This window comes from Panicum virgatum, chromosome 7N (assembly GCF_016808335.1).
Source record: "Panicum virgatum strain AP13 chromosome 7N, P.virgatum_v5, whole genome shotgun sequence".
Taxonomy (NCBI): Eukaryota; Viridiplantae; Streptophyta; class Magnoliopsida; order Poales; family Poaceae; genus Panicum; species Panicum virgatum.
Window position 1 is genome coordinate 47,473,157 of NC_053151.1, and position 69,671 is coordinate 47,542,827.

The following is a 69,671-nucleotide window of genomic DNA, read 5'->3' on the forward strand; positions in this document are numbered from 1 at the left end:
TACTAACGTGATGCAATGCCAATGCAAAGCGAGAAATTAAACATGGATGCATTCTATATGACAAGCACATGCATTGCAAAATTTGAAACTATCTTGTCAAGTTTGAACCCTCGTCAAGCTTCTTCATGATGAACCATTCTTCATGCCATGAGCGAAACCAAGACCACCGGCTCATGCAAGACCCATGTTCATCACTATCTTGACAAGGTTAGACAAGCCCCTAGCACATGTACATATGAAATGCATCTATATGACAAGGCAATTATATGACGTTAGAAGCATCTAAAACGTTAAGCTCACTTCGCAACCTACAAAAGGTGCTCTCATCTAGAGGTTTGGTGAAGATATCCGCCAATTGATCTTCGGAACGAACACCACAAAGTAGTATATCATTCCTTGCCACATGATCTCTTAGAAAGTGATGGCGAATATCTATGTGCTTGGTGCGAGAGTGTTGAACCGGGTTATTAGCAATTTTAACGGCACTCTCGTTATCACAAAGGAGCGGGATCCTATCTAATACTACACCATAGTCCAAGAGGCTTTGCTTCATGTAGAGGATTTGAGCACAACAAGCCCCGGCGGCAATATATTCCGCCTCCGCGGTTGACAAGGCCACGGAATTTTGTTTCTTTGACGACCATGAGACTAAAGAACGCCCTAGCAAGTGGCACCCACCGGATGTACTCTTGCGATCCACACGGCATCCGGCAAAGTCCGAATCCGAGTATCCCAAAAGTGTAAAACTAGCGCCTTTGGGGTACCACAAGCCTATGCTCGGCGTATGCTTGAGATATCTAAGGATCCTCTTAACGGCACTAATGTGTGATTCCTTAGGATTAGCTTGAAAGCGGGCACACATGCATACGCTAAACATGATATCGGGCCTAGATGCGGTTAGGTAAAGAAGTGACCCAATCATAGAACGATAGAGAGTTTGGTCAACCGATTTACCTCCCTCATCCAAGTCAAGATGTCCATTAGTTGGCATTGGAGTCTTGATCGGCTTGCAATCATCCATCTTGAATTTCTTGAGAATATCCTTTGTATACTTTTCTTGATGGATGAATGTCCCTTCCTTTAATTGCTTGATTTGAAACCCAAGGAAGAAATTGAGCTCACCGATCATGGACATCTCAAATTCCCTAGCCATTATTTCTCCAAAATCTTTGCAAAGAGTGGGGTTAGTTGAACCAAAAATGATATCATCAACATAAATTTGACATACAAATAGCTCTTCATTGATGATTTTTGTGAATAGAGTTGTATCCACCCTCCCGATCTTGAAGCCCTTGTTGATGAGGAAGTCACGAAGGCGTTCATACCAAGCCCTTGGCGCTTGCTTGAGCCCGTAGAGCGCCTTGTGCAACCTATAAACATGATTAGGATATCTAGGGTCCTCAAACCCGGGAGGTTGTTCAACAAACACCAACTCATTAATCAAGCCATTTAAGAACGCACTCTTCACATCCATTTGAAAGAGTTTCATGTTATGATGTGAAGCGTACGCTAAAAGGATACGAATGGCTTCAAGTCTTGCAACGGGGGCAAAAGTTTCACCAAAGTCCAACCCTTCAACTTGTGCAAAACCCTTTGCCACAAGTCTTGCCTTGTTGCGAATCACTACACCATGCTCATCTTGTTTGTTGCGGAAGACCCACTTAGTACCAATGATATTCTTGTCTTGAGGACGTTCTTCAAGAACCCAAACTTCATTGCGGGTGAAGTTGTTGAGCTCTTCTTGCATGGCCATCACCCAATCCGGGTCCTCAAGAGCTTCATCTATATTTGTGGGTTCCAGGCAAGAAACAAACGAGTAATGTTCACAAAAAGAGGCATATTGACGTCTACGAGTTCTTACTCCACTAGAGGGGTTACCCATGACCAAGTCAATGGGATGATTCCTTGAAGTTCTTGTATGCCTCTCTTGTGCTTGAGACGTTGATTCTTCTAGTGATTCATCATCTTGATCTTGAGCTTGGACTTGTTCACTTGTGATGTGTATGTCATCAAATGGAAGTTGTTCTTCAACCACTTGTTCATCTTGGGCATCTTGGAAAGGAGGTGAGGCATCATCTTCTTCATCGGATGACTCATCATGGTGATGTGATGATGTAGACTTGTCTTCATCCTTTGAGTCATCCTTGGAAGTGACTTCCACTTGAGTGGATGAGGCTTGTAGCTCTTCTACTTCCTCCTTTGGCTTGACTTGCCCAATAGCGATGTTCTTCATGACTTTTCGAAGTGGTTCATCACCTACATCATCACAAGAGAAAACTTCCCCTTGGGAGCCATTAGTCTCATCAAACTCCACATCACAAGTTTCTTCAATTTTGCTTGTAGCACTATTGAATACTCGATATGCTTTGGAGTTTGATGAATAACCAATAAGAAAGCCAACATCACATCTACTTTCAAACTTGCCTAGGTGCTTCCTTTTCTTGAAGATGTAGCACTTGCAACCAAACACCCGGAAGTAGGAGATGTTGGGCTTCCTCCCAATGAGAAGCTCATAGGGTGTCTTTCCCAAGAAGCGGTGAAGATAAACTCGGTTGGACGCATGGCATGCGGTGTTGATGGCTTCCGCCCAAAATCTTTGTGAGATGCCATAGTCATCCAACATTGCTCTTGCAAGAGTGATCAATGTCTTGTTCTTCCTTTCCACCACTCCATTTTGTTGGGGTGTGTATGTTGATGAAAACTCATGTTTGATCCCCAAGTCGTTGCAAAGCTCTTCTACTTGAGTGTTTCTAAACTCCGTGCCATTGTCACTCCGGACCTTCACAACACTTGACTCAAATTCATTTTGAGCTTGCTTGACAAAAATCTTGAAGATCCCCATAGTCTTGCTTTTGTCCTCTAAAAAGAAAGTCCAAGTATATCTAGAATAATCATCAACAATTACAAGACAATAGAGATTACCGCCAAGACTTTTGTAGGTGGTTGGCCCAAAGAGATCCATGTGTAGTAGCTCCAAGCTTCTTGATGTTGACAAATAAGCTTTCATGGGATGTGATGATGCAAATTGCTTCCCGGCTTGACAAGCACTACACAATTTGTTTTTGTCAAATGTAACATCTTTAATACCAACCACCATACCTCGTTTGAAGGCCTTCTTGAGTTGACTCATGCCAATATGAGCAATGCGGCGATGCCAAAGCCAACCCATGGAGTTTTTGGAGAAGAGACATGTTGCCAAGCTTGCATCATTTGATGAGAAGTCAACAAGGTAGATGTTACCATGTCGAAATCCTTTGAATATTAAGCTCTTGTCCTCCTTGCTTGTCACTACAACCTCACTATCACTAAAGGTGCATATTAGTCCTAAATCACAAAGTTGAGCAATAGATAACAAATTGAAACTAACCGACTCAACAAGCAACACATTAGAGATAGAGAGATCCTTGGTTATGGCTACCTTACCCAAACCTACCACTTTTCCTTTTGAGTTGTCACCAAAGGTGACATGTTCATAATCGCCCACATCTTCATCTAGTGAGGTGAACATCTTTACATAGCCGGTCATGTGTTGTGTACATCCGCTATCAAGCACCCAATGCTTGCCACCGGCTTTGTAGTTCACCTACACACAAGTGAATCACTTTTGAGGTTTGGGAACCCATGCAAGTTTGGGTCCTTTGACATGAGTTACTAAAGCTTTAGGAACCCATAGTTGGCGTGGTAGCTTTCCCTTAATTTGAGTGCCAATAAACTTTGCCTTAACCTTGCCACTTTTAAGTTTGCTTAACAAGAAATGATTTTCATTGAATTGAGACTTGTAATTAGGAGGCAAGGTAGGAGGTGGACGTGTAGGAATTGGACACTCCCTTGTGTGATGCCCGGTGACTTGACAATGTTGACAATAAGAGCCAACTTCCTTGTTGAAACATGCCATGAGCTCCGGCGACTTGGGACAATTTTCCGGAGGGTTGGGAAATGATCCAAGTCCATTTGTCCCATAGTGCCTTGCATTGTGGAAGAGAATTTCTTTATGCAAGTATTCTCCTCTTGTCACATTGAACATGCATTTGCTCATGCTTTCAAGTTCTTCCTCAAGTTGTTTCTCCCTATCATGGTTAGTCTTTGAACAAGAAGGAGAAGCATGATGACAAGTAGTAGGGTGAGGCAACTTCACAAGATCATCACAAGAAGTAGCTATATTGACTTTGATGACTTTTGTTTGAGTTTCTTTTAGTTCTTCATCCAAAGCATCAAAGGCAAGGTCAAGTTCTTGATACTTCATATTTAAATTAGCATAATCAAGCTTAAGCTTTTTGTTGCATGAAGTAAGTGACTTGTTAAGCACAACTACTTCCTCATATTTAACATTTAATTCATCATGCTTAACAAGTAGCTTGTCATGCTCCTCTCTAAGTTGTTTGCTAGGAACAATGCTTGTATCATGAGTTTCTATTATTTCATTGTGCCTAACAATTAACTCATTATTTGAGGCCTTAAGCTTGGCATATTCATTTTCAAGAACTTTACATTTTGATTTGTACTTCTTGATCACTTGTTGGTACTCTTCTAGGATGTTTTGCACTTCAATAGGAGATAAGCAATGTTCACTTTCATCACTAGAGGAGTCATCATTATCACTTACCTTGGAGTTACCTCTTGCCATGAAACACATGGGTGGTGGAGGTAGAGGTGCCTCATCACCATCATCTTCATCATTATGCATGGCAATCCCCACAATCTTTTTATTTGATTCTTCATCACTTGTGTCATCATTTGAGGATTCACCATCCGTGATCCATTCTCCAAGGAAAGCCTTGACCTTTTCTTTTCTTGTGAAAGACCCTTTCTTCTTGTGGTCCTTCTTCTCATGATTTTTCTTTGAAGTCTTGTATTGATTGTCACCATCTTCTTGTTTCTTGTTGAGCTTTGAAGGCTCCGGACAATCATATGAGAGATGACCATATTTGCCACAATTGTAACAAACTTTCTTGACATTGTCTTTGCTCTTCCGGGTACGAAACTTGTTTTTCTTAGGGTCATAGTTGTACCCTCTCTTGTTCAACCTTGACATCATCTTGGAGGTCTTTCTCATGAGAAGTGCTAGCTCAACATCACCATCTTCATCACTTGAATCTTCATTAGCTTCATCTTCGCTTGAGCTTGGTGATGGAACTTTGCACTTGTTCTTTTTCTTGGACTTGTGATCACCCTTAGCTTTGAGTGCAAGATCTCTCTTGTCTTGCGGTGGATCAACTTCTCCCAAGAGGAACATCTCATGAGACCGAATCTTCCCAACAACATCACTCACTTCAAGCGTTTCAAGATCCTTCTCATAGAGCAATGAGGTGACGATGTTGTACTTGGGCTTGTGTAGACAATGTAGGATCTTCCGTATGATGTCACTGTTAGACAAAGGAGAAATTTCAAGAGCATTAATGTCTTCAATAAGCACATTTAACCGAGCAAACATTTGTTCAACCAACTCATTTGGAAGCATTTTGAATTCATTAAGTTTTTCCTTAAGCACTTGATATTTTTCTTCACGAAGCTTTTTAGAACCAACATAGATAGCTTCAAGTGCTTCCCAAATTTCATGAGAGGTCTTCTTGCTATGAACACGAGCAAAGATCTCCTCACTAAGAGCATCAAATAAAGCATTCTTCGCTCTAGCACCATATTTGACTTGATCCTCATTCCACGGACCAACAATAGGTTTTTCCGTGACCGCCCAAGCGATGGGATTTATAGCCTCAAGGTAACCCGCCATGCGAGCTTTCCAATAAGCATAGTTTCTCCCATCGAGCTTGGGTGGACCACCACTTCCCCCGGCCATTCTCTAGGATTTGAAGCCTACAAATAGAGCCCTCGCTCTGATACCAATTGAAAGGATCGTGGCCCAAGAAGGGGGGGTTGAATTGGGACTTTTTCGAATTTCTAATCAGTCCTTAACCTAAACTAGTATTGCCCAATCTATAAATTCGAAACCTAATTACTAGAGCACGCTAGCAAAGGGTCCTTAGGTAGGTAAACACACTATCATGATCATATTGCCTAGATGGATGCACACTAGCAAGATCAAATCCTAAGATAAAGCTCACTCTACCAAGCAAGTTGTCCTAGTCAAACTACAAGCAAGAAAAGCAACAAAAGGATTTAAATGCTTGAAGTAAAAGTAAAGGACACGAGACAACCGGATTTTTTCCCGTGGTATCGAGGAGTTGACGCTCCCCCCTAATCCACGTTGGAGCACCCACACAAGGGTGTAGCTCCCTTGCTCCACCAAGAAGCAAGTGATCACTAAGAATGCTCTTTCTCCATCTCCGGAACGGCGAGCTTCACACCGTATACAATCTTCTTGTCTTGGGGCTCCCACAAACACCAAGAGCTCACCAAGAACCTCCCGATCACCAAGACCGGCTAGGTGCCGTCAAACACCAAGAGTAACAAGCTCCTAAGCCTTCACTTGACCTACACTCAGTTGGCCCTAGCTCAAGCACACTTGCTACACTTGCAAAGGATGGATTCTTCAAGGTTGAAGCACAAACTAAATGCTAGATCTTCTCTTGTTTGCTCAAAGCACTTTCTCTTCTTCTCAAGGGTGGCCTCAAGTATTCAGGGTGTCAAAGGCGACTGAAATGAGCCATGGGGTGCCCTTTTATAGAGTGGAAGTGGTTACATAGCCGTTGGAAGTCCACTGCAGAAAAACCGTGAGCACCGGAAGAACCGATGGGTGTCAGTTTTGGGGCGTCGGTTCAACCGGTCTCTCTGTGTCCAAATTGTAGCCGTTGGGGTCCTGACACAGTGTCCAGGCTTGCTTCAATGCACCGGTGCATGCTCCGTAGGTGCGTCGGTTCAACCGGTGCTGAAGAGTTTTACGGATCAATCCAAACAAGCTCTCTGGAACATAGGACGCTCAATGCACCGGTGCTTTGATTCCGAAGCGTCGGTTCGACCGGTGCTGAAGAGAAGTTGAAATCCACCAAAACATGCTCTCTGGAACAAAGAACTTTCATTGCACCGGTGGTTACTTTTCTGACCATCGGTTCAACCGGTGCTGTACTTGATTTCAGCCTTTATCCAGAGAAGATAGACCGACAGGGCATCGGTCCTTCCGGCAAGCATCGGATGCTCCGACGCTAGGGCACCGGTTCAACCGGTGCTGCTGTTTTTCCTGGTTTTTAGCTGAATTGGCTTGGATTTCAATGTTACTTCGATTGTTTCTTCTTCCAAGTGTTGTGTTAACTTCTATTGACTATCTTGAGCTGTTTTTGAGCGAGTGTGCAAGATTTCTAGGGCCAACTCAAGTTTGATCAAGCTACTAACTCATGAACCCCTCTTAATAGTACGGTCAAGAACTAAAAACTATAAACCCTATCTAAATCAAGTGTCCTTCATCTCCTTGTGACACTTGAGACTAGAAAGGTCCTTAATCTTTGAAATTGAGTCCTTGGCTCGCATGATTGTTCCGAATTGAGGGGTCTCTTTTCACATTTCATATGGGACTAACTCAATCACTAATTTTTCCTTCAAAACATACGTTAGTCGCATACGGTTGTCATTAATCACCGAAACTTACCATTACATCTATCGGCCTAGATGCACTTCACTATCGCTTCTGGTTGCATGATTGAGATGATGCCGCAAAACGCCAAGACGAGCGTACATATGGCAATATATTTCACAGGCTTTGCTCGTAGATAACAAGCCAATGAGCTGTAATAAGTAGATAAATTAAGAAGAAGATGACAACGTTAGTGGGTACGCCATATGGATCATATTGGAACAAATTATCACCATGAGATGATGATGCGGTGGGCGGTGGATGCCGTTCTTTGTTTTTTCAAAAAAAGAACTCGTTCGTTCAGGGAATGAAAAGAACAATGCAACTCGTTCATGAAAGCATGGTACGTAGCAACCACTAGCAGGGGAAAACAAAGGGCAGGCTAAGGGGTCGTAGCAACATAGTGAGGTCGATTCATATAGCAGCGACCTGATCCATCCCAGGTGTGTTATATCTCCTCTGATCAACAGATATACTTATATTAATCTTAATATTATACCCTTGACTCTGAATCAAAATTCTTGAATAGAAGCACATATGGATTATCCTGCAAAATCCTCAAATCAACCGGATCATTGAAGTATCAAGGTTAGGCGACCTTTTGACTGGTCTTATAAAAGTATAGCTACATATGGCGAGGCCCTCTCCCACCAGGAACAAGCTCATCCAACCTGTAGTATATCTGACCGTGTGCTTTAAAATAATACACCCCAATACCTCTTGCAGTCACGACATTATGATCAATGGAAACTCCAATGCTTGTGAATGAGAAGTGACGTTAAAATACCGAATGTGCTTCCAAAAATATTTTGCATCCCTATCAGTCTGACTAGCAAACAAGCGGCGTAGTTTAGCCGGTGTCTTCAAAATAAATATGTTAACCTTCCCTTTCCTGCAACAAAATGCTGGTCCTTCGCCTGGGAACCTCTTTGCATGGCAGAATTCATAATTTTCCCTGGCAGACCCGGGCCAACGGAACTTCTCACAGGCGTAGAATATTCTGGAGCAAGGAATAGTGCATGGATGTACCTTACCTCTTTTGTAACTACCCGAATAGGCATAGAATTAGTTATAGTACAAGGAAACTATCCGACTATGTTAAGGTAGGACTCCAACAGTACTCGGCTAGTACTTTCCATGTAACACTATCCCCAGACAATATAAGGGCGGGCAGGGAGTCCCTCAAAACACATCCATCTCTAAGGCAATACAAACAACCTTATGCACCTCGCAGCCCGAACTTGTCTAAACCTTTATGTTCCTTACACCATCGGGTTCCAGAGCTAGTCGATCCCTTGCCTATAATCCTACTGTTAAGAATATCTCTGAGCAGGCTTGGCGGCTAAACACTGACATTCCCCCCTTTTTAGAACATGGTGCTTGTTTAGAAGATCCTTATACATTGCATCACATCGATCCGAACCTTTGTAACCAATATCAGGATCAACAGCATACTCATACTGGAAATCACCTTTGTAACCAATATCAGGATCAACAGCATACTCATACTGGAAATCTGCCACGTGTTATTAGATAAATAAAGGAATTAGTTATTTATCAAACAAAACATATTAATTTTGGTAAGTTCGTTAAGATTAATAGCTAACCCAGGTGATGAAATACATGTGCTTCATCGTCCTCTATATTTGCGGGTCCTTAATCCTCTAGGTTCATTTGATCTAAATTATTTTCTATTAAATAGAAAATAGCAAATCACTTCATTGTTCACTAATTATCTAATATGAATAGATAGGATGCTAAAACAATAATGATATCTTCAATTCCATGGATTGGATCATCTGGTTCCCATAATCCAGAGTGAAACTGATCCTCTCGATCCACAATTCTAGTGCGTGCCCTAGTTAATGGAGGATACTGTTGTTGCGTTTAATGCCGATTGTAAGGTCCCAGTAATAGACGTATTTATCTGTTCACCTGAAAGTGTAGATCAAATTATAGTCCACATATAAAAAATACGACAGTTAAAGAGAGCGGTAGTGGCTGCTTCACAGGCCGGGAAATATAGCAAAGCTAAAAACCCTGGGGGAGAAGACAAACATGTTCTCTGTATTATTCCAAGCAGATTCTCTCTCAGACTTTTTCTGCTGGTAAGTTTCCCGTCTCTTTGCATCAACTCTGCTTTGTTATCAACTGGCATTTTGGCGTACTTCTCTCTTACCCTTTGCCGCTTAGCTTCCCTTTGATCAGCAGAATCTCATGTAGCTGTAAAAGAATTATGAATATGTCATTTGTTTAATCATCACAACAATGAAACAGAAAGTGATTCACCACAAAAAAACTACCATCTTCCAAGTCATGGGTAATAACATGCTGATCATGTGATTGTCGCTTACGAAGATTCATGTCTCCAAATGGTCGACGGTCAGGCATTAACCTGTGCCATAACAACAAAAATTGCATGGATCATGGATCCCTTTAACACAGATATTTAAAATACATAGTTCGCTATAAGCAGCACACATGAGAATGGTATATTACCTGCAGCAGTGTAGCAAAGAGCTTGATAGCCGGAAAAGCTACGGAGGGCGCGCTGGACTGTAACAGAACCGTCCAATTAAACTGGCTTAAGTGTGCTAACTATAATCTTAAACGTTAATTAAGTCACCGCGCACTTAAAACGATGTAAGTTGGCAGCCGGTTGGGTTAAGGATCAAAAACACTGGAAGTCTCGCCCGAAGGCGAGCACAGATGACTACAAGCAGATAGAAGTTTCTCAAATTTAAAATACAAAACAGAGCTTTACATAATAAGTTTGAGGAAATTTTTAGAGTTCAACATGCAGCGGAATTTAAATAAAAGCTCGGTTGAAAACAACGTTATCTACAAAGTCGTGAGGACGTCACATCGAGCCCACCGATGTAAATCCTGGTTAGCTTCAACCAGCAGCAGCTACCTGAAAACAGGGTAACAACAAACCCTGAGTATACTAATACTCAGCAAGATTTACCCGACTAGTGGTATATACTTAGCCGACTCCTACACATGCAAAATTTTTTGGCTCTAGAGTTATTTTACTGAAAAGCTACTAATAGTGGATCCTTACTTTCAGTATTTTAGCTCAAGTTTATTATACAAATACCAACTAGGTTTGCACCAACATCTAGAGCAATCATGGTGGACTACATTAAGCCTCCAACAATAACATCATCATATTCATCTCATCATCGTTCCATTCTCATTTCAATTTTTACTACAATGTGACAAAGAGATCAAGGCTCTCATATCCGCGAGTCACGGCGAATCGATCCGATTTAACCTTGCAAGGTGGACCTAACTCACACGACATATGTAAGCCACACTGGACCACACATGTCAACTGTTCCCATCATTACCACGATATTTGAACCACACCAGCCAAAACCCGGGTGAAGGACCCCTCACGGCGAACTCCCAGAGAACCCGAAGGCGACATACAATCCAACACCCGCCATCATATCACGCCCAGAGTAGCAGGTCGCAATTCAAAGTATCGTTGTAAATCAGGTCTACAGCTTACCGATTTCGACTAACTTCTACTTCCAACATGTGGTTAGTACTGTTCAATCCTCGATCAACACTGCCAACAACGGTGCGGTCCTCAACCGACACAAGCGGAGTCTTACTTTGCATACATTCCATATCCATAACCAAATTCATCTCCGTCTAGTCTCCATTTTTCTTTCCTCATTGATTCATTCTCCAGCAACTTTTCCATAAGTAAACAGACCTATATCTCGCGAGTGACAGGAATCACTCGACTTCTACCGAGTTCCTACTTAGCGAGGCATTTCTAACGACACCTGCATAGTAGTATAGACTCATAGGTACCTAGGGAGAGACATGCATACTAGGGTTTCATACAACTCCTAAAAACATAAATGCACAAATACTTAGATAAACATTGAATACTGAAATTAAGGGTTATGCTCCGGGGCTTGCCTGAGTTTTGACACAAAGTCAGTTAGTTAGCTTGCAGTCTTGCACCGGCTTGACATCATCGCCAGTCCAAGCATGCACTCCAGCTCCAGTGAGTTCTTCCGTCTTCTGGATTGGTTCACCCGTGCACCATCTTCTGGCTCGGCTTCAACATTGCCCTCCAGTCCCACGTGTCGCACATCTAGCGTACCTAGATGATATGCAACGATGCAAATGCATGAATTTAAGGAAAACATCACAGGATGCATTCAAAAGGCATACAAGGCAAGCATAAGGTTGCAATTGCACGATGTTTTCCTAAACGTTAAAAAGTAAACAGTCGGTCACCCTTTGTTTAGTATTTAGGTCATTTAAATAGTGTTTAAACGGAGTTAAACGGCCTAAACAGTTTGGCATATTAACATTAAAATATGCATATTTATGTATGTAAATGTTAAATATGCTAGAAAGTCTACATATTTACACATGTAAAAATAATTATTCTGCCAAATAATCTTTCTGAAAGAAATCTAAATCCCACAATATTTCATATACTTACGGTGTTACTTGGTTCGGTATTGATTGTGGTAGTATTAATCATCCTATTGACTAAATTATAAATTAAATGATCATTTAGCTCATTTAATCATGATTAACTCGACTCTATTTAGACAATTTAGACGGATTTTAACGGTTTAAATGGGCTTAAACGGTCCAACCATTTAATTCACCGTTTAGGGCCTAAACAAAACGGGTGACCTCTGTTTAGCGTTTAAACGTTGTTTAAACGGACTAAATGGCCGTTTAGGCAAACAGAGCAATTGCATGGGTGCTGATGGTGCAAGGCAAGGCAATGCAATGCGATTACAAAGAAAGACATGACTAGGCAAATATTTACTGAGTAAACACAACAAACATTTACTGAGTAAACACAACAAACAATTTCAAAAGAAAATGGTTTGGGACTGTAGTATGAGAGTTCATTTCACTTATTTTAGCCTGAAGTGTTTCCTTCAAAAAGTATTACTAAACTTATTTTAGAAAAGCTAAACCACATTGCAAAGCAGAAAGGGTTAGACTAGAACTTTATTTAACTAGCAAGCAATTATAAGCATGAGAGCACACTAAGACCATTTAACTTAACAAGCCAACATAAGCAAGCTAATTTTTCTACTAACACACACAAGATTATACATCTATTGCATAGATCTACTCATAAGGACTCCAAAACATCTTCATTTGCTATTTTATGATTTTTCTACAATTTACTATGAATTTTGAAAGTTTGCAGCTAATTTAAACAATTTTGGAAACCCTAAACCCTAAACCAAGGGCTGACGGCCAGGCCCCACAAGTCAGTAGGAGGCCACGAGCCAGCCCCCAGGTTGCCACAGCGCGCGCACGCCATGCCCATGGCCGCCGCGGCGCCGGCGGCGGCGTTCCTGCCGGCATGGGGCAAGGTGGCGGGGAGGAGGGGCACGGGCACGGCCCACGAAGGCTAGCGGCGCCGGTGCGCGCGGTGGCGACGCACGAACCCGCACATGAGCGGGCCGCAACGGGCGCCGGTGGCAGCCGCGGCGGCGCTGCAGCGTCCCGGCGGCGGTAGCGCCAGAAGGAGAGGGGAAAGGGGTCGGGGAGGAAGAGGAGGGCGCGGAGAAGCTCACCACGGGCTCGATTTGGGCGGAGGGAGGCCCGAGAGGGGTCATCGGCGAGGGGGGCGGAGCTCCAGGCGGCAACAATGGTGGCCGGCGGTCGGGAGGCCGATTCGGCCGGCAAGCGACTCAATCGGGCTCAGGGACGTGTGGAGGTGGTGAGGGACGTGGTTGGGGAGGTGCTTGCGGAAGGAATCGATGGACTGCGGCACGAGCTGGCCGGAGTGGCGACGAGGCGCGGCTCTGCCCCTGCTCGGCTTGCCCGAGCTGGAGAAGGAAGAAGAAGGGAGAAGAGGAGAAGGGAGCGCGACGAGAGGATAAGGCTGCACGCGGAGAGTGGAGAGCGGTGGATGGCCGACGTGTGGAGAGGCTCGCCGCGGCCACAGTCGCCGGTATGGGTGCCGGGAGGTGAACAGGGCGGGAGCAGGGCAGCACAGTGAACGAATTCAAATAAAATTGAACCGAGTTTGACTAGCTCTAACTCCAAATTTCATACTAGAACTTGAAATTTGGCCAAAACAAAAGTTGTAGAGGAAGAGGAGATCTACAACTTTGATGTTGGGCAAAAATTGATTTGAGCTTTGGATTTAGGAGAAAACGGGGCTTAAAATCAGCTTAGATTGGAAATTTAAACCTTTCAAAACAGAGGTTTGACCCCATTTTGACTGCAGTTTTGAACTACTAAATAAGGTTTTCACTCAAAACAAAACACACCACATTAAAGAATAAACTTTGTAGTACAAGTTTTACATTGGCCAAAAGTTGAGTGCTTAGACAAAATAAATTATTAACAAGCCTCAAACATGGTTAAAATTTTAGCCTAAAACACTTGTACACATTGTTTTCAAAATTTTGGTTAACACATACAATTAGCAAAAATTTGCAAAAACATTAACCTAGTTTTGAATGCATGTGATGACATGAAGTTTAAAAATGTAGCAATGCATGTGCACTTAATGCTAATGACAAGTTTAGGCTCATGATTAGCAATTTAAGCACAAAATTAATACCTGGGGTGTTACATGGACAGGACTAGAAACCGGTGGGAGGGAACATAGTCACACAAATCGGGGTCGAGGGTACTGTTCCTTGACTCGGAAACACCGATCCCGTCCCAGAAACGTGGGATCATTTTCGTCCCCGCCTTGTAAAAATATCTCACAAGACCGTATTCCGTTCCTCGACCCCGTCCCTCGACCCCATCAACCCCGAATCTTTGTGACTATGGGAGGGAATCGTCAGCGTGCGATGGTGAATGCCGGCAGCGACGACCACAGAAATAGCAGCGACAAAGCGATTTACCTCGATTTAATAAAACTGATTTAGCTAATTAGAGAAGGGCCCATTCTGCAAAATGGTGAAGACCATGGCCATTAGCCTCGTGCCGGCCTTTACCAGCACTCGCGGATGTCGCGCTGCCGTCAAGGATGTAAAGGGAAAGGGAGCTAGGCAGCTTGCATATATGGTGACGGCATCGCTGCGCACAAAGACGCCATGATGGCGGCGGAGGAGCTATGTGCAGCAGGGCCGCAGAAGGCAGAAGCCATTGCACTTGAGGACTGAGCGCGGCCGGAACGTTGTTTCCGTCCATGATGAGCTCTAGAATCAGGAAAAACGGAAAGAGTGGAGAATTGGGTACCTCACCAAGGTGCTTAGTAGCTGTGTTGGGAAAAGGCCGTTCGGTCCGCCGGGTGCTGCTCGTCGTTCTTTTCAAGGGCCGGTTGCCACGCACTGCTCGAGGGCGGCGTTGATGTCGCGGTGATGCTGCTCGCCGTTCTGTGCCGCCGGGTGTCGTTGGTCGAAGGAAGCAGGCCCTAGCGGTCCACTGCTGCTCCTAGGGTCCCAAGAGGAGGGCGCTGTTGATGTCGCGGTGATGCTGGTCGCGGTTCTGTGCTGCCGGGTGTCGGTGGTCGAAGGAAGCAGGCCCTAGCAGTCCATATTGCTGCTCGTAGGGTCCAAGAGGCGGCTGTTATTATGTGCTGCTCGACGGCACCATGGACGATCCTGCTGGTTCGATTTGCTTGTTGGGGTTAATCACCGTGCATGAAAGAGAGATTTTTTTAGAGAAAAAAATATGTCTGGAAACAGCAATGCTAATATGTCTGAAAAGAACGCATGCATAGTCCTCTCTCGAGTCTTCTTTCCCCTTGCTACAGGAGAGAGCGGTTGCTACAGGAGAGAGCGGCGACGGAAGAGCGATTCCTGTCTCCTCCGCTGATTTGGCCGGCGCTTCGCCTCCGGGGCTTTGCCGGCGTCGGAGTGCGAGAGGCTAGTCCAGTCGGGGGCGGATCCGTGTACATCTACTAAATACTGTAAGTAGTCTCTAGTTACCTTTTGGGTCGTGTATCTCCGCATCGGGGAGACTTTCGATGCGGATTCTATCTCCGTGCTCGTCCTCCGCGGCAGTGGCGTCGGTTTCAGCCTGGTCGCCATTGGTGGTGACCTCCGGTGTTGTTTCTACTGCAGATAAGATTGGGTACGTTACTTCTACCCTATGTGCGGGTGGGGTGGATGCTGTTCTTCTCCCCTGGCTAGGGTCTTTCTACCTTGAACTCGTGAGCTCGGGTTCGGGTGTCCAAATCTCCTTTTTGGGTTTTTTGTTCTCCGTCGATTGGGGTTTACTGTTGAGGCGACAGGCGTCTGATCCCCTTCATAGCGACGAAGCTACGGCCGTTGGCCGTCCGCCGGAGCATTCAGTGGTTCAAGTACATGCCATTTTTTGGTGTGTCACTGATGGTGATTCAAAACTTTGAAGTTTCTTCGTCTGCATGGGTGTCGGTTTTAAGCTTCTTCCTTGGTGCTTTTCTCTTCCACTCCGTGGAAGGGGTGGAAGGGCAGAGCAGTGAGCAGAGGCGGCTCCAACCGGCGGCGACGAAGATGATACTATGGACCTCTACTAGGTGTCAATGTAATTTTCTTTTCTTTTCTTTCAGAGGTCCCTCGGTATGAGGGATTTGGATGTAAAAGTTATGTATTACTAATAAACGTCCTGCCCTTTTTCTAAAAAAAAAGAATAAACTAAGGATAGACAAACAGAAGGAAATAAACTAAAGGATGTGCGTGCGTGTCGTGACGAGACCTTCCAAACAAAAAGACAGTGTGCGTTTGCATTTTTAGGAAAGTAAACAAATAAATCAATCGCCCGTCATCATCGTCATGCATAATCCTTCCGCGCGGGAGTAACTCAAAGAAAACTGCGGAAAGAAAAACTGCGGGTAGAAGAGGTGGGTATGTTAATATGTCTGGAAAAAACGCATGCATACTCAGAATGTGAGATCCTAATTCCCGAAAGAAGGAAATAAACTAAGGTATGTGTGTGCGTGCCGTGGGACCTTCCAAGCAAAAAGATCGTGTGCGTGTGCATTTTAGGAAAGTAAACAAATCAATCGCCCGTCATAATCTTTATGCATGATCCTTGGGGCACTCTAGTTTACAGTCGACCATTCATTTTTTTCCTATTTTAGTAAGTTTTTTGTCGTTTTCTGATTTCAAGAATTTTTTTCTAGAAAAAGAAGTTTGTAAAAAAGAGACACAAAATTTTGACGAGAAATATTTTATAGAGAAAAATTTTATAGAGAAAAATTTGAGAAGCAAATTGAGAAAAATTGAAGAGGTAAATTTTCCCAGAACAAAAAAATTTAGGTAAAATATTTTTGCATCCAAAATAAAAAAACTCATGGTAAAAAATTGCATCCAAAAAACAAAAGAACTTCGGTAATTTTTTTAATTTGAGAATTTTTTTACACAAACAGCATCCACAAAATAAAAAATAAAAAAGCACTGCTACTACTCTCGGTGGCTCGCCACTGCCGGGGGCGAGCGCCCGTGTCGCGGGCGGAGCTCCCCGCGGCCACGGCCGCCGCCGCTGCTCCGAGGATGCAAGAGGAAGGAGAAGGGGGAAGGGGCGTGGGGATGGATCCGAGGGGGAACGGAGGAAGGAGAAAGGGCATGGGGGCTACGGGAGGAAAGGAGAAAGGGGCGTGGGGGGTGGTGCGCTGCGAGATCTAGAGCGGCAGCAATAAAGAAGTGGGTAGTGGGTGCTGAGCCCCGCCACTTGAGAGCACCGTTGAAAAAATCGACCGTTGGAAAGGAAAAATCACAGGCGAAGGTAAAATTAGCATTGCGTTGATCCTTGCGCAGGAGTAACTAAAGAAAGAAAACTGCGGGGAAAAATAGCGGGTAGAAGAGAGGTGCGGATGTTAATGTCCGGAAAGAACACATGCATAGTTAGAATGTGAGATTCAAATTATTCACGTGCATGAAAGAAAGAAATAAACTGAGGATAGATAGACAGAAGAAAATAAACTAAGGGATGTGTGTGCGTGCTGTGAGACTTCCAAATAAAGACCGTGTGCGTGTACATTTTATATAGGAAAGTAAACAAAACTATCGCCTATAGAATAGTAGAACACGAACGCTGAAACAAAATACATGAAAACGACTAGTAATGAATAGAAAGAAAATCCATTGCCGGGATCTGAACCCGGGTCGCCTGGGTGAAAGCAAAGTATCCTAACAAGACTAGACAACAATGGATTTATGTCCAAGTAATGTCTCAAAATATTTTCTTATTGAACTCTTCCTACTCAGTAGCTCGCCTCGGCCTTCTCTCACTTCCCAGCAGCGGCCGCGCGGCTCCTGCGTTCTCACGCGTCCACTTCCGCTCCCGCCGCTCTGCTGCGTTCCACACCCTTCGCCGCCCCAAGCTCCAAATCGGAGGTCGTACTGCTTTCTCAAGATCGGTGACCTATATACGATTTGTAACATCTCCACATGGTGGGTTTGGAACAGTTGGAAGCAATTTCAGGTCTGCTGTAACACCCCTGTGTTAATCGTGCTCGCTAATCCCGTGTTTAATCGCTAATTGTGGCTTAAGCGCGTCATTAGCGTTAACCGAGTTCGCGTGATAAACATCGTTTAGCCATGTTCGACTACATTTTTCTCCTTGATCCGAGCCTCAAATCAACTTTCGCCCAAAACGAAAGTTGTAGATCTTCTTTTCCTCTACAACTTTTATTTTGGCCAAATTTCAAGTTCCTATATCAAATTTTGATTTTCGGACGGTCAAACGCGAGTCAATTTCAGTCAAACGAGATCACTGTTCTTCCCCTGTTTTCTTCACTGTGCGCGACCGTGCCGCGACCGGCGACGCGCCGGCGATGCCACGCATCGGCCGTCGCGACGATCGACCGCCGAGCGAGCCCAAACTTATCCAGTTCTGGTGCTGTCTCCGTTTTCCCCTCCACTTCGTCTTCTCCCTCGCGCTCGCGCGGAGTCGAGCCGAGCATAGTGAGCAGAGCCCGCCGCCGGCGTGGCTCCGGCCACCCCTCGCCGCCCCCGCTCGATTCCTCGTGCCCCAACCTCCCTCGCCTTGCCCCGCACCCACGCCACCCCTTCACAAGCTCATTCGATCCAATCCCCGGCCGGAATCGGGCCTCGCCGCCGCGGCCACCATTGAAGCTCCACCCTCGCCGTCGAACTTCCCTTTCCGGCCTTCCTCCGCCCAAATCAAGCCCACGGTGAGCTTACCCGCGGCCTACTTGTGCTTCCCGACCTGTTCCCCTTCGATTTCTGGCACCGCCCTCGCCGGGGCGCAGCCGCGACTGCCATACCGCCGCCGCGCTCCCGTCGCGGGCAACCACTGCGCGCGCTCGCGCAGCGCGCCCCGAGGTCGCCGAGCCTCCTTGCGCTTCGCGCCGCCCAGTCCCGCGGCCGCCCTGTTTCCTCGCTGCCGGAACGCCGGTGCGCCGCCGCGCCGTCGTGACCGCCTCTGCGCCGCCCCATGCGCGCGCCCCTGCTCCCCGGCTTCCCTGACCGCGGTCTGGCCGGGCCGTGCCGCCAGCCAGCCACCGCCGGTGGGTGCCAGCGCCGCGCCGCCGCGAGCCTGCCTGGCTGCGCGCCGGCCATGGCCACGGCGGGCCGAGCAGGCAAAACAGGGGAGGCGGGGGAAAACTGGGAGCTGGGCTCCCACTTACATGTGGGGCTCGGTTGTCAGCCCCCCTTTTAATGTTTTCCTTATTGTTTATTTTAGCTAAAATCTTCCAAAATTCGTAGAAAATTCTAGAAAAATGCTAAAAAGGCAAAATCAGTTGCAATAGCTTCGTAATTTCATATTCTATCTGTTAGACTCTTGTAATGGGTAGTTCACACCTTTTTGCTAGGTGGTTTTGCTTAGGCTTGTTTAATCGTCGCTGAGGTTTAGAACACTTATTATCTACCTCAGAGTTGAGCTTGATTTGAGCAAGGGCGACTCCAGTCTTCTTGAGGGAGACACTTCAGGCTAAAAGGAATTAGCAACCCAAACCCCATCTCAGCACTACACCATTCCTTGGACCGTAGTTTTGAGAGTGCTATTTATTGGTCATGCCTATGCTTTTAATTTCGTGTGTCGCATTTCATTGCATCGTTTCACGAGTTTCATGCATAGCATATTCTTATTCGTATAGACGCTGGAACCGAAGTCGCCTACGAGCTGATTGCCTAGCTGGTCCAGGAGCCTTCCGCAGGAGAACCGCAGCCAGGAGAAGTCGTTGATCAAGCTCCCGAAGAAGTCACTAACCCTGCTGACCTGCAAGGTAAACCCCGGAGCATAACCCCTACTTTCAGTATTCAATGTTTTTATTTAAGTATTGTGCATTAGGTTTTCTAGGAATTGAATGAAACCCTAGTATGCATGTCTCTCCCTAGATACCTATGAGTCTCTACTAGTGTACAGGTCGTTAGTACTGCAATGCTTAATCAGGATTCGGTAGAAGTCGAGTGATTCCTGTCACTCGCGAGATATAGGTCCTTGTTACTTATGAAAGGGTTGCTAAAGAATTAATCTTTGGGAAAGAAAGAAAAATGGAGACCGGGCGGAGATGAATTCGGTTATGGATATGGAAGGTGGAAAGTGAATCTCCGCATGTGTCGATTGAAGACCGTACCGTTGTTTGCACTACTGATCGAGGATTGAACAGTAGTAACCACATGTCGGAAGTAGGAGGTAGTCGAAACCGGTAAGCTGTGTATCGCTTTACAATGATACTTTGAATCCCTACCTGCTACGCTAGGCGTGGGAGTTGGCGGGTGTTGGATGAATGCCACCTTCGGGTTCTCTGGGAGTTCGCCGTGAGGGGCCCAGCACCTGGGTTTTAGCAGGCGCGATTCAGATGTCGTGGTAACGATGAAAACAGTTGATGCGTGTGGCCCGACGGGGTTTACATGTGTCGTGTTGGTTAGGTCTACCTTGCAAGGTTAAATCGAATCGATTCGCCGTGACTCGCGGATATGAGAACATTGATCTCTCTGTCACATCGTAGTAAAGGATGGAATTGGAAATGGAAAGTTGAGAATATGAGGTATGACTGTGGTACTCTGAAAAGATAATGTGATTAACCATGCGTGCTCTAGATGTACATGCAAATCTAGTCGGTATTTATATAATAAACTTGAGCTAAAATACTGAAAGTAAGAATCCACTATTATTAGTTTTTCAGCAAAACAACTCCAGAGCCAAACAGCTTTGCATGTCTAGGAGTCGGCTAAGTATATACTATAGTCGGGTAAGACTTGCTGAGTATTAGTATACTCAGGGTTGTTGTTGTAACCCCTCCTGAGCAGGTTGTGTTCCCGCTGACTTCGAGGAGGTCTGGGCGTATTGGATTGGACAACCGCTTCCTCCTGGGTGGACCGTCGAGTGGGCCCCGTCTTCACCGTGAAGATCGGGCAGGTTGGCATCACATCGGTGGGCAGGATGTGGAGCTCACCTGGTATCGTCGTCGTGGTTATCGTATTGTATTTCGAACTTGGTTTTTAGACTTCCGCTGTGTTTTTAAACTCTGTCGTTTGTACTTAAAACTTTTATATAAAACCTGTGTTGTAAATTAATTTGAAGATTTCTGTATGCTGTTATCACCTGTGTTTGTCTTCGTGCGGGTCTGCTAGTGCAATTGTGATCCTGGAGTACAGTAGTTTAATCAGGATTTACCCGACAGCCTGTCAGATTACACCATTTTAAGTGCACAGTAACTTGATTAAGTATTAAAATGATGGTTAGCGCACTTAAGCCGGTTTAATTTGGGCGGTGCTGCTACATCTGCACTAGCACACGATCACTGCTAGAAACAGCTCATTCGTCCGTAGCTGTTAGTACCGGTCACACAATAGCCCAGTACTAACGTGCTCATTTAGTGTTGAAGCTCGATAACATTTTTCCCAAGCAAATTGTTTTTATTTCAAATTTTACAGCCTCAGTTTTCGTAACAACAACATCTGGAAGAGTGGAATTTGGAATTGCTGTAGCAGACCGGCGTGCAGCTCTTATACATTTCTGCGATCGAAACCGATCGATTTCCCAGGCTAGATAGCATAGTGGGTGATTTTGATCTCGTTGTGGACGACGTCCTCGGGCCTGGACGGTGGATGGATCAGGCCACTCATCCGCATCTGCAGGTACTCGTCGAGCAGGAACCCCCTGTAGCGCGGCGCCTCGCCGATCTTCGTCGTGAACTCCGGCAGCGGCTCGACCCACTTGTCGCCGTGCATGTTGAAGAAGAAGGCGAACGAGTGCCTGTGCACCGGCTTCCTCACCACCCGGTGCGTCGGGCTCTTAAACTTGTTGTTGCTCAGCACCTACCCACCAACGTTTGATCAGGACATCAGATCAAAATGACAGGATCTGTTCTTGGGACGGTATCGTTCTGTACTGTACGTACCTTTATGAGGTCGCCGATGTTGACGATGATGCTGCCCTCGACAGGCTCCGCCGGGACCCAGTCACCGTCCTTGAGGACGTCAAGGCCCCCGGCGCCGTCCTGGATGACGAAGCTGATGCAGCTGCCGTCCTCGTGCGCGTTGAGCCCGCTGTTCTCCTCCTCCGTCCCCGGGAAGTAGTGATGCACCGCCATGAAGTCGAAGCTGCGGTCGCCGTTGTAGCCCCTGAGGAAGCCCGGCGGCAGACCCATGCACTCGTTCAGGACGTCCTGGAGGAGCAGCCCCAGCTCGGTCAACTTGGCGTAACACTCCTCCACTGCTTCTCTGAATTTGTGAAGCATTCGATCGGGTAAAAAAATCCTTTTAGAAATTCTAATAATGAATAATTTAGACGTGCGAATTCGTATTTCGACTGACCTGAATCCGGCTGGCTCAGCGGGGTACTCATTGAACCCGAGCTTCGGATCAAACACCAGCACGAACTCGTGCTTGTCGGGCGAGTGCGCCGGCACCGGCGCCCGAAAGTAGCCAGCCCGGAAGGGCGCCGCGGTCCCCTCGGCCTGCCGGGCCTTGGCCTTCTCGTCGTCCGGCAGCGCGAAGAACACGGGCGACAGCTCGAGCGCGCGCGCCATGAGCTCGGCCGGCACGCCGTGGTTGACGACGCGGAAGAAGCCGTGCGTCAGGCACGCCTCGCGCACGGCCTCGGTGGCGCGGGCGACGCCGTCGCTGTCGTCTTGGGTGAAGAAAGGCGCCAGATCCACCATGGGGAGAGCGCCGCCGGTCGCCATGTCTCTCTGTCGGCTTTGGTTACACGAATGCGAATTGAGATGCCACAAGCCTAGATGAGTAGTGGTATTTATATTTCCTTTTCTCTCACAAGGTAGGAAACACATGTGGGAACCTTCTTGAGCTCCCCAACCCTGACAGCTTCGTGCGAATACAAAAGTTCAGGCATCTCGCCCCTCCGTTGGTTCGTTCCTGAAAAAAGAAGAAGAACACCACGTGGAGCCCACCACTGCTGGCCGCCATGCCTGTCGCCTCTAGTTTTTTTTTTTAGCACAGCCTGTCGCCTCTAGTTGCACGATTGAGATGCCACAAGACGTCAAGACTCAAGACAAGGTACATATGGCGATATTATTCACAAGCTATCATTTTTGATGATACGGCAAGATAGCGAGCGTATGGCAATGAGCTGTAATAAGTAGATAAAGAAGAAGATGACAACGGAAGTGGGTGCGCCATAAGATGATGATGCGTTGGGCGGTGGATGCCGTTCTTTGTTTTTTCAAAAAATGATATGGGTTTCGTTCGTTCAGGGAAAGAAAAAACAATGCAAACTAGCCTGTTCATGCTGATGTCCTAGACACGTAGTGGGCCTCAAGCATTGGATCCATGAGTTATTTTTTATCCCTCCCTCAAATAACCCAAATAATTTTACAGGGAGCCAAACATGTTGGTTATTTTGCGGCTATTTAGAAATAACCTACCCCACCCCCTAAAAAAATAATAACCTACCCCAAAACTATCCCCCTCGAGAGGTGATATTTGGGTTATCATGAATGGGGTCCACTGCAGCAAGAGAAAGATAGTAAGGCTGCAATGATTAGAAAAGTGCATTAAATGTCAAATAACCCTTGGATCCAAACAGCTGAAGGATTATTTTGGTTGAGGGCTATTTCTATGAGACAGAGAATAGCCCAAAAAATAACTTTAGAATAGTTCTCCAAACAGGGCCTTCAACTGGATGAGAACCCCAACCCCATAAATCAGATAGACCACCAGAAACCTATCTAAAATCGAGCTCCTCTGGAATCAACCTCTCCCGGACCCTCCTTTCCCTAACCAAAAACTGCGGTAGACTATCATCACCTGTTTCTTATGAAACTAGTAGAGTGCCCGCATGTGTTTCAAAAAAATCCTAATACATGTGCACTTCAAACAATATTAATTTCTAAAACAGATTCCAAATCCTGTCAAAATTAAAATACCATATCTCTACTACTTTTGTTTGCCTTCCAATATCTATATGGTTTTTATTTGGTTTTTTCTTGTTTCCTTTTTCCCACCGTTCACTTGGTTATTGCTAGTGTTTTGGACGTACTGAGGTACATAAAGGTACATGCTTGCTCATGGGATTGTCTTACACATCTTTGATCAGTTGATCTCCTCATCTTTCTCACTAACACATGCATATTATTTGGCACCTAGCATATGCGATAACCACCAGAAATCTTAAGGCTACCTCTGAATGTAAATTACTACACAAATTCAACCCATTACATATGAAGGGTGAAGGGACCCATTGATTATTCTCACATATGAAATCGAGTTGTCAATGCATCTTAACAGAAATGATATAGATTGAAGCAATGAACTGCATGATCTTGATTGCACCACAAGCCCACGATCATGGAGAGTTGCCTTATCTTTTCTTGTTCCAATTCCTGTCCTAAATTCTCAGAAAAAAATTGATTAAATAGATTAATATCAATTAGCCTTACCCACAATCACCGAGCACATCATATCCTCCTCCTAATATCGACTACTTCATCCCAAACCTGAGCAGCCTCGTCAATACATCGTGACCACAGAACCAGGGATGAGCGCACCCTATCGGACGAGGGTGTAACAGATATAATTGGAAAGAGGTATCCAGCTTAATTTCTTTTAGAGCAATAACCCTCTTATATGCTGATCAAATTTGCAGGTAATCAGACATGCATTTCAGACATGCCAATGGTATCTGAAAAAGCATGGCTTTCAGAGCTCTAATAGAAAGAAGAAAGGATAGGAAATTTGTCAAATGAAGTGTAAGGACCAAATTCACGAAAGCCTTGGAAAAAAGCCCGGGGTTATCTATAATTATGTATACTATAAAAAAATTCAGGCATAAAATGTCATGTATTTGTTATTACTGTTACATCTTGCATTAGTACAAAGAATGCATTATGGTTTCTACGAGGAATAGTACTGTATCTTGGAACAGAATACTGCGCTGAAAAGAATAGGGAAATTGTCTGTTGTCCATGACCATGAGCATATAAAAAAAAACCAGTTCACCTTTATTTCTCTGTCAACTAAAACAGTTCACCTTCTTAATACCAGTTGGATACTTGGATGCCAAGAAAACCAAGTCATCACAAATGCAAACATACATATATGTTGAAACTATAGTAAAAAGTGACAATAAAACCAAACCAAACCACAACACTATACAAAATTAAAAAGTGGAAATATTCCAGTATTAGCAAAATCTAATCAGATCAGAAAAGCATATCTAAAAATTCCGATGGGTAAATTTAACAAAAGGAATGATTGACATCTTCATATATATCTTAACTTAATCTGAGCTATAATCACAGTGACATGCAATTAGACCCTCATAACCAATTGATAATGAAGTTTACATGAGTTTGTATCATGATTCTATCACCCTCAAACAACATTAGTCAAGGTATAGGGACAATCTCACCATTCTGCTATATGGCTAGATGAAGATGCATGATTTTCTCAGAAAAAATTAAGCTATGCTCGAAACTACCAGAACCTAGCTATCATGAATTTGCGCAGCATCACAAAATGATGCATATTAGGATTATCCAAAGTCAATCTAATGGCAATATTCAAGAAGGAAAAAAACTTGATGTGTTAAGAAGGAAAAGTATAGTGCATATACACAGTTAACTTCTGGACAGGGGGAACCAACAAAACAATGAAAACGGCATAAGCACAGCCAAGAAACAAATATATCTGCACCAAGAGTTTCACCTGAATAAAAAGCAGAGGACAGCAAAAATATTACCTCTTTGCAGATATTCTCCGTGACAACTTCCATGATTGAATTCCTAGTCAAGTGTCAACCAAATAAAAAAAATTAGTATACTTGCAGTCAAGAGGATCTGCATGCATCCTTGTGATACAAATTAGGACATAAAGATTGATACTTTGAGATGTGCAAAAAAAGAAGAAGCGATACACCACAGAGGAGGCTTGGTTTTCATTCCAGTATGGCAGTATGCAGGATATAGCTGTCTTTATAGGCTCACAAACTTTGCCTTGAAATCAGGAACATGAACTATGATCCATGCCAATGATGCATCCCAATAAGTTTAAAACAGGTCTTTAATGTGTGTGAAAAAATAAAGAAGCAACCAAGTGAAAGAACAAATTTATTCTGCTTAGCAAATGGCTAACTAAACAAAACTTTTAAGTACAGATTGCAATTTTCAGATGACTCTTATCTTTATGTTTCAAAAAGCCCAAAAAGGCAAAATGCATGCTGCACAAGGACACATGCAGTTCTTCATCCTTGGAAATATATAGTCAAATATAATAAAAAACAACTTCATATGAAAAAATGACAAGCATATAGTGAATCTACAAGGGAAACCATCAGCGTAGCAAATACATTAAGAAAATAGTAAAAATCTGCCCCTTTAGTGAACCTCCATATTGATATTATCATCTCGCAAGTGACTGGCTCAAAACTTTATAGCTACCAAACTGGCTTGTGCAACCCGACTCTTCATTTGGGCATTTCCATAAAAAAATGCATGCTTTAGAAATTAGAATCATTTTTAGATTTAAGGGCTGCTTAAAGTGTGAATTATATAACCACAGAAATGCCCCTAATGCATAATACATTTTTTCTAGTGTATATGATCAAAGAACCCACCTATCTCAATGCCTCAATGGACTCGGACATCTATAAGATGCACATCCAGCAAAACAGGTGTTTTGTCTCGCATCATCACCGTAGACCTAGCGATGTAGAAACTCACCTCATTACTGTAGTCTCAACCTAACGGCTTCAGGAAAAGGCTCAACTAGTGCGCTCCTAGAGTCCGCGGCTGCCATCTGAAATAGAACATCTGTCTCACAATTTCGACATCTTAAGCTGAATTCTGCAATGCTTTAGAACCATCAATTTTCTTTCTTGGTCGCCACAAGAATTAAAAGATGGAAATAGATGTAGAATCAACAGACTGGCACTTCATATGGGACCTTCAGACCTTGTCTATCTTGAGGTTTTAATAAGCAGAGAAATGTACTGGAGATTGAAGACATTGCTTTGGTACTGAACATCCAGATAAATGGTAGGAAGCACTGTGACATTGGTAGTTGACAAGGCATGAAATTTAGAAGAATGCAGATCCATAGGGAGATCAAAGAGATCAAACCAGAGAATCCAAAATTTGTTGCAGCATACACAGGTTTAATTGGCAAGGAATACCTTATGTTAATGAACAATGCCAAGGATTGTTGAGTGCACACAAACCCAACAGTTGGCTGGAGTGTTAAATGCATAAGTGCGTATACCCAGAATCATGCTGTCACTTGGTAAATTCTCACTGTCCCATCCCATTTATGTGTTTCGAGTAGTGCTTGAGTTCGGCCATCATCCATGAGTCCTCGACAAAAGAAATGCAGATGCAATTTACAAGGAAAGAAAGAGACAAGCAAAGGACCTTTGGTGCTGAAGCCCCTCAGTTTACAAGTGGATGCCTGCTCCCGCCTCCAGGATGATAGCATACGCGGCCCTCACCCTCGCCCCTCACCATGTTGTGCATGCTCAAACCATCAATTGGATCGGCCATGGATTTTGACAAGGAGCTCAATGGATTGAATCGGTAGAAAACAGCATTGGCCTTGATCGATCAGAAAACAGCATCAGCCATCATCTGTAGTGTCATATGGAAATAGCTCAACGGGGGATCGATACTCACCGACGAAGGCGTAGAAGACCAAGGATGTCGAGGACGGCAGTGCACAGATCGACCTGGGAGACGCTTCATGGCCTTCTCCACCGAACCCACACACGCGACGCATGTCAGCTCGATCACCGCCAAACACCGTTACATTCTCCCTCACCTCCGCCGCCTCCAGGTTGCACACACTTCTTCCTCCTTCTCCTGTTTTGCCGGCGACCACAGCCGTCCTAGGGTACCGCAGCATGGATGGGTACCACGGCCCCCGCCTCCAAAGACAACAGCAGCGCTGGTGCCCAGATCCGCGCGCGGAGGAGGACGGGCGCCGGAGGATGGAGGAGGACGCACGCGCCGGCGGCCGGTCGGAGGTGAGAGAGGAGGACCTCGCCGACCATGGATGCCATGGACCCGAGCCGACCAGGGAGGAAGTGGATCCACGCCGCCGGCCACTGCGGGGAGGCCGAGATCCGGAGCTCGGGGGCGCCGGCGAGGGGGCGCCGCGAGGACGCGCGACAGGGGCGCCCACCACTAGGTTCCGCCGGCGAGGGACCATGCCGCGGGCCGCGCCTGCTGGAGCACTGCCGCGCCGCCGCCCGGCCGCCACACCTCCGAGCTCTCCGCCGGCGCCGCGCGAGCTCCCCCGCCCCGCCGCCTTGTCCACGGCCTGGAGCAAGGAGGGCGGAGAAGGGAGGGAGGGGGCCGGATGACTCCGTCGGCTCCTGAAAGGTCGCCACGCCGCCCAGTCCGCGGCCGCCGCCGCACGGGTCGCGCTGCGCCTCCTCGCCGGCCGCTGTGAACGGCCTCGCCGCGAGCCGCTGCCCCTGCCCTGAGCTCCCCGCGCGCCGCCCCTGCCCCCGCCGCCGCGGACGGCCTCGGCGCGTGCTGCCACGGCCCACCGCCGCCTCGCGCCGCCGCGGACCCCGCCTTCCACCTCCGCGCCGGCCTTTCCCCACCGCCCGCGCGCTGCCATCCCCCTCCACGGGGAAGCGGCCGCATGATCCAGGGGACGGCGCACCCCGAGCTCCACGGGCGCCAGCCGCGGAGGGGGGAGGACGAGCAGGAGCAGGGGGCGGCGACCGCGAGATCAGGCGCGGGGGCGACGAGGCAGGGGATCGCGACTCAACGGGATGCGCGGTGATTTTAGTCTGTCATCCTTTCCTCAAACATTCGTGTTTGGGAAAATTGGTTCTATAGCACTGAAAGATCCCGAGATCCGGAAAATACCACCGAAAGATCGCGAGCACGTAAAATACCACCGAAAGGTCGGAATTTGGACTGAAAATAGCACTCCGTTAAAATGACTAACGGAACAGTTAGTCAATCACACAAAACGAACCGGTACATGCATTCCAGTGGGCAAATGAAGTCATTCCAACAGGTATAGTGGTCAAAAACACATTCCAGCAGCTACAGTAGGCAAATAAACACATTTCAAGCAGCCACATAGACACATTCCAGCACATATAAAGCACCCAACACTTAAAGTAGAGAATAGGGAGAATAAGTGTGAATAGAGTAACAGTTTGGGATCCAGCACATACATAGCAAAGGGGGCATGTCTGCTAACACACACAACAGTTCAATAGATACATCCATAGTCTAACTAAACATTACAGTAGCAAAGCCATTTCTTAGCCTATGATAAGCCTTCTTGCAATTCCTCCTGGGGATATGTCTGCAACTGCCCTGCTCCTTGTTGTAGGTCCTGGACTGATAAGACTACAAGTAGAAGCTACCATACTTCTTGTTGTTGGCCCTGGACTAACAGGTGGTTCTGCAACTAAGGAAGTAGAAGGTGCAGATTCTTTCTTGGATTTTTTGGAGCTTTTTTGGAGGTAGATGTACTGCCATTTTCTTTCCTTTTGCTGTACAAGAGGAACGTATCAGCCATACGTAAGAAAAAATGAAATTACAGAAAAAGTGAGTAGGTCAATTTACCTTGAATTTTTTGGGGCTGCTGGTAGCATTTCAACAGTGAGATTAGTAGGTGGCTCAGTACAACCCTTCTCAATATGCCCAAACTGAAAGCATCTTTTGCATTGGTAAGGACCCCTTTTTCCTGACTCACCCTTACTTTTGATCCTCTTCACTCTTGGCCTATCTGCAGACCTTTCAAGCTTTGGAGGCAACATTACAAACCCGGGATCAACAATTGGCCACTGTGACTTGTCAACCATTGGGTTGACCCCAAAGTGATATGTAGCCTTGAACCGTTGAACTGAGTAATATTCATGAACAAAATGTTCAAGTTTAATTCCTCTAAGGGAACCTATAAAGGCTATTGCATGGGTGCAAGGTTTCCCAGAAATATGCCACTGACCACATGAACATGTCCTGCTGTCAAGGTCCACAGCATGCCTCCAAGGATAGTTGTCCTTAGTCAATCCAAAGACCTCAGCCTTCAGACCACCACTCCCCTTAATTGTGTACTTCAAGTTTCTACTCTTCATGTTCAGCTCATTTTTAACACTAGGGAGAATGGAACCTTCAAGTTTGTTAGCTATACGCTGCCTCATATCTATCTTTTCCATTATCATACCCCTAATCTAGTAGCAGTATATAGCTAGGGTTTAGTCTTACCAATCGGGGATCTCTGTTTCATGCATTCCTCCACCGGTGGGGCACAGAGGGGAGTGGTCGCAGCTGGCGGAGCAGTGGAGTCGTCCTCGCAGTCCCTAAATCTAGCAAACACAGAAATAAATCAAAACTTTCACACAAAAAGGTGCTCAAACAAGCTGATGACGCTGAGGTAGAGCTACGAGCAAGCAAATCGGACCTGGCACTGAGATCCACCACCAGCTCGGCGCGCGTTGGCCTGGATGGCACCCCCGCCAGGGACGCTCGGGCGCGCCCCCTTTCGCCCGCCCAGATGCGTCCAGGGTGGGGCGATGGAGCGACGCGCCGCCACCGCCGGCGTGGGGTGTCGACGCAGGAGGGACGGGCCGGTGGGGCCTCGGGAGGGGGCGTAGCGGCGCCGGTGCAGGTGGGGCTGGACCTCTCGGGCGCGCCCCCTTAAGCCTGCCCAGATGCGTCCAGGGCGGCGTGGGAGCGAGCGAGGCACCACCGGCGCGGGATGTCGGCGCGGGAGGGACGGGTGGGCAGTGGCACGGGAGAGGGTGGGGCGGCGCCGGTGCAGGTGGGGGTGGGCCGGCGGCGCCGGTTTGCTGCGGAGGGCAAGGGGGCGTCGGTCCCTCTGGAGAACGAGCAGGGAGGGGCTCGATGTGGAGGAGGATAAGGTTTAGGGGCCAAGGGCATAAGAGTCATTTTATGTCCACCTTTTGTTTTGAAATTAGATGACTGAAACTCATTTGTGAAGGAAAACTAACGGAATGCTAATTTTGGGTAACGTTGCAACCTTTCGGTGGTATTTTACGTGTCCGCGATCTTTCGGTGGTATTTTCCGGATTTCGGGATCTTTTAGTGCTACAGAACCAATTTTCCCTTCGTGTTTCTAGATGGGTCTAAAAGTGAGAAAGGTTCTAATTTTAATGAATTCTTATAGTATAGATATGGAAAAAGTCCACATTACACCCCTAAACTCTACCCAAAGTCTAAAACTCAACCCTAAAGTCTAAAACCGGCTATTTAACAACCCCGATCTTTCAAAACCAGACATCGAACGCCCCCAGCCCAAACTAGCCCGGTTTTTAGACTTGTTGGCGTCCACACCAGCCGGCGGCGTCCTCTATGCCGGCGTCGGCCCCACCGAGCCTCCGCTCGCGCCGCACCCAACCGCTCCGCCCTGCCATGGCCGCCGCAGACCGGCCTCCGCCGCCGGCGCGCACGCCAGCGGGAGCTCGAGCCTGGCCACGCGCCGCGCGTCCCGTGGCCTCCGCCCGCCGCAGCTGCCCCACCGCCAGCAGCTGAGCTCGCGTAGGCCCGCCCGGCCGCTGTGGCCGGCGCGCGTGTCTGCTGGAGCTCCGCCGCCGCGGCCGGCGCAAGTGGAGGGGGGAGCACCAGACGGGCAGAGGAGGGGGCGGCGAGGGCCGAGCTCGAGGCCGCCGGAGAGAGGGGAAAATCGAGGCCGCCGTAGATCCGCCGCCGACGCTGCTCGAGAACCGGGATCTGGCCGGCGAGCAGAGCAGCCGGCGGGGTGACGCCGCGCCATGGCCTCGGCCCCGGCCGCCGCCGCCAGGCCCCTGCCTCGCCGTGGCCGCATCCGCCTCACCGCGGCCGGCGCGCTCGAGCAGGGGCCCTGGCGCGGAGAGGGAGGGAGGGGCGGCGCGCTCGAGCAGGGGCCATGGCCCCGCGCGGAGATCGACCGCGGCGGAGCTCGAGGGAGGCCCGGCAGCCTGCCCGCCGCCGTCGTCCTGCCCGCCCTCGCGGCGTCGTGACCCTGTTCGCTGCGTGCACCGGCGGCCCCTCCGTCCGCGCGGCTCTGCTCCTCCGCGCCGGCTCCGCGCCCTGCTCCTCCTCCTCCCTTCCGCGCGCGTCGCCGCTGCTCTGCCATGGACGCCGCCGGCCAGAGCAGGGGGGTAGCAGGGCCCCGGTGCCTGGCGTGAGAGTGCGGGGAGGCGGAGCCGTGCCGTCAGAGCGAGCGGAGGGAGGTAGAGCTATGGCTGCCGACACGGGTGCGGGGAGGCAGGGCTCCGATGCCCAGCGCGGGCGCAGTGAGGAGGAGCCGCGGCAGCCGACGCGGGCGCGGGGAGGCAGGGCCTCAGCGCCTGGCGTGAGCGCGAGGAGGCGGGGTTGCGATGCCCAGCGCCTGCGCAGTGAGGCGGAGCTGCTGCAGCCGGCGCGGGCGTGGGGAGGTGAGGCCGCGGCGCCTGGCGCCAGCGCGGGGAGGTAGGGCCACGTCCGCCTAGCGCGGGGGCGGGGAGGCGGAGCCACGGCCGCCGACGTGGGCGCGGCGAGGCGGGGCCGCGACCGCGTTCGCGAGCGTGCGGAGGCGAGGAGGCAGCGCGCGTGCGGACACGGACGAAGTGGAGAAGAGAGATCTTACAGGTGGGCCCAGGGCGAAAACCACCCAAATCATGGGTGAGGGGTGTTCTTTGTCCGGTTTCGGAAGTTTGAGGGCCTCAGTTAAACGGTTTTATACTTTAGGGTTGAAACTTAAACTCTGGGAAGAGTTGAGGGGGGTAACGTGGACTTCTTCCTATAGATATTTGGAATTCAGAAACTCTAAAATGTTCAACCAGACGGATGACTTGAATGCTGATATTACAAGACGGTGAGGGCGAATAGGACTGAATCTGCTGTAAACAAACTGTGCATTGCAAACTGGAGCTCCTTTCTTCTTCTCATGGAACATTCTCTATTTCTCTTTCTTCCTAGGCTTTTTTGTTACCTCAGGTTTACCTCTTCCTTCCTTTCTGCTCCTTGAGATGTATCTCTTGTAAACGTCCCATTGCTAAATAAGATTCAGGCTAATCCCAAAGGGGTCCGCCGTAGTTCATGTACGTAAAAACATTCAGACGACTAGCACCTTGGCGGTGCTAAGGCTCATAGTATCTATTATCTTATTATTGAAATTCTCACGTTAATCGGAGAAAAATAAAAACATAAAAATTACCCACCACTGCCATAAAAATTAGCCTAAAATACTCCTGTGCCTAATTAAAAATTACCCACCAATGCCATTATGAAAAATTAAATATAAAATATCATTTAGCTATTATAAGTTACAAATATATACTATTAATAAAAATTAAAGCTAACAACAATCAATCAAAATAAAATAAAAATAAGAATAATTATATGCATATAATTATTAAAGGTCAACAAATCAAATTGTTTGTTATTATATGTAGATCATATTTGAATTGTTTTAACCAACAATAAGATATAATTTACTGTAATGAATAGGGTGATGTATGGTAAAAAAATTAGTATAATATTTAAGTAAGGATACAATATGACATGCAAATTTTTAAATTTTCAATACTAGTCGCGCAAATGCACGGGCTATACGCCTAGTTATATATATAATAGGTCTCCTTGGGTGGATGCTAAAATATTGACATGTTAAAATATGGATAAATCCACAAAATTTGGCACTCTCTTGGTTGAAAATAAAAAGCAACTTTTAGCATGCCCATGATTTGGCATGCTAACACTTTAGTATCCAACCTAACATATGTAATCCGATCTTATGTTACAACAACGCAGAGCAGTTAGTTATAGATATAGATCTTGTACATGTGGATAACAGCAGCTATGCTGTTGTAACTAGATCTGTATACTACAATGAAGGTTATGTATATTGTATACCTACGGTATGGAGCCAGCTTCCACACCAGGCTCCTAATCCGAGTGCGCCCCGCACCCCGCGCGGCCCGCGGCCCGCGGCCGTCCCGTCCCGTCCCGTCGATTTCCCTCGACGAGCTTGCTCGTGAGATCGAACCGGTTTTTTTAGTTCAAAAAGAAGAACCGTATTCATGAGCACCGCGCGTCCGCGCCCCCCGCCATCGGATTTTAAATAAGAAAACCAACATTGCGGACTTCCGGTCACGTCGGGCTCGGGCAGCACCGTGGCAGATTGGGCATGTGCTGGGTGGGATCCACAAAAATATGGACTTACCTCATGATATCGAGGCAGGTAGGCAGCTGCTTATCTCTACTCTCATTTAGGCCATGTTTAGTTTTTAAAAAATTTCAAAATTCTCCATCACATCAAATTTTTAAATACAAGCATAGAGCATTATATGTAGTTTAAAAAATAACTAATTACACAGTTTAGCTGTAAATGATGAGATAAATCTTTTTAGCCTAATTAGTCTATGATTGGACACTAATTACTAAGTAAAAACGAAAGTGCTATAGTAGCAAAATCTAAAAAAATTACGACCTAAACACAGCCTTACTAATTGTTCAAGCGTTGCTCCCGTTATTATTTTGTTATAATCATATATCAAACCGTAAACCCATGAACTTATATAAATATTGCAGCCACAAAAAGATCACAAATGGAAAAAGCTATTTCATAGTAAGTGTTAATAATATATATGTGAATATCTCTGTGTACGCCATATATTAGTTTTAATTCTCTCATGCTAAACTCTGCAGGGGCAGCTATGAGCACTTTGATTTTGTCTAAACCAACTTTGCATCCTCTTGATAGTACGACATACATATAGTCAAGCGCATAAAAGAAATATACAAATTCCACTTGAGTTTCTCATCATGATTATGGTGATCTTTCTTCGATTAATACCGTGAGGGCATCAACATCTTCAATTTATTGAGCATACCCGTTTTGAGCTAATGACTTTGAATCTTCCATTGCATAAAAATAAAATTCATCTTTGATTCACAAGTTATCTTCTTAAATCAAGTAATGACACACTTCAACATAGAACTCTCCATAACTCTAGAATCTCCGATCTTTGGCCCGTATCGGTTTCGTTGCTCCCTACAAGCCGTCGCTTGCGTAGGCTCTTCAAACTCGCCTCTCGGTCTTCTACCTTCATCCTAACCGTCCACTTTGAACCCACATTGATTTATGTCATGCATGAAATCTTCTTTACTAATTTGAATCCACAATTTAATTTGATATGCAAACTTTCCAATTTGAAACAACATATATATGCATTCACATTTTTCTTGCTTGCTTCCTTTGATAACAATATTCATCACATAGGACAAGTTCTTCCAAATTTGAGACTATGCATAAGCATATCATGTCTCATTCACAAAAATTTTGCATGTCATTTTGAATCCCGACATAAGTCCAACAAGTCTTAGCAAATGTTAGAGCCTTCACATCAACCAGGAATACCTTGCTCTAAATTTTCCTTTCTTAATTTGCTTGTCACATATAAATAATGCTAATGGAAAATACATACTTGCTTGCAATACATGAGCTATCACATTTAATATCAATCCCCAGATTAAATCTCTGCTCATAATCTCATGTAAACAAGTTAGCCATTTAATCATGTTGTCAATCAATACACCAAAACCTACTAGGAGCCTAGATGCTCTCTCACCGGCGAACGCGAGGATGAAGTAGGATAGCATGAGCACCGTGGGGGCGAGGGGAACCGATTTCTATACCTAGCTTGAGCAGAGAGAGGTCGAGAGTAGGTCGCCAATGTGGAGGTGGAGTTGGGGCGGTAATGGAGGCTGGCGGCTGGGGAATACTCGATTTTCGGCGAGGCGGGGGTCGGAGCTGTGGTTGGAGAGGTTTGGAAGGGAACTAGGAGGGTTAGTGAGCCTCAGATGCGTGGATTTGAAATCCATGGAGGGAATCAAGCGTATTTTGGCCGGAGAAGGTGAGCTGCTTGAGCTCTATCTATGTTCGAGAGGGTGTGGCGCAGGAGCAGTGGTGACCGGCGCATGGCGAGCGTGCACACACTACTACAAAAAAACATTAATTGTAATATTTAAAAAAACTCTTAGAGGCGGGGATAATTTTAAACTGCCTCTGTTAATGCCTACGATTAACCAAAGCGATCATTTTTCATTAACCGAAGCAGTAACAAAAACCGTCTAGCAAAATCTGTTAACAGAGGCGGGCGCTTTAAAATGTCCGTCTCAGTTAATAGACATTAATCAAGGCAGTTTTTCTAACGTAAACACCTGAGTTAATAAATTAACTGAGGTGGGCAATCTACAAGGCCCACCTCGGATAATATTGCCCATCTCGGAGCCCAAATAGTCGATCTCGGGCCGATATTTCACCTGGAGTATATAAACATGGGTTACTGTTTCCCTCCCCTCTCACTCTTCCCTGTTCCAGCTCTCTCCCTCTCCCAGCACCCGATCCACTCCCAGCCTCCCCCCCTGCGGCCCTCGTGCATGTGCGCTCCTCAAGCGCTCCTCGGACGGCAGCCTCCCCGAGCGGGTGCGTGGTGCGTGGCCTCCGGCGGTGGCCTCCCCCGGCTAGCAGGAGCCTGATCATGGTCGGCGGTGGAGACGCGGCAAGCGGATGCGCGGCCCCGGCGGCGACCTCCCCCTGCGAGCAGGAGCTTGATCATGGATGGTGGCTGCGGGTAGGGGCGGCTGCCGATGGGCTCGGCGTGGCCGTGATGTGCTCGACAGGCTTTTCTATTTTTTATTTTTTTCTATTCAATTAATAGAGGCGGGCATCTGCCCGTCTCTGAAAATGCTTCATTTATAATGACGTTTGCTCAGAGACGGTTGGGTTTGCTCACCTCTTAAAATGTTTTTCAACCGTCTCAGAAAAGATTAATGTAGTAGTGACGCCCGTGATGGCAGGCAGGCACAACTGCGGTTGGGATGGCACATGGTGCATGGGCCCTGCGCTACGTCGATGCGTAGTGTTCGTTCCCTACCTCTGCTTGATTTGGCATTTTGGCGTGTGGAGGCTGATAACATTCGGCGTAGCCTACTCTGGTGTAGACGTTTTCGTACCGAAGGAGGATGGGGTAGTGGGCAGCATAGCGTATCCAGTGCGGATAACCTTATTAGTGGGTAGCTCCCACCCCGGGTAGCAGACACCGTAGATCTTATTAGATGGCATAGTGGCTGACGTGGACGATGTCTTCGATCCTGGCCGGAGGATGGGTCTTGTTCCTGACGCGTAGCTGCTGATACTCCCTGTAGAGGAACCTCCTGTATCGCGGCGGCTCGCCGATCTTGGCCGTGAACTCCGGCAGCGGTTCGACCCACTTGTCGCCGTGCAGATTGAAGAAGAACGCGAACGAATGCCTGTGCACTGGCTTCCTCACCACCCGGTGCGTCGCGCTCTTGAACTTATCGTTGCTCAGCACCTGCATCCAGAATCACAAGAGGCCCTTTTACAGAATCGTCCGGGGGGTTCATCATGATGTCCCGCAGATTGTCCGGTGCTAGTGTTGTACCTGTATGACGTCGCCGATGTTGACGATGATGCTGCCGTCGACGGGCTCCGCCGGGACCCAGTCGCCGTCCTTGAGGACCTCGAGGCCCCCGACGCCGTCCTGGAAGATGAAGGTGATGCAGTTGGAGTCCTCGTGCGCGCTGATTCCGACGTTCTCCTCCTCCGTCGCCGGGAAGTAGCGCTTCGCCGTCATGAGGTCGAAGCCGCGGGCGTCGTTGTAGCCCCTGAGGAAGCCCGGCGGAAGGCCCATGCACTCGTTCAAGATCTCCTGGATGAGCAGCCCCAGTTCGGTGAGCTTGCGGTGGCACTCCTCCACTGTCTCTCTGAACATGTTATTGCGTGACGCATCAGGAAATTTTGTTCGTTTCATAGAAGAGTGTCAATATGTCTATCTCAATGATCTCATTGTACGAGTAATTGTTGAACCAAGATGACATCCAGAGTCAATTTACGGTCCTTCTGGATATAGCAAAATTATAGCTCTGATCCAAATATCTACTACTAATAATGCCCGCGCGGCACGAGCGTGCTATTTGTTGATATGATAATAATTAAAATTTTAATTTAATGGAACAATCTTTTTCTACTTTTAAAATATATAAAAATTAATAATCTTAGATTGAAATGAACATGAGAGGAGCATATATATATATATATATATATATATATATATATATATATATATATATATATATGCCTAAACATTGGTCAAAAGTAACAATTCTGAACCTAGACACCAAAAAATGGTTCATAGAACTAATCAGCAGAGATGATCAGTGGACCAGTGCTCTGATGTCCTTCAAAACTTCACAAATTTGCATTCAAACTTACCTGAATCCAGCTGGCTCAGCGGGGTACACGTTGAACCCAAGCCTCGGATCAAAGACCACCAGGTACTCGTTCTTGTCGGTCGAGTGCGCCGGCTGCTGCCCGTAGCCGGCCGGGAGGGGCGCCCCGGACCCCGCGGCCGGCCGGACCTTGGCCTTCTCCTCGTCCGGCAGCGCGAAGAACGCGGCCGACAGCTCGAGCGCGCGCGCCAAGAGCTCGGCAGGCACGCCGTGGTTGACGGCGCGGAAGAAGCCGTGCGTCCGGCACGCCTCGCGCACGGCCGCGGTGGCGCGGGCGGCGCCGCCGCTGTCATCTTCGGTGAAGAAAGGCGCCAGATCCACCACGGGGAGAGCGCCGCTGCTGGCCGCCATGTCTTCTGGCGCCTTTGGCTACGGGATGGAGATGCCACAAGACGTACATATCCATATGCTAATATTGTTCGCGAATCGCGAGCTTGGCAGGTAGCGAAATAGCCAGATGACAGTATGGAGTAGGTGGTATTAATTTTCTTCTATCCCGTGATCGCCTCACGTGCTTATATCTAATACTCTATTCATTCTGTAAAGAATGCAATTTTAATAATATCCTTAATTAAATTATTAAATATGGATTTATTAACCATATCTATGAAGAAGAATATTAATAGTTATAACACGAAATAAATATCATTAGGTTTATAATTACATATATTTATGTAGTATAGGTACTGGAAGTTATAAATGTTGATCCTATTCCATATAATTTAGACAAAATTATTAAGAACATTTAAATTAACATAAAACTAGAATCACATTCGTTTATGGGATGCAGGGATTACATGCTCTGTTCGGATGGCTTATCAGCCAACCAGCCAATAGTATTTTCTCTCACGTCAAATTATCACCAGCCATCAACCAGCAAGTAGTATTTTTCTCTCATAGTAAACCAGCACCGGCCATCGGCTATAGCCACATAATCATAAAACCATTTGCCGAACAATCTATATACTAAGTTGTATGACGATAACAGTTCGTACAATAGTGAGAAAACAGTCTTATCATCCGTCATTTTAGCTTATGAGATGATAGTTTCGCAAAGCAAATGTCTCGTTTCTGTTTTCCTTCTCGCTCCTCCACATTATAAAAATTCCTACTAAAACTGTATACAACAACTTGTACCAATATATACATCATTAATTGTCTAAAACTGTATACAACAACTTGTACCAATATATACATCCTTAATTGCCGTCACCTCATGTCCCGTATGTTACATTACACGATTGAGATGCCACAAGACGAGCGTACGTATGCCAGTATTATATTGTTCACTTACTCCGGTAGACAACAAGCTAATGGGCCATATGTATAAAAAAAAAGGAGAAGACAACAACGTCAGTGCGTGCATCATGGATCATTTGGAGGCGTGCGAATACTTTTAAGGATTGTTAACAAATTACCATGAGATGATGATGCGGTGGGCGGTGGATGCCGTTCTTTGTTTTTTTTCAAAAGGAAATGGAACCCGTTCGTTCTGGTGTCGTTCGTTCAGGAAAAAAAAAGCAATGCAACTCGTTCATGCTGATGTCCTAGACCTAGCAAGATAGATGGGCCTCAAGCACCATCGACTTCCTACTTTGAATGAAGGGAAAAAACCAGAAGTTTGGCCAACAGAACCTTTCCGGCCCATCCAGCCCAGGCCTCGACGACGGCGTTTTTTTTATTTTTTTATTTTCTTATTTTCGTTTTTTATAAAAATATTTTTTCGTTTTCAAAATTTACAGGTATATACCCGGCCGGCCGCCCTGCTGCCGGGCGGCCGGGACCTGGTCGCCCCGCTGCGGGGCGGCAGGGGCTTTTTTGCAAAAAAATTCGCGGAGAATTTGCGCTGAAGCCCCTGGAGGACCGGTCACCCGACAGCTGGGCGGCCGGCCCAGGCCGGCCGGCAGCGGGGCGACCGTCTCCCCCGGCCCTATATAAGGGGTTGGCTGCCCCCACCTCCTCATTTGCCTCACTAAAAATTCAGAAAAAAAAAAGAGGGAGGGAGGGAGAGAGGCGAAGCCCTGCCGGATTTTCAAGCCGGCGACTGCAGGTAACCAAAATTCTTCTATGTTTTACAAACAGTTTATGTTGTAATTATTTTTGTTGACATAGTAGATTAGCAATCAGTTTAATACAAGCGTTGATACAGTACATAACGTCCTCAGAATCCGCCTACATTCTAAGGAGTAAGGTGACGGCAACTGTCCCCCAAAGAGTCCAGGTGTCTATGTGCTTTTGCGGATCCTTGTGCAAACTAATGAAATTAAGAGTTTTGGGGGACGACTTTGGCATGAGGTTCTTCATGTGCGAGAATTACGAGTATGACCCGCCCAAGCATTACGGCAAGGATCGAGTAAAGGTACTACAAAACACTATCAGAGTTTGCCACTTTCAGATCTGGTAATGACTTCTAATATGATTTGGGGAAAAACTCAACCGTCTTTATGTGATTTCGTGCAGTGGTTAGACACCAAGCAATCTCAGCAGGATAAAGACCACGTTGAGCGTCAAGCAAGGTGGGCTGCACAAAGATGGCAACGAATGCTGCATGAATAACAGATGGAGGAGAAGCGCAAGAAAGACCAGAAAGGGATTCAAAAGAGAATTGCAGAAGTAGAACGTCAGAAGGCAGAGGAACATGAAGCTGATAGGGAGAGGAAGCGAGAGAAGGACCGCCGTGCTAAGAAAGGAGGGCCTGAAGCTATTAGGAAGAGAAAATATCCCCGGTGCACTCAGTAAAGCACCACCATGTAATCCCGGCATTTTACATTTCCAAAGACATGTTAGGTTTACTCACAACACGAGATTATCGTGTTGCACATGCCACTACTTTTCATTGTTCAAGTACCTAGTAGTACGAATGTCTTAGGCCTCTGCTTTGTAATCGTAGCATTATTTACAAAATTGTATTGCAAACCGATAATTTATGATTCGTAACTACCCTTCTATTTTTATTTTCAGTACACTACATTCAGTGATCAATCTAATTCAAACAACATACACATTTAGAACTGCAATCAAGAAATCTTACTACACAAATACCTTCGTAATGTTACATGCTACCATCTGGTTCAAATACATATCCATATATAACGAAATGTAATTATCACATACAGGTGGGAATACATATCCATAAATCTGGTTCAAATACATATCCACACATAACAAAATCTAAATGTGACGGGCTCCAAAATCCGGAGGCAATCCATCGGTGGGATTCCCAGAAGGTTCAACCTCAGCACCAGCATTATCTTTATGCATTTTAGGGCACTTCTTGTAAGTGTGACCGTCTGCTCTACACAGGTTGCATCGTTTTTTCTTCTTTCCTACCTCAGACTCATCCATTCCGTTACGGATACGAAGTGTCTGCCGTCGACCTACCCCTCTCCTAGCATCTGGATTGTGAATGTACATTGGAGAGATATTTGATGTAGTGAATGATCCCAGATTGCCTATGGCATATATCTCATGGCCCCAAGTGTGCACAGCGGTTTCTTTTCTGTAATATTCTGAAACAAAATCCACAGGTTCCAACCCAGATTCTGAACATGCCGCAATGACATGGGAGCATGGTAAGTGAAGAAGCTGTGGCTTTTTGCATCTGCAAAACACCTTGCCTTCCGGCGTTATCAAGCAATCCTGAACGACCATTTGTCTGCGGACACCCTGACCTGTCCTGTCTTTGTATGAAACCTCAAATCTTTGATCCTTTTGTGCCCATGGAGACCACTCTGTGATATTGAGTCTTTTCAATCTTTTCTTTCATGTATTTAGTGATTCTATTAAAAAAACCACTCCTCGATCATTAAGTAAGACAATAGCTGCCTGGTACCGCTCTCTGAAGGACCTTGTGCATACGTACATGATGAATTCAACTATGCCAACAAGAGGAAACCCACGAACATCACGCATTACCATATTGTAACACTCTGCGTGGTTGGTTGTTTCGATCCCATGTCGACGCCCACCAGTGTCGTATAGAATTGATCACTTCTCCTTAGGTGTATCCTTAATCCACTGTGTGAAAGGTCCGCTGCCGGAACATCTCCGGCTAGAAGTTGAGGCCTGCTCCTTTAGCAGCTCGGTGCACATGTTATCTAGCACCTGCCACAAAGTATCAAACTTTCGCTGCTGATTCTGAGTGCACAACCTCTTGAACAAATTCATAAGTTTCTTATTCTTGAAGCGCTCATAAAAGTTTGCACCCATATGCCTTATGCACCACCTACTCACAACTTTTGGCCATAGAGGAGGTTGTCATCGACTTTCTTTATGTAGTTGCCTTATTGCTCCTAGAAGACCTGCATGCCTGTCACTGATGAAGCAAGCATCTGGCCTTTGCAGCAACAACGTGAATCTTCACACGTTCAAGGAACCAGTACCAGCTCTCTGTATTCTCATTCTCAACAAAAGCAAAGGCGATGGGAACCACCTGCTTGTTGCAATCAACTCCAATCGCTGTCAGTATTGTCCCTTTATATCTTCCTGTAAAAAATGTGCCGTCGATACACAGAACAAGAAGACAATATATAAATGCCCTCACACATACACCAAGGCAGAAGAAAGCACGAAGCAGAAACCCAGGTCCCTGTTATAAACTCAGTACAATGTAGGTATCAGTCGCGCTTTCAGGATTTCTCTGCACAATTGCTGACAGCATGTGAGGCAGGTTATCATATGATGCCTCATATGTGCCGAACCTCATCTCAAACACTTTTTATTTTGCCCGCCAAGCCTTTGCATAGCTGATTTTGTATTGAAAACGGTCGTCTATGTCCCTAATTATCAATTTTGGTTTATAATCAATTTTGTCGAGAATCACCCCATACATCTTCTTGGCCACGAAAGTGGATGTGATGTTACGGTAATTTTACGCAACAACAGTCAATCTGTATGTATGTTGTGTAACAATTGAACACTCGCAGTGTGTCTTGTACTTGCCTTTGTAGGCATGTAATTGCAATGTACAATCGCCATTGACACACTTTACCTCATATTCTTTGCTACAAGACTTCACAACTCTGAATTTCTTTCTCAACCATATAGCCCAAAGCTTCACAGCATCCTTCACAGCTTCAATGCTAGGATACTTTGCCCCCTGCACAACCTCATTCTCTCTGTATTCGTACTCATTACCCCTAATATTCTGTATCACTGGATTTCCAAAACCCTTATCTCGCCATTCACCTAGCAACGAGTAGTCATCATCGTCTAATGAGTCCCCATATTCTTCCATCATTCGAGCCTCCTGGTCTTCATTCTCTACAGCTTCCACTATTCCAGGTATCCGCTCCCCCTCATCAGCTAAACTTTGTGGTTTAGGTTGAATGACATGCACGTTCTGATCTTCTTTTTCTCCTACCTGATCAGCTATACCTTGCGGCTCAGATTCTATGACATGCATGTTTTGATCTTCATTTTCTTGTTCCATTGATTGGTTCATATGAGATGATGTACTTGTGGACCCTTCACCGAAATGACCTGCCTTCTGGTGAATTTGAATTAGAATTGCAAGAGGCCACCCACGGTCAAAAACTGCTTGCATTTAGGTCCGCCATTCTTCGGTGTTTGTTATAAGCATCAACTCCCAGAAATCCCCGTCAATTGCCTAATTCGTCACAGTCTGAACGGTTAGTAAATAAGTCTTTGGATTCACATTGAATATCTCGTGAAGCCATTTGCGTATGGAACCAAAACTCCTCTCTAAGGATTTATCTATTCTGCACTCTCTGTATTCAAAAGCTGATAGATCTACTCCATACGCATCATGAGAAATATAGTAGTCACCATAATGAACTTGAAAACGAAGCTTGCTCGACATATCTGGCCACATAATAATGATATTAAACTGATTGCTAATCTACTGTGTCAACAAACATAATTACAACATAAACTGTTTGTAAAGCGTAGAAGAATTTTGTTTCCCTACAGTCGCCGGCTTAAAAATCCGGCAGGGCTTCGTCTCTCTCCCTCCCTCCCTCTCTTTTATTTTTTTCTGGAATTTTAGTGATGCAAATGAGGGGTGGGGGGACCAGCCAACCCTTATATATAACTTGTGGGAGCTGGTCGCCCCGTTGCCGGGTGGCCTGAGGGGCCGGCCGCCCGGCTGCCGGGCGGCCTGTCCTCCAAGGGTCCACGCGCAAATTTTCTGCGAAAACTTTTGCACAAAAGCCAATGCCGCCCGGCAGCGGGATGACCAGGTGGCGGCCGCCCGGCAGCGGGATGACCAGGTGGCGGCCGCCCGGCAGCGGGGCGGCCGGGGTATATTTCTATAAATTTGGAGAACAAAAATATATTTTCGTAAAAAACGAAATAAAAAAATAAAAAAAACCGCCTCGACGACGGGCGCCCACCCATCGGCCCACGGTGACACGGTCGGACTGAGTAACCGAAGGAGGAGAGAGGTTCCTAAAAAAAAAACGAAAGAGGAAGGAAGAGGAGACTGGGAAAGGAAGGCCTCGTTGACTGTTTCTCGGCTTCTCGCCTTCCTTCCTCGGCTGCTCCCTCCCTGTCCCCGTGCCTTTTCCCCTCTCCTTCGCTCGCGCACCCAACCCCGACTCCCAGCGGCGCGCGGCCTGCGAGCTCGGCGCCGGAACCTCCCCCTCTATAACCTCGAGTCCGCACGCCGACGCCGACGCCCCGCGCCGCCCAGGTAACCGGCCGACCCTCTCGATTCCTCGAAATACTTTCCTGATCCCTTTCACCGCGCGGAGTTCGTCGTGAAACCGTCCGTTCGATTCCGGGAGCTATGATCCGTGCCCTCTCGCCCAACGAGTAGATCTAGATTACCCTGCGAGGAAGGCGATTCCGGCAGTTCGCCTGCTACCGTTGTTGCTAGTCTTCGGGGGAAACGGAGGCGTAGCCATGTGCCGTCTATTGGTGGGGCACCCCCAGCTGTGGAAATGGAACAGTGGCGAGTCCCCTGGACTGCTCGTGCGGAGCTTACCTTTAGCTTTACTGCCTCTTCCTTACAGCTGGCTGCTCAAGAGTTCTATTTTTAGTGTGTCGTGCATCAACGGTTGTGTTTCCTGAACTAACTGATTTGCCTCTATGATGCCTGCTTTCCATTTCTGTATGTCCATGCTTTGTATGTGAGGTGCGTTACTGTTTTTGTGTCTATTGATTATGCCTTGTTGGTTAATTGTCTCAGGATCAGCGCGATTTTTGGCGGGCAAGGTGTGTGGTTGGCTTCTGAGTTCTCAGATCATGTAACCTCGGTGGATATGAATGAATATAGATTCCTGGAAAGGTGGTTTGCCACTCCTTAGTGCTGCAGAGGATTTCTCGTGCCCTTTGTGGTTAGCTCCGCACCTCCACTGAGTTAGAGGTATGCTGCTGTATTAATATTCTTTGACATCCACTTCACCATCCTTAGTTTCGAAATTTATGCAATATCTGTAAAATGCAAAATTTTAAAGCTTGTCTTGGGATCTGTATCTCTAGTCCTGGTAGCATGAGCCATAATGGAAAGACACTTATTTGTTTGCATCATTTTATTTTAGCTTTTATCAATCTGGCGAGCCTTGTTTATAAGAAAAGGAACATTGTCGCGTGTGTGGTGAAAATGTAAGTTCCGTATCATCTGTTTCTTGTGGCAGCACGTTCCTATTGATGGTGTAATGAGCAGGATCTGTTTTAGAGAGAAACCCAGGTGATTACATTTGTTCTGAGCATGTATGTGTAGATGCTTCAAGTGTACGATTTTTTTTCTTTTTTTTCTTTCTTTTTTTCCTTTTTCTTTTTGTCTGTCCAATGGCATGTGGTAGATGAGTAAATATGTATCCTGTTAAGATGAATATCTGCTATAATGCTGTGAAGTGAAAGCATCCCTTTTGTACCGCCTGGTTCACTAATTTATGGAGTGTTTTTGTTTAGAGTATCTAAGATGCATCCTGCCCTTATGTGATCTTGGAAACTTGCATAGGGTGCATCATATATTCTTGAATTGTTTGCTCTAACTCAAAAGTAAATAGAAGAAAATGTTGTTGCATCATTGCATGATTTGTCAAAAGAAACCATTTTTGAACATATCAATACTTACAAATGTAGAGTCAAACTATCTTGTATATGAAAGGTTATATGTGCTATTATGGTATTTAACCTCCAACATCATTATTTCAACTTCACTCTCCCAGTTGAATTACTGTCTCAGTTTCTTTGATACGTACTTTTATAGCATTTTGTGTCGTTATCCCTTCTGTATAATTCTCATTGCTAACTGTTTCATTTATCATGCCATGTTGAATTTTCAGCAATTTTTGGTTGTATTTCCAACTTGCGCGAGGATGTTTGACACTGCTCAAAAAGCTCAATACATGGATGGGCACAGAGAGAGGTTTATTAGGTTGGTTTATTTTTCTTATGGACACTTCACAATGCTTGTACATCTATTCTAATTCTCTCTGGGAGTATCACATGTTTCATGTTGTAATATCCTTTTCCTTGTGTATGCTGAAAATCACGTTGCCAAAAGATAATTTTCTGTACACTGCATGGCTACAACAATATTCATAAGTTGTTCTTCTATAGTTTACCATTTACTCCCCTCTATTTTCTAGGCAAAAATTTATAAGAATGAAAGGAATTATTCTTGAACTTCAACAAGTAGAAAATTGCCCGCTATTTTAGTCTTTTGGTACCCTAGAAATCTGGTTTTTATCCTAGCGCTCGTTCATAGTTTGAACAGGTCTTTGACACTTTACAAGCTTTATTATTTTGGCCGGAGAATTGCCTCATGTTGAGTGTTCCGGAGTGATGAAGTAAATGTTTCTATCAAATGTGTTATAGATCTGAAACTTATTTCGTTGCATAGGCTTTCTTTGTTCTTTGTGTTCAACAGTTGGAGCATTTTTTTTTATTTTAGTTGTATCATCATATTTTCTGTAGGCTGGAGGAGTCAAGTCCTAGGTCATCTGTACCTTCTGAAGTGGGAGGCAGGAGTACCTTGAGGTTCAGCATGGCTGGGTTTGGTTATGGTTCATTTAATGCACTAAGATCTTTCTTGTCAGGGGTTCGAAAGGGCTCTGGACGACTGAAGTCACTTAGACAGTCACTTACGTCTGGAGCTCCAAAAACAGCTTTCGCGGAAGATCTTAAATCATATAAGATAAATATATTTGATCCCCAGGACAAACTTCTTTTCCAAATGAACTGGGTTTTCTTCGTGTCTTGCCTATTTGCTGTTGCAGTGGATCCACTGTTCTTCTTTCTACCCATCATCAACAATTCAAACTGCATTGGCATAGATAAGAAATTGGCAGTGACATCAACAATAATACGGACGATTATTGATTTTGTCTACCTTATACGCGTGTGTCTTCAATTCCGCACTGCTTATGTTGCCCCATCTTCTCGAGTCTTTGCGACTGGTGAGCTTGTGATTGATCCAATGCTAATTGCAAAGCGGTACTTTAAAAGTTACTTTGCAATGGACTTTGTTGCATTGCTACCACTTCCACAGGTAAACCTCCTTGGCATCAAACAATGAACTAATAATTGTTCTGTACCATTTTTGGACATATATTGGTGTGTCAGCATTTGTATGTTCTGGTTCGTTTGGTCATGTTAGAATTGAATGTTGGCAGTTATTGTAGATTTTATTGTTCAAAAAAATATAGTTGCAGATTTTCAGCAACCAAAACTTTCTCTCTTTTTTCAGAATGATTAGAAATTGGTTTCATTTGCAGAGAAGCTGTGCTCTATAAACAATAAGCTATAATATGAATCAAAATTAGTTCCTGATGATGCTTTCAAGATTCAAGTTCTGCTTAAATGAGTTTTGTTCTCCCAGTAGAAAGCCGGGACAACAATAAGCTATAATATGAATCAAAATTAGTAAAGACTTTCGTTATAGTTAAACACTATTCCTGGCTTCTCCAAAATGCTAATCCCCACAATCCAATCTTCAATGTGGGTACTGGATGCATACCTCACTATAATTTAAAACATTAAGTTTTTGATGCAATAAACTATTGCTTAGCTACCTTGCATCTGTATGCACTGTTGTTTGATTAAGCCTTGATATTGTTACATGCATGCATAAGGCCATGATCATTCCATTCATATTCTGAAGCTTACTTGTTTTTAATCATTTCCAAGCTTACCTTAAACTATGTTATTGGTGGTCCACAGATTGTTGTTTGGAGGTATCTCCACATTCCAGATGGCCCAGATGTACGGACCACAAAAACTACACTGGTCTGGGTTGTCTTGGTGCAGTACATTCCAAGGTTGCTTCGAATATTCCCTGTGACCACAGATTTGAAAAGAACAGCTGGTGTTTTTATTGAAACTGCTTGGGCTGGTGCTGCTTATTATCTTCTATGGTTTATGCTGGCTGGTCATGTAAGCTGCTTCCTTATGTTATGTACTATCAAGTATAATTTCCATTTTTCGCTCATCAGAACATGTAATGGGAATGAAGTTTATCTCTGGCTACATTATCAGTGAGATCTTACATATATTCTGAATAACAGATTATTTTTTAATTTTTTTGGCAAAATTTGTGTTACATACTCCAGTAGAAACTGTTTGACTCTTCAGCTATGATGTTAGTTTTTAAGATGTAAAATGAGATCTGTGTTCATATATTTTAGACATCACCATCTTCATATAATTGATTTTGAACTATTGTTTGAAAATCTTTTGTTGACTCATGTAGAAGAAATACTCACTGTTAACACTGTCCATCAAAGACTTTTTCCCATAAATTTATGTCTGCATTCATGTTCCACATGACTAATGCTGGACCTTTATACATATTATCTGCTGCGCAAAAAAAGTCATTTGTCATCATTCGTTTATTGAGACTGCCTCTTCTAATTTTCTGTAGCTTTTTACATATTCCCCATGATTTATGCTGTAGTTTTTATATGTATTATTTGCTGCAGAATGTAGGTACTTTGTGGTACTTTTTAACCATACAACGTGAAGATAGCTGCTGGCATCAGTATTGTGATCCCAATGGTGGATGCAATAGCAGCTACTTGTATTGCAATAATCGGCATGATAACTACGATAAATGGCTTAATAGCACCCAAGTATTCAACCTGTGCAATGGTACCCAACCTGATCCTTTCAACTTTGGCATTTACCAGCAAGCACTGGTCTCTGGAATACTTGGTCCAGGAAATTTTATCAAAAAATTGTGTTACTGCTTCTGGTGGGGATTGCAAAATCTAAGGTACTTCATTGCTGTTGTTTACAAGATTTCTCACGATGCAGAATTTAAATTTGTTTGGATAATTCTGAAGCTGAACAGTGCCCAGAAAATGAGCCCAGCTTGCTCGAAATACAAACTCCTTTTAGATCCGGTATTAGGAGCTGTTCTATTTTACAGCCTTTTTTTCTTGCTATCTTAATTTCCATTTCGATTTAACAGCACCCTTGGTCAAGGGCTTGCAACAAGCATATACCCTGGAGAAGTGCTATTCTCAATTTTTATATGTGTACTCGGACTAATCCTCTTCGCTCTTCTCATTGGTAACATGCAGGTAGAGTGATATTTTAGTTTATGTATTCTGCTTTCCAGCCTGTTTTCTTAGCTTGACACTGATTAAATATTTTCCAGTCTTATCTGCAATCAGTTGCTATACGTCTCGAAGAGATGAGAGTTAAGAAACGTGATGCTGAGCAGTGGATGCACCACCGTTCACTGCCACCGGATATCAGACAAAGAGTGAGGCGTTATGAACGATATAGGTGGCTGGAGACCAGAGGAGTAGATGAAGAAAGTTTGGTTCAAACACTTCCGAAAGATCTTAGGAGGGATATCAAACGGCATCTCTGTTTGGGTCTAGTTAAAAGGGTAAGTTATGGCTGGTTGAGTAACCTGTTCTGCTTCGTTTCATGATTTCCACTTATTTTTGTTTTAATTTTGCTGCTGGCAGGTACCTTTGTTCGAGAACATGGATGAAAGATTGTTGGATGCAATATGCGAGCGACTAAGACCTGCACTCTACACTGAAAATGAATTCATTCTGAGAGAAGGTGATCCGGTGGATGAGATGCATTTCATTCTGCATGGTTGTTTGGAGAGCGTAACCACTGATGGTGGACGAAGTGGATTCTTTAACAAAGTCCAGCTAAAGGAAGGTTCTTTCTGTGGTGATGAGTTACTCACCTGGGCATTGGACCCCAAGTCGGGTGCTAATTTCCCAGCTTCCAGTAGAACCGTCCAGGCACTCACCGAGGTTGAGGCATTTGCCTTGTGCGCTGAGGAGCTGAAATTCGTGGCCAGTCAGTTCAGAAGGCTGCACAGCAGGCAAGTTCAGCACACATTCAGATTCTATTCCCAGCAATGGAGGACTTGGGCCGCCTGCTTCATTCAAGCGGCATGGCGCCGCTACTACAAGAGGAAGATGGCGGAGCAGCGTCGCAAGGAAGAAGAGGCAGCAAGCCGGCCAAGTAGTAGCCACCCTAGCCTTGGGGCGACCATCTACGCATCTCGTTTCGCGGCTAACGCCATGAGAGGGGTTCACAGGCTAAGAAGCAAGGCTGTCCCCGCCATTGTCAGGCTGCCAAAGCCTCCGGAACCAGATTTCGGTGTCGACGACGCTGACTAACGAAGCAATCACACTGAACTCGCTTGTAACTGTACTTTACAGTGTCGATAGATTGTGTAAAAAATTCAAAGACAGCTGCAGAAGATCATGTTTGTAAAAGCTTGTAGCCACGCAGAGACGTCTTGGTGTCTATAGGAATGCAAATGTATACCTAGAATTTTCGCCGATTATGAGTCCAAGTTTGGCAGCCTGAATCAGTTATATCGTTTTTTGTGTTCGGTGACCTGATGTTTTTGCTCCCTGCAACGCACATCGGCGGCCGACGGCCGAGCTCAAAATTTCCCCCGTTTCACGGACGTTTCGCTGCGATTTCCCGCAGGATGTATCCAGTGCCACTGCCATCCCTGGTCCCGGCGCCGTAGCAAGCCGCTTCCATCACTGCTTGTGAGATGCTCTTCCTCGTCCGCCGCCACCGCCGCGCCCTCGCGCTCCCCTTCTCCACCCTGCAGGCGGCCGCCCCCACGCCGCCCTCCTCTCTCGACGCCGCGGCGGTGCTCCAGACGCTGTCCCTCTACACCAACGACTGGCGCCGCGCGCTCGACTTCTTCCACTGGTCCGCGTCCCCGGCCGGCGCCAACCTGCCCCCGATCGCCGCCACCCTCGCCCGCGCCGTCGACATCCTCGGCAAGCACTTCGAGTTCCCGCTCGCCACCTCCCTGCTCCTCTCCCACCACGACCCCGCGCGGGGGGACCCCGCCTTCCTCCGCCCGGCGCTCCGCGCCCTCCTCAACCGCCTCGCCGCCGCCAACCTCATCGACGACGCCGTCCGCGCGTTCGAATCCACCGCCGCCTCCATCGGCCTCCGCGATGAGGCCTCCTTCCACCTCCTCATCGACGCGCTCTGCGACCACCGCCGCGTCGACGAGGCCGATCACCTGTGCTTCGGCAAGGACCCGCCGCCGTTCCCGCTGGGCACCAAGACCCACAACCTGCTCCTCCGCGGGTGGGCTAAGACCCGCACCTGGGCGCGCCTCCGCCAGCTGTGGTTCGACATGGACCGCCGCGGCGTTGCCAAGGACCTCCACTCCTACTCGATATACATGGATGCCCTTGCTAAGTCTGGCAAGCCGTGGAAGGCCTTCAAAATTTTCAAGGAGATGAAGCAGAAAGGCATTCCTATTGATGTCGTTGCATACAATACTGCGATCCATGCGGTTGGGCTCGCACAGGGCGTCGATTCTGCTGTGAGGTTGTACAGACAGATGGTCGATGCTGGTTGCAGGCCGAATACTGCCACTTTCAATGCAATTATCAAGTTATTCTGCAAGGAGGGGAGGTTCAAGGAGGGGTATGCATTTGTTCAGCAGATGCACAAGACTGGGTGCAAGCCCGATGTGCTAACATACCATTGCTTTTTTCAGTATTTGAGCCGTCCACAGGAGGTCCTCGGGCTGTTTGAGAAAATGCTTGAGAGGGGTTGCCAGCCAAGGATGGACACATATGTCATGCTCATAAAGAGGTTTGGGCGCTGGGGTTTCCTTCGACCGGTGTTCATTGTGTGGAAGGCAATGGAAGAGCAGGGTCTTAGCCCCGATGCATTTGCATACAATGCACTCATTGATGCATTATTGCAAAAGGGTATGGTGGATTTGGCTAGGCAGTATGACGAGGAAATGCTTGCGAAGGGACTCTCACCTAAGCCAAGGAAAGAGCTGGGGACTAAGTTGCCAGAAGCGGAGTCTGACAGTGATAATGTACTGAACGGTGTGCTTTGATTTCTGAGAGCTAGAAAGGGACAGCAGCATTATCTTGTTCCTACTACCCATTTTGTTATAATTTGACCATTGGAAGCTGATTAAAACAATGGTGTGATGATACTCATGTTCCCAAACATATGTTTCCTAGCTGCCTTGGCATCAAAGGATATCAAATGTTAATTCATGGATTTTACAGTGAATTAATAGGGTGGATTATATTGCATGTCGTCATTTATAATGTGGTTGTTCCCTGGGATATATATGTGTAATAGCAGGGGCTTAGCGCAGATTTTCTATTGATTGCTGGAAAAGCATTGGTAAACATGGTCACATGTTCTGTAAAAAACTGTTTTATGAGATGCTTAAGGGGCTGCTACCCATGTCGACATGAGTGAACTGAAGGACTAACCAAACTCAATGTGTTCAACAAAATGGCTCAGGCAAGAAACCGAACTCTTTGTTTTCTTCCTTATCTTTAACATCATGTGGAAGATAGAGGAAAATGCTGCGTATGCTTATTTCACAAAATACAGTAAGTGTAGTTTACTATTATGATGTTTGTTGTGAGTTTTTTTTTTTGATAATACGCTTCTGTATTACTTAGGTAAGAAAAACATCCATGTACACATACGAATACAGAACCGTACGTAAAGGATACAAAAGCAGCCGTATCAGCCGAACAACACAAAAGACCCTAAACAAAAGAGAAAATGCAAAGAAGCCCCTGGATCCTTCGCGAACCGCCAGCAGTCAACTTCCTCGCCGCCGGTCGTCACCGCCGGAGAAGAAGACGTGCGTCCCAACGAACTGGAGAAGTCCCATCGCCTACAGGCTTTTGTCGGAGTCGCAGAAGAAGAAGCCATCGGCGTTTGCCCGTCGACCGGGGTCGCACCCCAACTCCTCCAGCCCCTGGATCTGAGCTCGCCGTCGACGACTCGCGTCACCGAGGGAAGAATGAGCCAGATCCAGCCTACCACCAACCGCCACCCCTACAGCATGCTCCGCACCCTTGCCGAAGAAAGAGGCCAGCACCAGCATCACCTGACCGAGACGATGAAGCGCCGACCCCGGACTCTTGTACATAGCTCCACGACCCCTCTGTTGGCGCCGGAGTAGAACGCCACCGGGGCGAGGAAGAAGCCTGGAGACGTTATTCCACAGCGCCGCCGTCGCCATTGCCTCGCCGACGCTGCTCGGAGAAGCCAATCGCGGAGGAGCTCCCTCCCGACAAACCCCAACCTCACAGGAAGCAACCGAGCGGAAGGACTCACCCGAATGATCCTGGAGGAGCAAAAACCTCACCGCCGCGCCGCCATAGCCGACAAGCAGCGGAAGGGACACCGACCGACAAGGAGAGGACACCGCCACCCGAACAGGAGCCGCCGCACCTCTCCTCCGGCAGAATAGGTTGAAAGAGAAAGGGAGAATAGGTTGCTTTCTGCGTCAGCTTTTAGTTGAGTCAAAATCTTATGGGATAAGGGTCAATAAGGATTGACCATGTTATTTAAGTATCATATATTTTTACATTTTGGATATGAAGGAAAATAGAGAATAGCAAGCATCAGCGTACTGATTTTTTCGTGCAATGGACTCAGTTTATGTAAATAGAGCATAGCTTAGCTCATTTTGCCTTGAAATCTGGCATTTCAAAATGACAGTGCATAGTTTTTAATTGTTTCTGCCACATAACGTAGATGCATAAGATTCTAATAGAGATAGTGGAAAGGCTTCTAAGCAATGCTTAATCTGCCATAGCATTGATCCTGACTGATCTTTGATAATATTTTTTTTACATGCTACTGGCCTGGAAGCTGTATGGAGCATTTCTTGCGTTGCTTATATGAAATTTCTGTCAATCAACCCAAGCTAATATGAACCTAGTCTGGTTGATTTTGGTGCAGCATCATTTATCTAATATATATTGTAGATCAACTGAAAGTTGGAAGGAGGCTGCTGCAGAGATGACAATATTTGCAAGATTATGTTTCAACGTGGGATTGCTGGTGGCTCTGAAGCTGCTTGCAGTGTTCCTTTGTCCTGTAGCCTCTTCTTTGTTTTGCTCGATTTGTAACACAGTAACTGATTATAGTCCAGTTTTTAGCTGATGAAATTCCTGTGAGGTGGAGCAAGGCATCACCTCAGTCTTGTAACAATTGTAGGCACGGCTAACTGTAGGCACGGCTCCTGACCCCTCAACCGTGATGTACAAATAACTAACTGTATATGTCCTTGGTTTCTATAGTAACCCCGGCCCGGATACATTCTCAATCCACAATTGAATTGAGGTGATCGTCAATGTGCAGGCATCTTGTGGAGTCTCCGCGATAGGAAGAGTCTCGACCATGTGGCTACGGGGCGTACACTTGTAGGCCCAGGCATTCCCCTGTGCTGCTTAATGCTTATCAAACCTAATAACCTATCCACCAAACGGTCGACAGCCTCACCAGAACGGCAGCGGCTGCCCCTGCCTCCTCCGGCCACGGAGCACGTAGGCACGGCCCTGCTCCCGGTAGGCTCCACAGGGCGCTCATGGGCTCATGGCCGTGTCTGCGGGCGCGCGTACCGGCAGCTACCGCCCTGTCTCCTTGGGGCCTAACGGTTTGCCCGAGATCGAGACGGGTCACGTACGCGTGCGTACGCAGGTGAGCCGCGCCTGGCGTATCGATCGCCGTCTCGCCGATCCGCCGCTGCAGCACCTGGGGCCGTCGGCCGGCGGCGGGTCCGGGCCGGGAGAGCAACGGAGTGATGGCGCCGTGCCGACGGCCTGGAATATGTCGAGGACACGCGAGCCCCGCGGGGCCGCGACCACGGGGCGTGCGCGGAGGCAGCGACGGGCGACCCCGGCCGCCCCGCTCGATCGCGCTCGCGGCCGTGCGTTAACGACGGTGCCCCCGGACGACAGGGCGGCGTGCGCAGGCCGAGTCGGGGACGAAAGCAACGCGGCCACGGCCAACCCACGCGCGGGCAACCGTCGGTAGGGCGGTAGAGTCCGCGTCACCGAGTGGCGCCGTGGAAAACGAACGCGGCAGCGCGCTCGGCCAGCATTGACCGGCCGCCGGCCGCCATCCCACGGGTCGGTAGATCTGTCGACCACCACCTGATATGTCCACGATCCCTCGTTGTCGGATCGGAATCGGATCTGCGTGAGTGATCTAGGCACGGTGACTGATCCATCGCACGCTTGTTTTGGACCGTCGGCTCCTGCAGTGCACGGATCGGGTCGACTGCCCGTGATGATCGTGACCGCACATCCAACAAAACTACGGCGCTGCCATGCTATTTTCAGCCAGGCAATGCGCGTGCACCGCCCATACCTAGGGGTGGTAAAGGGCCCAACATTTTGAACTAGAAAATCTAAGGATCGGGCCCTAAAAAGGCCGGGCTCTAAACATATGTATTTTTGAACTAAAAATTTTAAGGGCTTTATTGGGCTGTGAAGAGGTCATTAGGGCCATGGCCCATTACCACCCCTACATACCTCGCCGACGCGGATCTGCCACGACGCCCGCCCGGCCGGCACGGCCCACGCCCGACACGTACTTCTGGGCCATCGACGCCGTGGTGGCGAGGCTGCCGGCAAGCCAGCCGGGGCGCCGATCTCGAAAGGGGCGTATCCGATGGTACGGCGAGCTCGAGCCCACGACCTCGCACCCATGATCGATCCATCGCCGCCGTGGGTTTGACAGCGGCGGGATTAAAGGCTCCCGACGCCTGCGGCCGTGCGGCGACGGCTGTAGCAGGCTCCGGCGGCCGGTCGCCGGTCGACAGCCCCCGACGTCGGACGATCTGGTGATCCGTGACCGGACACGGCGGGTGATGGAGACGACGACGTGGTGTACGTACGCAATGGCCTGCCGGAAACAGCAGAGCACGCAGCTGGGCTCCTCGAATTGACGAGTTAACCACTGTGCCTCAATCCGCGGCGGCCTATTGGTTTTGGCATGTCGTCGTCTCGGCGCACGTTTTGTCTTGCGAGGAACAGCTAACATGCATGAGTTATGGTCTAAAACTGAGGGCTAAACTTTAGCACCTTTTACCACTCATACGTTTGCTAAAATTTTCAAATCTTGGCTAAACTTTAGCTCATGCTATTAGCACTCGTATTTAAATACACTAGTACATTAGGCGTGCTAGGCAAAGTGTTTCTTTGCTTGTAGAGTGTAGACAAGTTTTGTACGTAGTTCGGAATGTGAGTGTTATATTATTCTGCGTTTTATTATGAATACGACATTTCCTATGAAAAGTATATAAATTAAAGAGAAACGGTATCTATATATCGGCAGATATTATCTATCAGATCTATAATTGTTCTAGCAGAGGGGGGAAATATTCTTAAAAGATCAGATTATAGTAGTGCCAAATAAAAGTTTCTAAATTGAAGTCACCTTTTCTACCATATAAAGATTAATTCTGAACTTGATCAGTTATAGGCTATATGGTGGGAGTATATATAAAGAAAAAACTGAACTTGATCAATTCTGTAATCTCGCTGGTTACCTGTCCTAGCTGATGAACGGATAATGCTTACCCCACGCGCCGTTGGATTGAGCCCCTAGTTGCCATCTATCAGACGTCCAATAATCCGGGGCGCATCAAAAACCGCGAGCGCGAGCGGCGCGCGCCGTGGCCGCGCGGCGACTGACACGATCGATCGCGGCGTACGTGTCCTGTCCCGGCTCCTTGAGCCAAGTGGCACAGTGCAAAGCGCGGCCCTCTCCACCGGAAAGGAGGGGAACTTTCCTTTTCGTGCGCCGCGCTGCATGCATGCACACCAATTGCTTTTGCTTGCATTTGGATCGGAACTTTCCCAACCAAAAATGCTCGTCGTACACTACAGTATACGACGATGGCTAATAATTGACTAATTGTGTACAGTATACTTGTGTATTTGATACAGTATTTCTCAATCATGTCACACTCACATACGTATGAATGCCGGCCATGCACGTGTCAACGGCCATGCGTACGTGCATCTCAGTGCAGGCGTAACACATGCAGGGTTTGTGCAGTCAGGTGACACGAGCTAGCATCACGCCCTGGGCACCTCGCTGCCTCCCCGGCTCCCTGCTGCAGGCTGCAGTGGCATGCCGGCGCCCACGCCCTCCGGCCTTCATCCCCGGCTCGGCGCCTCGGCGGCTCCCCGTGTCCGCGCCGTGCCTGGGTGCCTCGCCGCCTCCCCGGCTCCCTGCAGCGGCACGGGCGCAGCCGGCAGCCCCCTCTCCGGCTCCCCGCAGCTGCGGCCTCCGGTACTCCCTCCCCTCATCCCTCTGCCCCTTACCCTCTCCCTCCATCCCTCGGTCACTCTCAAATCCAGTTACAGAATTTCTCACTCACTGCAGCAGAAACTAGGGAAGGGAAGGCAGCCGCCGGCTCAAGCTCCATGGAGCAACAACCAAGCTCTAGCAGAAAAGGGAAGAAAGGCACAAGGAAGAGGTGAGAGAAGTAGTGTTTTTTGGGTGTTATATAGGATTGTGAACTTAAGCTAATTTACTTTAATGTGAATTTGACTATTTATTTAGATCTAAAGAGCTATTTTAGTCCATTCGGATCCAGTAGCACAAACCCAAGCACTCATGGAAGCGAAGTTGGTAATCCCATAATAGAGGAGGAAGAGGTGGTGGAAACTCATTTGGAGGAAGCCAATACCATAGGCAATAATAGAGGAGGAAGAGGTGGTGGAAACTCATTTGGAGGACACCAATACCATAGGCCAACAGGCAGGTAGCAATGAAAATTGTCGTGGGCTTTAGGGGGTACCCACGGCCGGGTGGCGGAACGCACCCGCCTATTCCCCGAGGGGGAGTACTCGGGAAAGTGCTAAGCTATTAGGCCGATCAAGTCTGTGGACAAGAACGCAAGAACACACGGATTTAGAGTGGTTCGGGCCGCCGGAGCATAATACCCTACGTCCACTGGATGGTGTATTGTTCTTGGTAACAAGTCTATCCTCCTCCCAGCCGTGCTTCCTCTGGAACTGAGTCTTTCTCTAATGGGCGTCTCCTTTTATAGAGCAAGGAGGACGCGTACACAGACGTTGGACCCCGACAGGTGGGCCCAGCAAGGATGTATACTATACTAGATAGATACTAATGGTGCTACAGTGATCGAGAATCTCTTGCCGGATACGCTTCGTCGTCTTGTAGACTCTTTGACCGTGGGGGGGTCTTCTCCTGCCCCATCGGCGAGGCGCCCGTTGAGGTAGTGTAGCTTGCGGCGTAGTCTGTCGAGGCTACCGTGCAGGCGTCATAATGGGCGAAACCGAGCCGTCGTGTCCAACTGGCATTGTAGACTGACATACGCGGCGTGGGCGGCGCCAGCGACTGCACTGTGCGCCTTGGTAACACGCGACCAACAGTGCAACCTGGCAAAAGTCGCCTCGGGCCTTGCTCCGCCTACCGTATTGAATACGGTAGGTAGGCGAGTCTTCCAGGGGAAGCCACGCGGTTCCGCGCGCGTGCCCGCACCCACTGACACGTGGCGGCCCCGGACCAGCCCCAGGCGGGGTATCGGCTCCTCCCTGCTGAGGGGTCCGGATAGTATATGGGGTCCGGGACCCGGCGGGGGTCCGGAACTCCCTGGGAGGTCCGGGGCCCCCAGCTGTCTTGGCTGAGGGCTACCTCCCCCGGGACATGTGGCGTCACCGAATCCTCCCCAAGCGGGGAACGGATCCGGGGCCATTTGCTGAGAGTAGCTCCGGACCTCAGGGGTCCGGCTGTTCGACCGTTAGGGCGTAGTTAAGGATAACTACGAGGCTCTCGCCTAGACACAGCAAGAGGGGGTACCCCGGTCCTGGGGTACCGACAAAAATGATCAAGGTACAATAACTGAGTTCAATCCGGATTATATCATTTCTGATCCGGGGCTTCGGATTCCAATTGAGCAATTTAGTCCTAATATTAGAGATGAAATTAGGAGGGCTTTCATGGAACGAGGTCCAACTCAACCTAGTAGTCATGTTTTTCCTAGAGGAGAAGATAAAAGGCGCTTTCGAAAAGAATGGTTTGAGAAACATAATTGGCTGGAATATAGCTTGGTGAATGGTAAGGCTTATTGCTTTTGTTGTTATCTTTTTAGAAGAGTTGGTGTAGATGATGACAAATTTAGTTATGAGGCCTTTACAAAAGAAGGCTTTAGGCAATGGAAGAATGCCTACTTAGCACTCCCTAAACATGTTGGTGGCCCTAATAGTGCTCATAATAGATCAAGAGCGGCATTTGATGATTTTGATAATCAAAGGGCAAGTGTAAAGGAGAAAATTGTAGTTCATACCAAAGAGGCAGAAAAGAAGTATGAAACCCGTGTAGATACATCTTTGGCTATTGTAAGTTATATTGCCTTGCAAGGTGAACCGTTCCGTGGACATGATGAATCAGAAACTTCATTGAACAAAGGCAACTTTCTAGAATTTCTTGATTGGTACAAACTAAGAAATGAGGAAGTGAGGCAGGCATTTGAATTTGCTTGTCCTAAAAATGCTAAAATGACTTCTGGAACAATTCAGAAAGAACTTGCCGAGTGTTGTGCTCAAGCGGTTACCAAAGTCATAAAAGAAGAGACGAGTGGTTGTTTATTCTCTATTCTTGTTGATGAATCTCGTGATATATCAGTCAAAGAGCAAATGGCCATAATAGTCAGGTAAACATCCACTTTTATATCTTGTATTCTTGTTGAATGTTGATGAATCTTGTTATAATATTTCTAAATATTGTGAGTTTCCTCGTATAGGTATGTGAATAAAAAAGGGCAAGTAGTTGAAAGATTTTTGGGTATCAAGCATGTCAAGCTAACTACATCATAAGCATTAAAGAGAGCAATAGTGGAGGTTCTTAGTGCCCATGGTTTAACTATTGCAAAAATACGAGGCCAAGGGTATGATGGAGCTTCTAATATGAGAGGTGAATTCAATGGTGTTCAAAAACTAATTCGTGATGAGAACCCATATGCTTTCTATATCCATTGTTTTGCTCACCAATTGCAGTTGGTAGTTGTTTCGGTTTCAAAGTGTTGTTCATCTATAGAGGATTTCTTTGACTATGTGAACATGATTGTGAGCAGCACTAGTGCATCTTGTAAGAGGAAGGATTTATTGATTGATAGTCATCATACAATTATTTTGAATAAGTTGGAGAGTGGAGATATTTCATCAGGTAGAGGACAACATCAAGAAACATCATTGCCTAGGCCTGGAGATACAAGATGGGGATCTCACTACAGGACATTGCTTCATATTGAAACAATATGGGACTCAATAATAGAAGTTCTGCAAGTGGTGCATGATGAGGAACGTAATCCATCAAGGGCAGGGGGGTTGGTGCCTACTATGGAGTCTTTCAGCTTTGTGTTTATCATGAAGATGATGTTACAGATCCTTCGCATAACAAATGAGCTATCTCATCTGTTGCAGAAGAAGGATCAAAATATTGTTGAGGCCATGTCTTTGGTTATTGACGTGAAAACACGTTTGAACAATTTGAGAAGCGAAGGTTATGAGCCACTACTTGAAGAAGTCAAAACATTTTGCCAACAAAATGATATCCCAATACCAAATATGGAAGATAGTGTACCAAGATTTGGTTGATCAAGGAAAGGAGGGAGAAACAACATCACTCAAGATCATTACTTTCGTGTTGATTCCTTCTTTGCTACCATAGATGCTATCACAACAGAGTTTGATCATCGATTCAGTGAGGTATCATCGGAATTACTTACTTGCTTTGCTTGCCTTGATCCTAGAGATTCATTCTCTAACTTTGATGTGAATAAACTTGCTCGCCTCACGTATATATATTTGGATGATTTTTGTTTTGATGACCGGAAAAGAATAAGAGACCAGTTACAAACCTTCATTATTCATGTTAGAAGAGTTGAGGCATTCAGAGCTTGTTATGACCTTGCAAGCCTAGCAATGAAAATGGTTGAACTTAAGAGGCATGAAATATTTTATCTTGGTTTATCGTCTAATTGAGCTGGCATTGCTGCTACCAGTAGCAGCTGCATCAGTTGAAAGAGTCTTTTTAGCCATGAAGATTATTAAAACTGAGTTGCGGAACAAGATGTCCGATGGTTGGCTTAATGACTTGATGGTGGTGTATATTGAGCGGGAGATATTTAAAGGAATTGATCTTGAATCTATCAAGAAGGCTTTTCAGAAGAAAAAATATAGAAATATACAATTGCCAAAGTTTCCTAGACGCAACTAATAATAAATATACCGGTATAACTCTATATTCTAATTGTGTATCTTGTATTACATTTAATATTTTAACTCTAATATTTCGTTACTAATTTATGTTTTCTCTTTGTTTGATAGCTTCTTTGGTCCAATTGTTGATTTGATGCGTACTTTACGTGTTTTTCTTCATTTGAGGTACTACTAAACTATATTTTTGTTGTGAACCTTTCTTTCCGTATAATATTTGAACATAATTTATAATCTAGTAATCCACCGCCACACCTAAAATTTTCGGCGTCCTCCGCCACTGATCACACAGTTGCAAGGAATGTTTAGCTAGCTAGCCAAGCCAGGGAGTAGAGTAGCTAGTAGTCGGGCGCGCGCGGCGTGCGTGCCCGGCCGGGCTTTGAACAGCATCTGGTCAAAGGCGCCGTCGGGGCGGATCGCCCACTTGGACTTGGAGCAGTGTCACCACCTGAATCCCTCCTGATCCACACCACACCCACACGGGAGCTGAGCAAGCTTTGAATTGATGAGTGAGCCTATGGTACGCCTATACATGCACGCTGCCCTTGGCCAAGTTCCAACGTGCCCAAACTCCCACGCCCCACCTGGCCAGGCCATGCCATTGCCACCCTACCTCTCCCAATTACCTGGGCCTCCGCTCATCTACTCCACTCCTCTTCCAGTTTTACTGTTTTTTTTTCTCCACTCCAGCTAGCGCTACCAACTTTTACCATGCATCATGCAAAGCAATGAAACCATGATCTCGTTTATACTAGTTTCTAATAAGCTTCTTTTAGAGGCGGGGATCTTTTTAGTTAAACTAACACCTGAACTGACATGCAACCCACTGCTAGGAGAGGGGGACAGGGTTCTTGTTCATTACAAAAGCATGCAGCTGCTAGGACAAACAGGGACGCTATAGGCACAGTACGGACTGGTACAGTTCAACACTCCATTATTCTACAATACTATGTTAAGAGAGAGCTTGACCTTCTCAAAAGAATATTATTTGGGGCCTTTCCAGTCACAGAGGATCTTGTGTGGATCTAAATGCGCCCAATATTCTAGTGTTTCTGATGTGCTGCCGAGGTGGGCGTAACTAGTTTAAAAATGGGTTAGCATATAGTGTAGGTCATATCAGATCATCGGTAGGGGGTATACTAATCCTTGCCGCATGTCCATACCCAAGAGACAAGGCGATGTGCCGGTTCCATGGAGAACCACAAGATCAGGTGGTACATGGCATGTTTGCCGTATGAGCGGCATTGACTCGGTTGGAACTCGGGAGCTTTGCATTGGGAACGAAATTTGTTCAACTCTAACGTACGTTCCCTTCACATTCTTTTTGTTAGTCCATCGTGTGTGCACGTACGACACACCGCCAGCAATGCCGTTATCGCAGCACCATAAAATTGATTTAATTTTCAAATAAAAAGCTAGGGCTAATTCAGATGGCGTATGATTATATATTCAACAAAAATACTGTAGTAAATAGTAATTAATTAATTGCATGCTCAGAGCATGTTAAGACTTAGTTTCATTCCATCATCTCAATCCTCTGATGATTTGCACTAGGGAACAGAAATGGGTCTTTTGCAGATTTCACTAGCTAAGCTAGCCAACAATCTCTGGCCAGCAAAGGAAAAAACCACGCAATCTTACTATTACTAATTGGAGGCTCCTTTTAAGTCTCCACATGAAGCCACCTAGAATCCTAGGTGTACACTCTAAAAAAAAATAGAGAAATCCTATAAATTCTCACAGAAATCATAAACATCTAGCCATCAATCTAACAAATCTAATTATAATAGCAATCAGATCTGTTATCTTTCCTTATAAATTACCCACCTCTGTCATTATGAAAATAGACTAAAGTAACCCCCTAAACATGTATCTAAATTACCCACCTCAGTCATTATAAAAAAACTAAAGTGACCCTCTGATCTTCATGTAAATTACCCACCTATGCCATTATAATACAAATAACCCACATAATTTTCATATAAATTATCCAATTGTATCATTATTAGAAGTTAAATTACTCCTAAATCTGAATCTAAATTATATGGTTATAATAGAATATTAAAGTGCATCAATATAAAATTTGAAATTACTATTTCTATCATTACTAATATTATTGTTTGGACGAAAATACTACCCACGATATTTGTCACCGTGTATTCATGTATGATGGAAGAGATAAGACTACCAATTCAAAAACAAATAGTTCAACATAATATATATATCAAATAAATGTGGAGGTGTGATGCAAAAAGAAATATATCATAACTGGATAATAATAAATATATATTTTAGAGTATGTGTTAGAATATTTAATTGATGAAAAAAGCATAATTATAATTATTGATCTTATTTTTATATTAATTTTAGTTAGTCTGTGCGGGAGCACGGGTTGATAGGCTAGTTGTTTTATTAAATTTGGTTAGATCTCAGCTTTCAGTCAGTCTGAGAATGTACAGTAAAATTGAACCTTGCCTTCCTGAGAAGGCCTTAAGTTTTACTCCAACAGAGAATACTGTCGATTTATCAAAAGAAAAGGGTGGATAATATCCAAAAGTCAAAACGTACGTACTAGCAGCTGCCTGCTTCTCAATCAGTTACGGTAACATATATCTGAATCCAAACCGTACTTTCAAGCAGCAGGGACCATCCTGCCTCATCTTCTGCTAAGATTCAGAAACTCCAGGGGACTTTGGATATTGTAACAGTAATCAGAGGTAGCAAACCGGCCTGCTAACACTGAGCTCCTGCAGTTGAGTTTGGAACAGTAATCAGAGGCAGCAAATCTACCGGCTACTGTTCCAGTCCAGTCTAGTTTTATAACTACGTCAGGACAAGCACAAGTATGCTAAATTAATCATGCACCAAGTTTTGGGGGGAACATCCTTCCTTAAAAAGTGACAGCCCAACCCAAACTCAAGCAAGGTGTATACAGGGCTGGATTAAAGAATTAGCTTCGATCCAGCGTTCCTAATTGTTTTTTAACCTTTTCTTAATTGCGGAGTTTGACATGTCAGTACTCGATCGATCAGCCACTGCTGGTGTATATAAATATACAGGCGCCTGAGGTCACCCGGTCTCAGACTTGCCGCTTGCTCCCATTCCCTACCCCGACTGCTCGATCCACTTCTCATTCAGCGGGACAAACCGCACCACCGCATCTGGGTCCTCGATTTGTTTGGATCAGCGCAGAGAGATGAGGACTTCTACTGTGGCCTTTGCTGCTCTTCTGCTGCTACTTCTGCTGGCTACAAGAGCACATGGTATGCTTTGCTTCATGCATGGCTACTCATCATTTCCTCCATTAGTGCGTGGCTCCTTGCATTGTGAGGTGTAGCCTGGAGTGATCTGATCATTCTTTTTATTCCTCCGTATACCAGGAATCAGGCTGAACAGGCAGTTACATGAAGCAATCACAAGCAAGGTCAGTATGCAAACGATCGAGAGCTACTATATATGATTGAATCACTCGTTCCTGCGTTAATTATGAAATCAAACTAGATTCGCAATTCTCCTTATTTGGCTTTGTTCAAACTGTATCCACAGGAGATGGCCGATCCGAAGGCCGGCGCCGGCGAAGCATCCGTTGTTGCTGACTCGGAGAAGAAGCACTGCGCTCCCGAAGCAGGGCGTTGCTCATCAGGTACTCCAACGAAGCAGATGAGTCCTACTACTGTTGTTGCCAAGGATAGCGAGGTGATGATCAGTGCGCATGCGGCACCAAGGTTCCATGAGGATTACTATGGGCCAAGTGGCCATGAGCCTAATCACCACTGATCGAGCTGCTGTCCGAGCACGCATATCTCGATCGATCCGCATTTACCTGGCCTTCTTCTTTTTATCGCGTAGCCGTAGTTATTCCTTCTCTCTTGAGTTTTCATGCTGGGCTTCATCTTGTCTTGGAGAATGTAAAGGGAGAAGCAGGTAGCTAGCTAGTTTCAGTTTGTAGCACTATGCTGTTCTGCACCAGCTTCATTGCTGTTATGTATTTGGAATCTAGTTTATTCAGCGCATTCTAGTTCTGCACAAAGTTCCAATCTCTCCTGCTCTCAGGCTGAGCTTGATTGTATTTTCACTGTGGATGCATGCATTTACTCACGTGCGACACCCGTGATCTCTGCACAAGTGCACAGTTAAACTAACGATACTAGTAGCACAGATGCGAGAAATAGGAAAGTCAGCAACTCAGCATGTCAGTCGCCGGCTACGGCTAGGCATTAGTACAGTAATACTTTCCGTATCTCTCGTGGTGCAGTCAATTGTACGTAGTAATTAACAAGTTGAAAGATAACATATTCTAGGCAAGTTTTCGCATATTTTACCTTGCACCCCCAGCTTTTTAATCTAACAGGTTCGTTGCGACCTTTGATGCAGCAGGAAAGGTCAAAAAGGCTCTGGCGCGCGCTGGTGAAACGGCAGGAGCGAAGCAGCAGCAGGAGGTCAGTGCGTGTGTTTTCAGGCTAGCAAACTTTCAGCCACCACCATCTGATGAGCATTCTTACAGTGTCATGTTATGCACGCACGCATGCAGATGGTTTACTATTTACTACGTAAAATAAACATTTACAGATCGGCTCGACGGTAAACGTTCACGACACGACGGTCGTCGACGCCGGGGCAACGCAGCAAGCCGGGGCGGCGAGCCACGGGTCCCCGGGCGTAGCGGCGCGGCAGCGGCAGACGACGACGACGTACCGGGACCTCATGGAGATCGCCGGCATGGACTACTCGCCGGCCACGAGAAAGCCGCCCATCCACAACTGAGGCGCGGGCTTGGTGGTTAAAGAAAGATGAGAGCACGTGAGAGCCGCACGCAGTACAAGTAGTAGCTATAGCCAGCTAGTGGTTGCGACTGGCCTATTAGCTTTGTTTGTTCATTAGTTTAGCTAGCTATAAGCTATAGCCGGTAGCCGTCGTAGCTGCTAGCGAGCGCTCCGGCGATCCTGATTCCCGGCGGCCGGCCCTGCTGATTGCTGATGAATAGAATAGTGCGTACAGCTAGTGACCCATGGATACTGGACAGCATCGCAGGAAATGCTGCACCTTTTGTGACGACGATACTACAAAACTTGGCGTTTTCACTTTCTCTCGAGTCCCACTCCCGCCGATGTAATGTAACATGCCTGCCTGCATGTCTGACACACTCTGACCGCATGCATTTGTAACGCCGCGCTAATTTAATTTTGACCGCTTCATGATCTTCACCGAGATAGTAACCTGTGGCACTGCTGTAACTAATCACCGGTGACAGTGGGATTAACATGGCATTATTAACCAAAAGCTCCATCGCCAATCAGGACAAGGGTTGGTGAGAGTGAGACGGCGAAGAATTGAGTCACATGCGGCTGCTTGAGCTTGAGTAATTAGGCGGCCGGGTGGTGGGCTGATCGAGCATTAGATCAGGTGCGTGCGTACGCGCGGAGGCCCGTACCCGTACGTGCCTTGTTGGTTTGTGGCATGGCACGGCGTGCGGACGGCCATGGCCGGGTCGGGGACGGCACGTTGCTGTCGCGCGCCCGCCGAGCCGCGAGGCTGGCTCCGACCGATTGGGCGGGGCCGGGCAGGGGCAGGGACGGCGACGCGTTTGATGTCACACCGCTCTCCGTCGGCGATGGCGACGTGGTCGGCGGCGTGCCGGGCCGCAAGCGCTGCCGTGGTGGAGCCGCGCTTGCCACGACGCCAAAGCCGGGGCACGATAGCGATCGAGGCGCCGGGCGCGTGCCGTGGCCACGGAAACTCGCCGCGCTCGCTGCTCGCGCGCTTCGAGCCTTTGACGAGCCGATCGCGGGTCCGTGTTCCTTAAGCGAGCATCGCGTTCCGGATTTGGGTTAACTTTGTTGAATAATTCTTGTGCAAGTTAGTTAGCTTTTCAGAGTCTGTTGTTTTTCAGTTAGAGTGCATGGCTGATTTAGCTGGCCGTGTGCGTAGTTGGCTCTGACGTGTGCACGTTCGCACGGGAGCGAGTCTCACGCGCCACGATCCTGAAGTTTGGGATGGCAGGCTTCGTCAAGGGGTGGTGGCGTGTTGGTAGGCCTGATGGCCGGTTGTAATCTGTTGCATATATTGGTAATAGAGTTCAGAAAAGCAGCAAGTCGGGCTGCACCAAAAACGTCCGTGTCTCTGTGTTCTTCCAGGTGTTCGCGTGAGTTTGTATGCGTGCGTCTTCCAGGGGCTCGCCGGCGACGTGCTCAGCGTTGCTACTCCGGCGAACTCCGACAAGTGGCATCAGAGCCGGTTGAGAGGGACTAGCGCCGTGAGATGACTTCGGGCGGTCGCCGCCGCCGACCAAGGTCGGGACGTCGGGCGGCGACAAGACACCACCGCCGAAAGGGAAGTCGCGCTGCGTACTCCATCGCCAAGCCGTTCTCCACCACGCCGCTCGCACACCCGAGACGCACGTCCGCGCCGGGAGGTCGTCGTCGAGCGCGTCATCCGAGAGAGCGGCGGTGCAGGCAACTGGCCGCAGTTGACAAAGACCAACTACGACTCGTGGGCGTTGTTGATGAAGCTGAAGCTGCAGGCGAGGCACCTCTGGGAAGCGGTCGAGGACGGCGACGTGGAGTTCCACGACGACCGCGCCGCACTGGAGGCGATCTGCAGCGCCGTCCCGCCGGAGTTGGTTCCCACCCTGGCGACCAAGCCATCGGCCAAGGCAGCGTGGAAGGCGATCCGGACGATGCGCGTCGGCGATGAGCGGGTGCGGAAGTCGACGGCACAGAACCTCCGCACCGAGTATGAGCAAATCGCCTTCCGCGACGGCGAGTCCGTCGAAGATTTCGCCCTGCGGCTGTCCAACATCGTGCAGAGGCTGGCGATTCTCGGTGATGCGGAGCCGGAGGCGAAGGTGGTGGCCAAGTACCTCCGCGTCGCCCGTCCGCGGTACCGGCAGCTCGTCGTCTCGATCGAGACGCTCCTCGACATCGACACGCTGTCAGTGGAGGAGGTCACCGGCCGGCTCAAGGCGGCCACAGACGACGAGCCAGCACCGGCGCAGATCATCGGCAGCAAGCTCTACCTCACGGAGGAGGAGTGGAAGGCACGGCGACGTCGACGCGAGGCGGAGAACCAGAACAGCGGCGCGAGCGGGAGCTCGGGACGCCGTGGCAGAGGGCGTGGACGCGGAGGACGCGGACGCGGCAACGACTCCGGATCGTCGTCGTCCTCTGGGCCGGGAAAGGTGGGCAAGGACCAGTGCCGCCGTTGTGGTGGCAAGGGGCACTGGGCCTGTGATTGCCCGGCAAAGCCCAAGAAGGAGGAGGCCCACGTTGCCCAGGAAGAGGAGGCCTCCCTGCTCCTCGTGCGGTCAATGCCTGTCGTACGCATCTCCTCCTCATCGCTGCCCCTAACAGATCCGCCGGCGTCGCACTCTGCGGGCAGTCCGGCCACGGGCGAGGGCCCGTCCCAGGCACGGCGGGCGACCCCGGCAGGCTCGAGCGGCGGATTCGACGAGCCGGAGTCGCGGGCGCTCCGTTTCTCCTCGGATGGCGGAGCGGGTTCCGGGCAAGGGGGACCACGAGGTTCTGTCCATCTCCGGGAGCAGAAGGTCCTCGTGCACCTCGGAGCCGAGGAGGAGCACGAAGCGACGTCGTGGGTCCTCGACACGGGGGCCACGAACCACATGTCGGGCTGCCGCGCGGCGTTCGCGGAGCTCGACCCGGCGGTCTGCGGCACGGTGCGCTTCGGCGACGACTCGGTGGCGCGGATCGAGGGATGCGGCACAGTCGTGTTCACGTGCAAGAACGGCGAGCACCGCTCCTTCTCCGGCGTCTACTACATTCCCCGGCTCACAACCAACATCGTGAGCGTGGGGCAGCTCGACGAGGTCAACTACGACATCCACGTCAAGTCTGGCGTGATGCGGGTCCGCGAGCCTGACGGCCGGTTGCTGGCGCGTGTACCAAGGGGGGCGAACCGGTTGTACGTCCTCGACATCGACATTGCGCGGCCAGCTTGCCTGGCAACTCGCGGCGAGGAGAACGCCTGGCGTTGGCACGCCAGGCTCGGCCACATCAACATGCCGGCGCTCCGCAGGATGGCGCGCGAGGAGTTGGTGCGCGGGCTGCCGGCCATCGAGCAGGTGGACCAGCTATGCGAGACCTGCATCGCCGGG

General features: G+C 47.2%; 6 protein-coding genes across 10 annotated transcripts; 4 read left to right on the plus strand and 2 right to left on the minus strand.

Moving 5' to 3' along the window:
• Positions 1-21,279: 21,279 nt before the first annotated feature.
• LOC120681793 (1-aminocyclopropane-1-carboxylate oxidase 1-like) lies at positions 21,280-22,737 on the minus strand. 2 transcript variants are annotated; one of them, XM_039963402.1, is made up of 3 exons: positions 22,201-22,730; positions 21,786-22,107; positions 21,280-21,702 (listed from the first exon to the last, which is right to left on the minus strand). In XM_039963402.1, exons 1-3 carry the CDS (start codon positions 22,674-22,676, stop codon positions 21,430-21,432), a joined length of 1,071 nt encoding a protein of 356 aa, XP_039819336.1. In that variant the 5' UTR covers positions 22,677-22,730; the 3' UTR covers positions 21,280-21,429. The 2 variants fall into 2 exon arrangements, with proteins under 2 accessions (XP_039819336.1, XP_039819335.1); XM_039963401.1 differs by having other exon boundaries at positions 21,786-22,737.
• An 8,994-nt stretch (positions 22,738-31,731) lies between these two features.
• Positions 31,732-32,280, plus strand: LOC120681356. Its single transcript, XM_039962857.1, has one exon. It carries the CDS (start codon positions 31,732-31,734, stop codon positions 32,278-32,280), a length of 549 nt encoding a protein of 182 aa, XP_039818791.1.
• Positions 32,281-36,504: 4,224 nt separating this feature from the next.
• Positions 36,505-38,489, minus strand: LOC120680708 (flavanone 3-dioxygenase 2-like). The gene is made up of 3 exons (XM_039962224.1): positions 38,086-38,489; positions 37,256-37,577; positions 36,505-37,165 (listed from the first exon to the last, which is right to left on the minus strand). The coding sequence occupies exons 1-3, from the start codon at positions 38,451-38,453 to the stop codon at positions 36,905-36,907; spliced, it is 951 nt and encodes a 316-aa protein (XP_039818158.1). The 5' UTR covers positions 38,454-38,489; the 3' UTR covers positions 36,505-36,904.
• Positions 38,490-44,545: 6,056 nt separating this feature from the next.
• Positions 44,546-50,870, plus strand: LOC120680538 (probable cyclic nucleotide-gated ion channel 5). 3 transcript variants are annotated; one of them, XM_039962033.1, is made up of 10 exons: positions 44,546-44,754; positions 45,253-45,429; positions 45,701-45,753; positions 46,355-46,446; positions 46,989-47,562; positions 48,234-48,446; positions 48,992-49,284; positions 49,483-49,594; positions 49,672-49,908; positions 49,991-50,665. In XM_039962033.1, exons 4-10 carry the CDS (start codon positions 46,388-46,390, stop codon positions 50,663-50,665), a joined length of 2,163 nt encoding a protein of 720 aa, XP_039817967.1. In that variant the 5' UTR covers positions 44,546-44,754; positions 45,253-45,429; positions 45,701-45,753; positions 46,355-46,387. The 3 variants fall into 3 exon arrangements, with proteins under 3 accessions (XP_039817967.1, XP_039817966.1, XP_039817968.1); XM_039962032.1 differs by lacking the exon at positions 45,701-45,753 and having other exon boundaries at positions 44,554-44,754; positions 49,991-50,870; XM_039962034.1 differs by lacking the exons at positions 44,546-44,754; positions 45,253-45,429; positions 45,701-45,753 and adding an exon at positions 45,647-45,668.
• Positions 50,871-50,897: 27 nt separating this feature from the next.
• LOC120680540 (pentatricopeptide repeat-containing protein At1g80550, mitochondrial-like) lies at positions 50,898-52,740 on the plus strand. The gene has a single exon (XM_039962035.1). The coding sequence runs from the start codon at positions 51,055-51,057 to the stop codon at positions 52,378-52,380; it is 1,326 nt and encodes a 441-aa protein (XP_039817969.1). The 5' UTR covers positions 50,898-51,054; the 3' UTR covers positions 52,381-52,740.
• An 11,915-nt stretch (positions 52,741-64,655) lies between these two features.
• On the plus strand, positions 64,656-66,647 carry LOC120683767. 2 transcript variants are annotated; one of them, XM_039965843.1, is made up of 5 exons: positions 64,656-64,824; positions 64,942-64,985; positions 65,108-65,204; positions 65,936-66,000; positions 66,131-66,647. In XM_039965843.1, the coding sequence occupies exons 1-5, from the start codon at positions 64,758-64,760 to the stop codon at positions 66,323-66,325; spliced, it is 468 nt and encodes a 155-aa protein (XP_039821777.1). In that variant the 5' UTR covers positions 64,656-64,757; the 3' UTR covers positions 66,326-66,647. The 2 variants fall into 2 exon arrangements, with proteins under 2 accessions (XP_039821777.1, XP_039821778.1); XM_039965844.1 differs by having other exon boundaries at positions 65,939-66,000.
• Positions 66,648-69,671: the final 3,024 nt, after the last annotated feature.

Coding starts and splice junctions, on each gene's coding strand:
- LOC120680708 (XM_039962224.1), bottom strand. CDS start 38,453: ATGGCGGCCAGCAGCGGCGCTCTCCCCGTGGTGGATCTGGCGCCTTTC. Junction 37,578..38,085: donor GCTGAGCCAGCTGGATTCAG/GTAAGTTTGAAT, acceptor TAACATGTTCAG/AGAGACAGTGGAGGAGTGCC. Junction 37,166..37,255: donor ACATCGGCGACGTCATACAG/GTACAACACTAG, acceptor TTCTGGATGCAG/GTGCTGAGCAACGATAAGTT.
- LOC120681356 (XM_039962857.1), top strand. CDS start 31,732: ATGGCCCCGCGCGGAGATCGACCGCGGCGGAGCTCGAGGGAGGCCCGG.
- LOC120680540 (XM_039962035.1), top strand. CDS start 51,055: ATGCTCTTCCTCGTCCGCCGCCACCGCCGCGCCCTCGCGCTCCCCTTC.
- LOC120681793 (XM_039963401.1), bottom strand. CDS start 22,676: ATGTGTTTCCTACCTTGTGAGAGAAAAGGAAATATAAATACCACTACT. Junction 21,703..21,785: donor ACATCGGCGACCTCATAAAG/GTACGTACAGTA, acceptor GTTGGTGGGTAG/GTGCTGAGCAACAACAAGTT.
- LOC120683767 (XM_039965843.1), top strand. CDS start 64,758: ATGAGGACTTCTACTGTGGCCTTTGCTGCTCTTCTGCTGCTACTTCTG. Junction 64,986..65,107: donor ATGAAGCAATCACAAGCAAG/GTCAGTATGCAA, acceptor CTGTATCCACAG/GAGATGGCCGATCCGAAGGC. Junction 66,001..66,130: donor GAGCGAAGCAGCAGCAGGAG/GTCAGTGCGTGT, acceptor AAACATTTACAG/ATCGGCTCGACGGTAAACGT.
- LOC120680538 (XM_039962033.1), top strand. CDS start 46,388: ATGTTTGACACTGCTCAAAAAGCTCAATACATGGATGGGCACAGAGAG. Junction 47,563..48,233: donor CATTGCTACCACTTCCACAG/GTAAACCTCCTT, acceptor GGTGGTCCACAG/ATTGTTGTTTGGAGGTATCT. Junction 49,285..49,482: donor TGGGGATTGCAAAATCTAAG/GTACTTCATTGC, acceptor TCGATTTAACAG/CACCCTTGGTCAAGGGCTTG.